Source organism: Stylophora pistillata, chromosome 2, assembly GCF_964205215.1.
Source record: "Stylophora pistillata chromosome 2, jaStyPist1.2, whole genome shotgun sequence".
NCBI lineage: Eukaryota > Metazoa > Cnidaria > Anthozoa > Scleractinia > Pocilloporidae > Stylophora > Stylophora pistillata.
The window spans coordinates 44268746-44338676 of NC_142520.1; the positions used below are offsets into that span (position 1 = coordinate 44268746).

The following is a 69931-nucleotide window of genomic DNA, read 5'->3' on the forward strand; positions in this document are numbered from 1 at the left end:
GCGAAATTCGCCCGCACTGAAATAACAATTTGGTGCCGGCTGGATGATAAATCTCTTATTGAACTTTTTGCAGTTGAGAATCGCTGACTATTTTCATTCGTTTTTTACATTTTCACTCTCCCTACGGGCTCGTCAAAATTCGGCACAGCCCGTAAAAATACTCAGCGATGCTACACAACAAAACATCTAATAAGATATATAGAGGATATTACATGGCCGCTTGGGGATACGAATTTTATCTTCCAGTGCTGAAAGTATCTCTCACGAGTGAGCGCAGCAAACGAGTGAGAGATACTAAGGTTATACAAGATCTAAGGTTATACAAGACGGCGTGGATAACAAATTTGTTTCTATGGCATTTTTTTAATTTAAAATATCTCAAAGCATTTACAAAGTCATCAAAGTATTCAAAGTATTTACTGTACTGCAAAATCACGTACTAGGAAATCACGATTAAAGCAAAAGAAGCGCGATTGATTTGCTACTGTCAAGCTTTTAACGTTTTTCTTTTTCTTTTAGTTACTTGTCTGGTAACCCATTGAATAAATTGTCGTCAGATATTTTCAGTAGAAACACCCGCTTGGTATGGCTGTAAGTAGGGTTTTTTTATTTTTCGCCAATTTAAGACAATACCAAGAGTATTAGTTTTTGTTGTTTATAACTTGCTGACGCTTTTAACTCTTGAAATAAGATGAAAAATGAACAAGTAACTAAACTTGAAATAGGAAATACTTGAAATAGGCAATGATATCTGAAGGCGTTTGTCAATTAGTTAACAAAAATTTGAGAATATTTCTGTTAGCAAATTTTGTGTTGAGATCCGTAGATAATCAATTTTAAGAACCATTTGGACATTCTCAGAAAAGAACGAATATGATAACGAATTCATTAGTAGTAGCGGATCTAGGAGAGAGGCTGGGGACCACCTTCCCCCTTCCCCTTTATTTGGGTAAAGAAAAAACATCGCAGAAGGAAGAAGAGCAGCTAGGTTTAAACACAAAATACCCCCTCCCCCCCTGTCAGCTCAAGGTCTGAATCCGTCACTGATTACCAGTCATATTTTAAAAAATAAGGAGAACTAACTAAAAGAACCAAAGTAATGCGGGAGCAATTTTCCTCTCGCAAGTTTTCTATTATTCTCCACAAATACCAAAAACAAACCATATGCATCTAAACCTGTGGGTGCCCCCTGTGCAATTAGCATGTCAAAAGACATCTTGGGATATCCTGTAAGATTCCGAGCCAACCAAAGCTTTTGATAATTCAGAGGGCGCTAAATGACATGTACAGATTAGTAAAAAACATAAATATCGATTTTCTGACTGTAATCCAGTTATAAAATTGGGTACTACTCTGTCTGGGTATAAATTAATGACTAGAATTAAAATTGTTAAGTTAAGTTTCTACGGTAACCAAAATATCAACAACAAATTCAAGACAAGTTTGGGTTTACTTAACTAACTAATAAGTGATTTGCTAATGTATTGCTGCTGTGTTATACGCTATAGAACACTTATCTAAGGGTACAATATCCATAGGTACTTGTCTGAAATGCAATTGCACAACCTGCCCCAGGGAATCTTTGACAACAACACAAAGTTGCGATTTTTGTAAGTAACTTTTTTTCGTTTTCACGATCTTCTCACTCAAGACTACCGACAAGTGAGTCTTTTTCTTCTGTATATAAATATATCTCGAGATCAAGTTTCAACGATGAAAAAAAATCCTGCTCATTTGATCTCATAATGTGCTCCAAAAGAAACAAATCAGACAGGGTTTGATGCTACTCTGGATTTAAGGATTTAAGGAATGCAACCAGGAAATTACCATTCATAGACCCAACGTTTCGACACTCCTCTCTAGTGCCTTCTTCAGTGATGACCTGATCGTTGCAATAAGAGTTCCTTTTATACGCCCGCTAAATAGCTGCCCTTTTTTTCTGAAGAGGTGCAAATAGGTTTCAGTTGGTAAGCCGCCATCATCACGATTTAAACATAATAAGAAATCGTAGACAGTCAACGGCTTGAACGGCGAGCGCGTGAATTTCGGTATTCAACGTGGCCGACGGACGAAAGAAAAATCATTCGAAAGGCTATTACCGCAGCTTAAATGCTCTAAGTTTTGCAGATTTCATGGAAAATACATCGAAAATAAGGAAAAGCCCTTACTTTCAATGATATCTCAACGAAATAAATTTTCAAGGTTGAAAGGAAGTTGTGAGGGGAACAACAGACACGGCACTGAATATTAGCTATCGTGACAGAGCTGAATAACGTATGCGCACGAGCTAGGTTTTGCCGCGGAAAACAGATTTTTAAGTAATAATAATAATAATAATAATAATAGCTTTATTTCAGTAGGGTAACAGATGACAGTAATTCACCTGATGAACTAGTGGCCCTCGATCCTAAAATTACCATAATTATTGTTAAGATGTAAGTAAAATGAATTCGATGATTATAAACAGGTCTATAAGTATGCAAGCTAAAAACTATATAAAATAAAATATGCCACATGGGTCGGGTTGAATACAATATACCAATCGGGTCACCTCGATTGAAACGAAGGCAGGCGAGATTCAATTTACGATCTCATTCGGACTAAAATATTCTTCTTCATCGTAGCTCGTTAGGAAATGTCTGTGAAACCGGGGCCTATTTGAAAGAGGCAACTGTTGTCACATATTTTTTTAGGTTTGAAAGTGGCTGATTCCACAGCCTTGTCGCATGTACGCTGAAGGTCCTTCCTCCCTAGGTTTCGCGATTGAAGCGAGGACAGGCGAGATATAATTTACTATAACGACTAGTTCGTGAGTGTAGGTCTGCATTATATTTAGATATATGGTACATATATGCATGACAGTTTCCTAGTAAACACTTGAAAACTAAAACGCTCTTAATTAGACTTGACTTCGTCATAAAGAAGAAGCCACTCTATTTTCTTAAAGAGTTTTCTTAAAGAGCTGATACAAGGTCTGTTGGACCTTGTATCAGCTTTCAAGATAACTCGGGGAGCGCGTTTTTCGAAGCTTGAAGACTCTCATTATGTTATAACTTGAACAGTTTGACCAAACAGTTGATCCATATAACAAAGGTTGTTTTATCATTACGTTATAGTATGAGATGCGCTGTTCAATGTGGAGGAATCCTCTTATCTTCTTAAGCAGTGCTATTCCTTGGGATAGTTTTTTTACGCAGTTCTTCAACGCGATTATTTAAGCGTAAGCGTCGGTCAGTGATAAGTCCTAGGAGTCTCTGACTATCCACCTGCTCTATACTTGAGTTCCCAAGATAAAGATTTAAAGACTGAACTATCGACGATCTCATTTGTAAGGCGTTTCCCGGTCACTAAGAGACATTTCGTCGTGGCGGCGTTTGGAGTAGCTTGCAGAGTTGATTTCCTATTCTGTTGCTTCGAGGCGTCGTTTTCCTTGCCGCTTTTCTTTTACAGAACAACCTTCAAAAATTTGATACACCCCCTATAACTTTTCGAAAACGAATTTTTTCCTTAAAACCTCTGGGAATAGGAAAATACCCTTAGACGAGAACAAAGTTCTTCGGTTTTAAATGTCAGCCCTTAGCATTTCCGATAATTTCGCTGAATTTTAGACCTAGAACACTCGAGTCCGCGTGAATGACCGCATACCCTCTGCCTGAGTATTTCATGATTCAGCCCTGTCAGTCAGCTATCGTTTCCCTCAGCTACCCGCTTTTTATTTCATTTTTAACCGATTATTTTGAACGTAGAGCGGCTTTTTTATCATTAGGTACCTCATGTTTGGTCATTAAAATGTATCAAAAGACAAAATGGTGGTCAAAGTAAAAAGAAAACGAACCACTAGAAGGAGCATTTTTTGCCCAAATAATGGCTTGGTTTCCTCGCATCTCGCAATTCTGGAGCTAGAATACCACTTTACAAGTTGAAAAGGCACCATTTTTTTGGGATGTTTTTGGAGCGAAATAACGTTTGCTTTGTGAGTTAAACTTGTTGATGGGGAACCGAATCAATGCAACCGTTTACTCGTACTAGACCAAAGAAACGTTGAAGGTAAGCCCTATTCTAAGACATAAAAGAAAGAGGGAATTTGGCTTTTATACGAGGTTATTGGAATGAAAATGTACCGTTTAAAACCAGTTTTTTCTTACTTTCCTTTGATTGTAATTCGGTTCGAACCACTGGTAACCCAGCTTTATTGTTTGTGTCAGGTACACATGGGGAGAACATATGTGGAGAAGTTAAGGTCTGGAAATGTGCTTGAAAATGGAAATGAAAATCAATGAAACTTACCATGTGGCGATTTGCTGTTGTCCTTAATATGTACACGAGGTTTCGGGAAAAATACTCTTCTTCACTTTTCCTTTATAGTAGAGAGAGACAAGGTAGGGGGCTTACGGCAGTGTCGAGGACCGATCGACCTTCAATCTAGCACATTTTGTTCGCGAAAATCCAATCCAGTCGCCAAACAAACACGCCGGGCTCGTAGAACAAGAATAACTCTAAACCTTGAATCCACTAAAGCAGCTCCAGCTTGAAACGCGAAGCCTGTTGGCTCCGTAAATCCTGAACGTTAACCCAGTAGAATGGCGGCCCGAAACCGTTGCCGTCACAATTTGTCCAATTCAAACTGACACTGAGCTCGGGGCACCTGGTAATGAGTAAAATAAGTCCCCGTGGAGTGAGGGGAGTCCCAAATTGCTCAAAGGTAAAACTCACCATCAGACTACACCCTCGGGAATATTGGCCAGAAACCATTCTTTCTCAGCAATCAATCACATTATGGGTCCAGTTGTTAGAAGTGTAGATAACGCTATCCAACGGATAAATCGCTGTTTATTGGATGTGACAAGTAAACGTACCGCGTTATCCAGAAGATAGAGAGTTATCCATTGCATAGCGTTATCCATCCTTCGAACAACCGGGACCTGGTGTGACTATGGTGTAACCTTATGGAATCTTGTTTACAAAGAAATGAAATTCGATCGGGGAAGAATTTGATTACGTGCTAGGTAAACGAGGAGAAAATCACACGAGTCAGCCGCCGCCACGTATGAATCAGATGCATAGTTTCTCAGTTTCTTGAGATTTACAGAGATCATCGAACTGTATTTATTTTATTCTGAACTGACAAGTATGGAAATTAACAATGCTACAGCAAGGCATTTTTTATTTCAGGGGCACGTTCTCATTTATTTGCTAAAAGAAGAGAGGACCAAATGATTCGCAAGTCAAATCGCCTTTGGTATTTTGTTGAGTCGTCTTTTCAAACTTCTTTTCCGTAATATCTTGTATTAGTTATTGCTTTCAATCGTTTTTCATTGGAAACTTCACTCTTTTATTTACTTTTGTTTTCTTTCATAATTATACTATTTTAATCTAAACAAGTAGTTTAGCCGATTTTCCTTTTATTCAGTGTCGGGTCACGTAGCGGTTGCCGTTGGGTTTTTGACCCGAGACCCGTCTCTTATCTGGAACACTGCTAAACTTCTCCCCATATGTTCTCTCTTTTTAACCACGTGTACGTGACACAAACAGTGAGCCTGGGTTACCTGTGTTCGAACTCTGATTCTATCTATTGATGATGGTGCACGTTAAGTTTCTAGCAGTAATAGCACAAAATGCAAACTATTTTTATTTCCCCATTATTTCCTTTATACTTTGCGCCATATTTAGTCCGCATTTCCGCGCTTAGGCGCATGTTTGCGGCCATTTTGGTAGAAATATAAATATAGAGGCAAGACCGATACAACGTAGTTAAGTTTTAAAACGGAGCATTATATTTCGGCTGGCCAAACTATGTAGCCTTCTTCAGGTGCAGTGGGAATCTACATAGAGTTAGGGTGATACTTTATAGATAGCTGTATGATGTAACAGCGGAATACGTAAAACTAATTTGATTGAAAATGAGATAACAATTAAAAATAGAAATAGTCAGTAAAGATAGAAATAAAGTAGGGTAAATTGTATAAATAACGAGAAGTAAGAATTGTAGAACGAAAAATCGTCTAATACATTTCTTCGCGAGCGTTAAGGCCATCGGGATTAATAGCATTGCCTCTTGAAATTAAAAAAAGCTTCCCTGGCCTTGCGGATCGAGTCTCTCTTGGAAAACACTTTTTCGATGGCGATAAGCTCCATGTCGTGAGCAGAGTGGTTGGGAGAGGAAAGGAAGTGTTCTGCGACTGTATTAGATTTAGATTTAGAGTTAGGTTTATCAATGGGACGGCGGTGTTCATTAAAACGGTCTTTTAAACGTCGTTTAGTTCCTCCTATGTACTGTAAGTTACAGCGGTTACATTGAATTAAGTAGATAAAGTTTTTAGTGTCACAGGTCAAGTGAGATTTAATAGTACGTGTTTTCCAGGTAGAAAAAAAGGGTATAGTTAGTATGTCCGTCAGAGATGTCGGGACAAGTAGCGCAGTTACTACCACAACGGAAAGAGCCGAGGGTGTGGGGGAAGTTGAGGATGGGAAGTGAAGAATTGGAGGGGAGTTTGGCTGTGACAAATGTGTCGCGAAGGTTGGGGGAACGTCTGAAGGCAACAACTGGCAGCTGCCGAAAACTGAGCTTTCTTGTAGCGGTTAGAAGACAGCAGCAGATGTCAGTGTTTTTTGATAATTTTGGAGATGTGAGGAAGCGACGAATTAAAAGTAGTTATAAAGGGAATACGGTTAGGTTTTTTTACGTCTTTAGTTTGTAAGGTAAGTGTGCGGGAGATGTCAGCGGCGCGTTGTATTTGTTTGGTGACGAATTTATGGCTGTAACCTCCTTTGAGAAGGTATGTGGTATGTGGTAAGTTGAGTGGCGCGAGTCTTAAAAGCTTTGTATGTTGAACAGATTCGTCGTAGGCGGAGTGCTGGACTGAACGGAATGGCTCTTTTAGTATGTAATGGATGGCAAGAAGAGTACAATAGATACATATGTTTGTCTGTGGGTTTGATATAGAGGTCAGTGGAGATGTTTCCGTCGGTGGTTAAAGAGACACTACAGGATTTCTGGTTATGATAACGTGGGCGAGGTTGATGTGCCAAGCTTCCAAACAAGGGCACTGGTGGTCGATTAGTGGAGATCATTTTAAAATTATCCCACCCAACTGTATGATTAGTCAGGCATGTGTGCTACGATAAAGCTGAATTTCTTTTCTGCAAAAAGGCGCCACTTTTTGGTACTCTTTCAACCGATTATCAAACTAACTTTTCGTCTGTCCGATATACTCGTGATCACAGTCATTGCACAGAATAGTATAAATAGCGTCGGTTTGTTGTTCTTTCGTGACAAGATCCTTAGCTTTGGCAAAAATATGCTCTATAGTCTGAAAAGGTTTTTGAGCAACTTGAACGTTGTGGCTTTTGAAAATTCTCTTGGGTTCCATAATACTCTAGATGTAAGGAATAACAACAAAACCAGCAACTGGTTCGTTCCCATCAGCATTGTTACTAGCTGCAATTATGGTTTCCGGCAGATACGGAGAAATGTTTTGGTATAGCCATTTACTTTATAAGGATGTCAGAGGCATATTTTCTCTCCTCAGCCTTGGAAAAAGTGAATAATTATGGTAGACAGTCAGCCCTCCAGAGTAAAGAACTAAATCATGTACAACTGATACCAGGGGCCAACTCTCACACCCATGGATTACAAAATCAGATTTCAGGCTATTTATCACCTGTTGATCAATTCCTAGTGTACAGAAGAACAGGAATTTACAGATTCAGTAATAGATAATATATCGTCCAATATTTCTGATAGCGCAGCAAAGATGTGCCTCCCTTGATGCACAACACTGAGCTCTAAAAGCCTCAGATATCAGACATCTTGCCACGACTTACTTTTTATGTGATTCATTCACTATAGAACAGTCATGACCAGGCGTCTTTATTAAAAGATTTCCATTATATTTTTTATTATTAACATAGTATCATTACTTAACCAAGCATATCTTTTTTGGGTAAAGTTGGTGTGAGCAACTCCTCACTCGATGTCACTGATGTCACTTTTGCTTAATTGTCAAAACATCAGTGATTGATAACACCAACAGTAATCCCTCTAACCAGACAGACGAACTAATAATCGGTTTTTTTATGGTAAATAACGCAGACGCCTGAATGACAATGACCTGAAAGGAATTGATGGAAGCACCTTCAAACGCATGGAAGAGTTAAAAGAACTGTGAGTAAATATCAGATACTATTGGAGAAGAAATTCCTTGACCTCAAAACAGAACTTTGCATCGCAACAGTTTATCATTTCCCTTTGCTAAATCAAAGTGTTTCAAGATCTGCATTATGACTTGTGCTGTGAAGTGCAATGAAAACGGATCAACAAAAGCAGATAATCACATTTTTAATACAAACATTCTTAATACAAAGAAAATAACTTATAATTTAAACTTTACGAAAAATGTGGAAAAAGACACAATTGCAGTAGTACTTTGCATAATGTGGTTATTTGTTCAGTTGTGAATTAAATGTTGCAGCTCAGTATAAAAAAAATGTTTTGTAAAGTAGAGGCATCCATTTCCCAACCATCCGTTTGTCATTGATTTTTCCCATGCTTTTTTTTCATTCTCTTTTAATCTCTCTTTCCCTTTAATGACAAAAGACAAGTCAGTTAGAAGCTACTTTCAATTGATAGAAGTCGCTGGATTTGATACAACTAATCATGTTTCTCTACTTCAAAATAGATGGTTGCAAGACAACAACATCACTGAATTACCTCCTGAACTATTTCAAGATCTAGAAAACCTGCAGGAACTGTAAGTTTTTTTGGAGATCCTTTCCTCAGGTATTAGCTTACTGACTGCTCAACTCTTTGTCACTATTCCAAACATTTATTAAAGACTGAAAGAAATATCAGTCATTTGTAATATTACATAGCTAATTATATTCCTATAAGCACCAAAAACATAACCTACCAATTTAACCATCTCAAATTTTGATCTTTGTTTCTCTAATGATCAGTGTAAGATCTGCAGTCATTCAACAATGAAATCATGCGTGCCATAAAGTTTCTAGTCGTTATGGGATATTTTTACCTTTTTTTACCTATTTTGATATCTTCTGAGATGAAGAGCTCGATAATTTCTCTAATTATTTATACCCTAGGAATGATTTTAAATGAAAGGGAAACCAGCCTACCTCTCCCAACACAAGAGAGTTGGGCGTGGTAGCAATTGTAAAATTGTCAGCTACGAGATTCTTCTTTTGCTAGAAATATTGACCTTACCAAAATGAATGGGCAATATGTATATACTCGACAGTAACCATGATAAGCAATAAACAAAAATGGTGCTGTTCCTCCTGGTTTTATAGATAAACGGACGTTTAATTGTTTGACAAATTGTGAGACAAACGATTTAACAGTCATTTTTCTAAAATGAGCGTATTGCCCAGATTTGACTACACTTTTTTATAATTTTTGATGACCAGCCTCTGTTTGTATTTTTGCTTATAAATTATGACTTACAGTCTTAATGAAAAGACATTTTTGTCTCATCATTCCTAACAGCTATCTGTCAAATAACAAGTTGAAGAGTCTACCACACCGACTTTTTAGCAGCCTTTCCAAGCTGATACATCTGTGAGTGAGATGGCTTTTTAACAAAGAAGATAATTGGGTAGAACCAAATGATAGTTTTTAACATATTGTTTACAAAGGCACAGCTGTAACAGTTCAAACATCATGGAGTTTTCCAGCTTGACTTTGTAAATCTGATCATGTAGATGAACAACAGAATGCTATTTTATGCAGTTGATGTGCTTTGTAAAGTAATGCTAAGGTACTTGGAGGTTTAAAAGTTTAAAAGCTTCTGTATAATAGCAGCCTCAACAACTCCTAGGTTTCTTTCTGCTGAATGAAGTACAAGCTTTTAACATATGATAATTTTGCTATTAGATAGATAGATAGATCTATAGATAGAAACTTTATTTAAGTGTCAGGAAAATAAGCTAGCCGAGAGGCAAGCCCTCTACTAATAGGGGACACCTACAATTAATAGAATAAAATAATTACTAAGTTATTATTTTATATATTTGCAAGTAATAATAGCAATAGTAATAATTATAGTAATGATGATGAAATATTAATAGTAATAAAAGTAATAACAATAATAATAGTAATGATAATGATGATGAAAATAATAATAGTTGTGACAAAAGAAATAGCTTGCATTTGGATATTATCTTTCTTCTTCCGGTGACGTTGCTATTTTTTTTCTACCTATTTTTTTGTTTTTATTTGTTTTTGTTTTTTGTTTCTTTGTTTTGTTTTATTTTATAATTATTTCACTGCTGTGAGGAGTTTCCCCTCCCCCCCGCCCAAAAAAAAATGTCGAAAGTGGATGTTTCCTTGATTGGCTTCTTTTTTAATTTTTTATAAGGGAAACATATTTCATGTCATTTTTTCTCAAAAGATGTTGACAGATGTTCTCATGTTCTAGTTGTTCTTTATTATTGTGTTCTTAGCAAGTTTAATATGCTAGGGTCTTCTTGAGCTGAATTTGAAGACATAAGACTTCTTCCTGGGAATATGTGCTAAAGGTTTGGGGGAAATAAATTGAAAAAGGGAGGCCACTACACAAGTAATAAGACACTTTTTGAAAGTTTTTCAGCACAAACTGCCAATAATTATTATTCTATGAATCAGTTGATGGTAATTCTATCATTAGCAAATTCTTTGTAACTGTGGAGATCTCTTGTAGGGATTTGTCAAACAACGAACTTGGAAATCTGCCACCGCACATCTTCAGAAACATTACAGCGATAGAGTTTCTGTGAGTAATATTCTTATTGACATTAAAGATTGTATTGAAAATTTTAGAATGTGGTAAATACAACAGCTTCCTAGATTATGACAACTCTAATTATAATATACTTTCAGAAGGCAAACATTAGTTTCCTTTAAAATATTATATATAATATTATTGTATTGGAGGATCAAACTACCCAATAAGTTCGTAATTTGTAACAGGAAATGGATCATAAACCTTTTTCCAAATTCAGCTTTAAACAATAGGGATTTTTCGTGCTTAACCTTGAAAGTATTATTCTCATGTCTGATGTTTTTCTTTGAAGAGTAAGAAATGAAAACTGAGAGCTATTTTATTGGAGAAAGCATTGTCACTGCCTTACCTGAACTACGGTAGTAACCTAAAAAAAGAAAAAAAAGTGTTAAAGATATCACTCCACAGCTACTTCTGCATAATTATGTAGTCTAAACTTTCCATGGTGCTTTCTTCAGGAAATTGGACTACAATAAAATTGAGAGGCTTCATGAAGATCAGTTCCAGGGCTTGGTAAAGTTGTTCGAATTGTAAGTACACTCAGAGTTGAAACCTTTTCCCAAGATGAGTGGATTCGCAAACCATACACAGCTCTGGCGAGGGGCTAACGCTCAAAACGTCAGCTTTTTTAAATTCTTTACGGTGGCCATTTTACATTTATCAACTCAGTTGATAACAGCAAAATTACAAGATTATTGTAATGTTAACTCTGCCATCGATTAAATGTAATGTGCCACACCCAATTGCAATCATATTATGCTACAGTATTATATTATTTATCTTTTATTCCTTTCGCCTGTTTAAGATATCTCTCGGAGAACAAACTCGAGACTTTGCCTGACAAAATTTTTAAAGGCGTCGAAAACCTCAAAGCTCTGTGAGTACAGTGAATCACAAATAGAAAAATAAAAATAGAATACTTGAAGCAATGGAAAGATTATAACAGAAGCTTTTAAAATCTGAGGTTTTAGTTCACAAATTTTAATATGAAGTAAATAAAAATAAGCTGATTAACAAAGTACTGCTGTAGTGACTTATGTTTGACTAAAAATATGGTCTTTTATGAACATACTTTTGGCAAGCAAGGTTAGATTTAAGAAAAACGCGGACACCCATGGTTGAGAGCCAGATAGTTTCACAGCAGTGCCATGTAAATTTATGAGGAAACAGACAATCGTGAGACCCTGTCTACTTACTAATTGTGAGTTATTATGTTATTCGTTTCAGAGATATCTTCGGCAATAAGATGCAAAACGTTTCCAGCACGACTTTCACCTTTGCCCACGAATTGCGATTTTTGTAAGTGTACGGCAAATGAGAGATTTTCATCTAAGCAAGTAAACTTTGTTGCATAAAATTAATTACAAAGCTGAGCTTTCTTATGAAATATTTAGTGCTCTTGGGTTTTTTTGTTTTTTTCCCCTCTTTTTTGTGCTTTCAAATATATATGTATTTCATATATATTTGTTGTTTAATAATAAATGAGTCTCATTTTTCCAATTCAAATACATTTTTTGGAGTAAGCCAAATTAATCTTTTGGGTTTAATTTCTATATAATCCAACTTAATGTTTTTCTGATTATTTTTCAAAACTACAGGTTTATGCACTACAACCTGATGGCTGAGCTCCCTAGAGGATTTTTCACCCAGCAGTTGAAGCACATTATCAGAGTGTAAGACTCCGTCCATAATAAACAATTACTTCAATCACCCCTTTAAAAAACTGTTCTAATAAGAGTGTATGTTATCAATCAATCAACAATTATTAATCGTCTGCAGATCATTAACCTTGAATGTATCTGGATCACTGAATGCCCATTGTTTTCTATCCGTGTAAGGTTGTTATTAATATTAAATATTTCTTCTCTTTTTTTTTTTCCAAATCTAGGACTTTGGACACCAACCTAATGTGCTGCCACCTCGATCTTTTCAGGCAGGATGCCGATTGCGACTATTCTTTCAATGACAACTTCGCAAGCTGTCACTCCATGTTCCGTAACCTTGCTCCAAGGAGAAGTCTTTGGGTTGTCGGTCTTATGTCGTTGTTTGGGTCTTTGTTTGTTGTTGGGTGGCAGTATTTTTTCCCTGATAACAATGTGGTCCAGTCTATCATGTTGGTGAATCTGGGTATCTCAGACGGCATCATGGGTATTTACCTTATCATTATAGCTGTAAAAGACCTGCAATGGTCGGGGGAATACTACCTGCACGACTATGAGTGGCGCACTGGTTGGTTTTGTCATTTCAATGGCGCCATGTCTATCCTTTCAAGTGAGGTGTCAGTTATGATGATTTCTTTGATTGCATGGGACAGGCTCAAGAACATTGTGTTTCCCTACACTTTTGCAAAAATTACAGCAAGGCAGGCTCGTCTAGCGTGCGCAGTTATCTGGCTGGTGGGAGGCGTTATGGCATTCCTTCCCTTGTCTGGGATGCGCTATTTTGGTGACTGGTATTATGGCAAAAACGTAGTGTGCCTGCCCCTGCAACTTTCCCCACAATTACAAGAAGGCTGGGAATACTCCACTTCCATCTTTATCGTTTTAAATTTCTCTCTTTTCATCTTCATTATGGTGGCTTATATTGCCATCTTGTTGAAATCATGGTCGTCAAGTAGACGGCTCGGTGCACATGGAACTGTTCGTGAAATACAAGCAAGAGCACAAAGTGCGCAGGCCAAAAGAGAAAGAGCACTTGCCAAAAGAGTCTTCTTCATTATTCTGACCGATTTCCTGTGTTGGATACCAATCATTGCTATCGGCATCAAGTCTCACGTCGAAAAAACATTTGATCCACCTGGCGATCTGGCAGTGTGGATTGCAGTGTTCGCTCTGCCGATCAATTCAGCTATCAACCCATTGCTGTATACACTTTCTACTCCACAGGTAACAGGTTTATTTTTTACCACTTTTAAATAGGACATGACATGTTGGAACTTTCTTTCGTGTCAGAGCAGGCTGGCAACTTAATTTTGTAATTGTGACGACTAACATAATAAACAATGACCATAAAGACCCGCCTAAATTTAAAAGAGATTATTCGAAAGTCTTACACAAACTTCTCCGTAAATTTCAAATGTGCAGGTGCAAGCTGTATTGAAACCTAAACTGAGGAAGATGTGGTCCAATGTTCAATCTATTTTCTGCAGAGGACAAAATCAAGAAGGTACAGTTTTCCAATATTAAAATAGCAAATTTGACAACAATGATGGTGCCTCCCACCTCGAAATAAAGAAATATCAAGGTTTAACAAATTTTGTAATGACAAACAAGTTTCCTTTTAATAATTTGTTCTAAACTTTTTTACACCTGAGGCGTACGAAAAGCAATCATAAATGGGGACAAAGAAAGTTTAATGGGGGACGACCCAATAAGAAATCATTATTTCAGTTCGAGTTGTGGAGGTTAGTATCTTCAAAGCCATGTATTAGGAATGTTGAAGCAAATTGAAGCTAGTCGCCGAATCCTTTTGAATAAGAGTGTGAGCGGAAATTTGTAAATAATTATCAAAATAGAGAATAATCAACCTCTGTCTTCAATTTCAAGGTAAGAAGATTAATACAAACCTAACTTGTAGCGGAATGATTTTTATGTAATAAATGTTTGGAAAAGTCTGACATTGACTTATTCTCGGTTTTTTTTTTGTTCTTTTTTTTGTTTTATAATATGGAAGAAGCAGAAAATGACCAGCAGGGACAGATTGGAAATGAAGATGCACATGCTATGAACGAAGAGGGTAAAAATATAGTTCTTCTCAATTTAAATATACATAAAATATCCCCTCTCTACCTGGGAATTTTTTTTGTGTAATGCAAAGAAAAGAAAAGATGGAAAAGTTGTTAGGAATCCTGTTTTTTTCTTTCATTTTCTTCCCCATAGGAGAACATATTGAAATGCAAGTAATAGACCAACACGACATTCCAGAAGTGAAAGCCCCTGAATTGCCTGCTCCTCAATCAGGTCCGTGCTCCCTCTGTTTACTTATTTTTAGACAGCAACTTGTAAATAGTGAAGTAAAACAATTATATGGGAAACATATCGAGGATATTATTCGACCCGAAAAACTTGCAACCTTCATACTTCTGTTGATGGCTTTGCAACCCAACTCCCTTGGCAGGTACATGTAGTCTAAACATTTAAATCTACCAGAATATTTATTCTTTCAAATTATTATATGATAAATAACTCTAACTTAAAAAAAATCCCTTTGCTATGTCGACAGCGATGGAACAAGCCTGTAGAGTGGCTGAAAGTGCATCTTCCTCAGGTATAATTACTTAATTGACATAATACTCGCATTCTTGCAGATGTAAATATGAGCTGTGTAACATAACAAGTGTATATCCATCGAGAACTCAGCTAATTGATCATGATTTCTAGAACTTTGGTGCAAATATTTTTACGCTTACACGCATCCAATTCTGCATATAAATTTGACCGAAAATATAATAGGTCTTTTTTAATATCTAGATAACTTGGTAATATATTTTGTCAATTATTAATTAATAGAATATACATATTATTGCCGTTGCTTTTGTTTAGTAATATATTTAAGAAGAAAACACGAAACAGAAACATCATGACATGCTTTACTCGACTTTTTTCCTTTAAACAGATTATGAGGATGCTTTTGACACCCGTCCAGCCACTAAAAAGACTGTGAAAGGTATAAGGCCTTTTCAATTTTTTATTTTTTTTGAAAGACAATATACTATATTATAAAACAATGAATCTAGGGATGCCTTTTACCACCCAAATTTTTTAGCTGCTACTACCAAGCTGGCGCATGGAGTACCTGACTGCGTTGTTTTTTTTTATTTTTTTTATTTTTTTATGTCAAATCAACATGATCGGTATTTTGTATTATTAACGTTATCCTCACCAATCAAATCACAGATTCTAAGTTAGTCTTATGAATGAGTTCATGTCATTAGCTAGGTATTTCCCTCCTTTCTCACTGAACCTAACGGATTATCGCAATTGAAAAACCTCCAATTGACAAGTCGGCTGTTGTTAGAGAAATGCAATTGATGGTCTTGAGGTGACAAACTAAAGGATATTGGTCAAAATTAGAAGCATTCACCTCAAAGGTGCACACAAATAAATTTCTTCCCTGAAAATGATCCACGCCTGGTTAAAGCCTTCAAAGGATCAGTATCAGTGTACATGAATTTAACTAAGATAGATGTATAAGTATATTGTGAAATTTAAGGCTCCTCAGTGCATATTGTTTAGAACTGTTCTTGCTCTCGTTACAAATTACCTTATTTGGGTAAATAGTTATGTTTATATCTACACGTAGCAAGACTCGAATAAGTTGAGTAATCAGCTTTTGAGCCTTTACGAAACAACTATCAGTTTAGTCAAATAAAGGGCGCACTTGATATTGCTGCAGTAACCGTTCATCATGGAGAAAGCCAATACCGACGAAAAAGACGAAAAGGAGGTAATTCTGTGTCTACACCGATAAAAGGTTCTATTGATGAAAATTACATAGTTCTATGAAAGTGCTAATTAACATTGAGTTAAATATCATAATGGATCTACAGAAAAAAATGTAGGTGACTGAAGGATAGGGTATGTGCTTGCAGAAACCTTTCTTATGGCGGACAGTAGTTGTAACTAAAGCAGCTGATAGAAGGTTCAAAATATATCGCGATTATTGGGCGTTTTAACGATAGAAACTTTGATTTAAGTAAGATAAAGAGGCATGAATTTCAAGGTTGTTAAAAAATTATAAGGGAAAGCGAGTACTAGCTTGATCTTTAGTCATTATCATTATTACTATTATTATTATTATTATTATTATTATTACTGCTTTTAAAAAGTTACCGGGCAGTTGCATGTAAGTCAAGTGGACAGAAGACATGTTATTTGGCACGTTTATCGATTATCCTATGATTTCCAGAACATTCTTGAGTAGTCCTTTAGGAAAGTTCTAGTGGTTTCGAAATGAGTACGTGACGTCTATTTATAGAAACTCGAGTTGTTTGCCGTAAATTCTGGAAAACTCTATGATGTAATGTTACTAAAAATAGTCGTGTTGTAAATCTGTAGAATCTTCTAGAAAGATTGTAAGGAACTATCTAAGAAGGTGCAGTAGGTTGTTGTGTTTTAGAGGAAAAAGAAGAGAAAAAGATAAAGGAAATAAAGAAGTTAGTGAAAACAATTCATTTTAAGGTTTATCATGAAACCACATGGGTATGCACTCATTGCACTAGTCCAGGACCGGAGGTAACGGAGAAAATAGTGATAACTGAGATTAAAGGCCCTTCAACAAAGATATTAAGAAGTGATAGTAGTTCACATCTGACTGTTTAAACACTACTTCGAAATTGGGGTTGAGTGCTGTCCCTGGTGCCCCACCCAGAATTCTCGATAGTTTCATAGAATGCAAATAATCAAATTTATATGGTTTTATTAATGCAATCTTTTTAAAACCTGTTTGTGTAGTGCAAGAGGGAAAAAGTAAGCTTGTACCCGGAAAGCCCACTAGCGAAGGTAAAAAGCAATGAGTTTATCTTTTGAACTCCGAATTATTTAACATATGTTGTATTTACTCCTGCTTACAATACATGTTGTTCATAAGCTTCACAGATGGCTAACTGGGCCAACTTGCTTGTTTAAAAGCGAGCAATGAGTTTACTATGTAGACGGTTTCACAGTTTATTTGACAGAAGTTGTTTCAGTCTACTCGTGACAGTAAGAGTCCATATAATATAAGACATAAATCCAAAACATTACCTTGAAGGCATTCATACTTTATTCTAATTTATAACTTTGTTTTGATACAGCTAGCAAACCTGAGGAGGAGGTGGCGAGTGAAGACATTCCAGGGCCCAGTGACAAAGGTATTGGAGAGAGAATGGTTTTTGATTGGTCACTCAAGAGGTTGAGCCACTTAATGAGTTATCGCAGCCTCGCTTTTACTTAGGTAGTCACTGGAAAAAAGTTCTATTGGAGAAATTGGTTGAAAATCAATGACTTTTTGAAAACGCTTAAGTAAAGCAAAAAGTTGAATTACTGAGTCGTAATGTACTATTCTATCAAATAAATCATTTTCTGAAGAAGCCAAAAAAAGAAGGTAATAATTGAATATCTCTGTAAGTAGAAGTGTCTAACACCGATGGACCGTTCTTACGTTCAAAATTCTAGTTCTTTTTAACGTACTCTTCTGTATGGAATTAATTATCATGATGGATCTACAGACAGAAAACAGAAGTGACCGAAGGTTAAGGTGCTTGCAAGAGCTCTTCCTTAATGATGGACAGTCATCATCGGTGTAGCTTATAGCTGTTGATACAACAGTTGAAATATATAGGGATTAAGGCGGGTTTCAATGAGCATAATACCATCATAATATCAGAAACTTCCAATATAAGGTAGTTCTAGAAAAACGAGCAGCAGCTTGACATTTAGTCATTTTTGGTTTGCTGTTTTGATCAAGTTAACGTTACAGGGGTTCATATTCCGAGGGGAATAATTTGATTAGCTCCACCTACATGCTGCGCCTGGCTAGAAGTTCACAGACATTTGATCACAAAGTTGACATTTGATCACCTTTTTTGTTCCTTCAATCGTTGTAATTTTTCTTTCCCCTTTTTCCCACCCCGGTCATAGTTACGCACTCATCCAGTATCAGCAGTAACAGAGACAATATCAATTGCGTTAATTAATGTCCCTGCGTCAAAGATTCCAAAAGTTGATGAAGTTTGCAGCTGACTGTTTCAATGCTCTCGAAAACTCACGTTATGTTCCTGTTACTCAATCCCTCCAACAAATGCAAGTAGTCAGATTTAAATGTTTGGATTAATGCAATGAATTTTCAACCTAATGGCACAGGTCAAGAAGGAGGAAGTAAGGCTGAACCTGAAAAGTCGACTGAGGAAGGTGAAAATAATGTATTGATTTTTAGGAACTGTACATTTGTCCGATTTGTGTTGCATTTATTTTCGCCTACAATGAAAGATTTTCATGATCTCAACGACTAACTCGGCCAGTTTGTAAGTTTTCTGGTTTGATAGCGGTCAGCAAGCCGGGTTATTTATTAAGACCCTGGTAACTAGTTGACGACATATGTGGTAGCCTACGCAGTGACAGTGACAGCAGCTGTCAATAAAATCCTATATAACTTTATTAACAGCTTTGCTTTCACACAGCTGGTAAAGGTGAGGAGCAGGTGGAGAGAGGAGATTCCAGGGCCTAGTGACAAAAGTAAAGGAGAAAGTAGTTTTTTTTGTAAATCACTCAAGGCACTGTATCAGTTATCGAAGAGTTTGTTTTTTTACCATGGTAATCACTGGGCATAATACCTGAGAATTGGTTCAAGATTAACGACTTTTTAAAGGCTTGAGTAAAACAAAATCAACGACTGAGTACGTACTAACGTCATTTCTATCGAATAAACTAGACGCTCGAGGAGCGTTCACTCGGGCTTTTTTTATAGCCATGGCATTCACACCACACACGAGTACAAGTATAACATAGCTTGTAAATTCGTTTATAACATAGGTAGCAGAGCCGCGCAATCAAATTCATTATACGAACGCGTGCTCTAAATCCCGATAGTGCACGCTGAAAGCGTGAGCAAATCGCTTCGCCAGAATTTTTTTTTTCGCTCGTGCAGCCATTGTTAGCGCGGGGAAAAATAATATATTTCGCGACAATAATGGATGCAAACAAAGACTCGGCCCACCAGTCCCAAAACGAAGACAATTTTCCCACCCTTTGAATTTTGTACTTAAACTGCAATAAAATTACACTCGAGCTTTGAACAGAAATTTTGAGATAAAACCAATTCCTATTTTGCCTAATATTTCGCTTACCGCGAACAATCATTTCTGATATTGTTGTCCATTTTTCGCGTCGGATTTAATGCACAATTCCACCGGCTATGTTATAAAACAATTGGTTCATGCTTTTAGCTGTGCACTATCGAGTTATGCAGCACGTGGGAAGTTTAGAGAGCACTCAAGAAGCTAAATTTCCCTCTTGCTCCATAACTCGACAGTGCACGTTAAAGCATGAACCAATTGTTAAGCAATCAGATTAAATTGCGCGAGCGTGTTTCAGTTTCCCATTGTACACGCTGGTGACGTCTGCAAACAAATGCCCCGCGAGTGACTTCAGCATTTTTCATTAAAAAACGGTGAAAACTTCCCCAAAAAAGTTAAACTAGACATGGCAACAAGCGAACAAGCCGATGAAAATCTGCCCTGGGATTGAAATTTTTTTAACTCCCGAGAAAGAACCCAGAGAAAGGGTAAACAAAACAATCAACGGTTTCATCTCGTTTCGCAACTCTAACTTCATTTCCACGCATGAATTCACGTGTCAGTTTTTGACCAATCTAAAACGTGTCATTGAAACATAGCGTAATACTTTTCCGAAAGTAGTAGAGGGAATTTCTGCCCATTATGCCTCAACTACAGCGTTGAATATGTTATAAAACAATTGGTTTATGTGTCGGCTGTGCGTTCATCGAGACGTGAAGCACTTGGGAAGTTTGGAGAGCATTCAAGAAGCTAGAGTTGCTCTAGGCTGCGATTCGTGCAACTCTTAGGCATCTTTCATGCTCTCTAAACTTCTCCCATGCTTCAAGTCTTGATAAACGCACGCTAACGCATGAACCAATTGTTAATAGTGATTATTTACGAAATACCAAATCGTACCTTACAAGCATTGAACCCAATAAAAACCAGTGATAGAAACAGGATATTTAACGGAAGGCCTAAGGTTACATATATAACCTTACTATTTAAGTTGCTTCTGACAGTATCGTTTGTTAGCGCCACCTTCGAAGTTGTGTTCACGAACAGTCTTGATTTTTTCAGCAAGTGAGGCGTTCGTCTCAGCATCAAAGTTTGTTGTTGAATCGGCCATCACAGTATTGCCAGTATTTTCGTAGTTTGAACGCACATATGGTTCATTTCTTATCTCGTGAAAACTAGTGTGAACTTTCCACATTTGGCTAGCTTTCAAGCAATGAAGTTCGTGGACCGGCCCATTCCGAAAACACTGGATATCATTTAGCGTGGGTCTTCCACGACCGGCGTGTGCGTTTGCATGTGGGATGAGCTTATAAGACAGGAATATTTGCAAATCGGTCTTCACAAAACACAGCATTCTGTAAATTACGTTGTTTACGAAGAGCGGGCTCACGATAACACAAATAGTTCGCACTCTCAAACTGCTCACTCTCTTTTGGCTTGCATTTTCAGACTCGGGCTTCCGCAGGAAAGCCCGAGTAATAATTTTCTTAAGAAGTTAAAGAAGAAAAGAAGGTAGTATTCGAACACATGTGACAGTAAAAGTTTACACACTGATGGAAGGCTCTGAAGCTTTTAATCAAATTTAGATGACTGGATTAATGCAATCTATTGTAAATCTATTTGTGCAGGTCAAGAACAGGAAAGTAAGTCTAAGCCCAAGGAGCCAACTAAAGGTATAAAGAATGAATTGCTTTTCAGGAACTTTACACTGTCCAACATATGTTGCATTTACTCCCGCGTACAGGGCAAGCTGTTTGTTAACTTAACAACTAGCTGGGTGAAATTTCTGGCTTAATAGCAGACAGTGGGCCAGATGTATATCAAGGCTCCTGTATCTATATGATGGCATTTGTGTTAGCCTCCGCAGTGACATTGACTGTAATTCTCAATGAGATCTCATTCGTAACCTTAAAGGCATCAATACTTTATTCTAATGAACAACTTCGTTTTCACGCAGCTGGTGAATCGGAGATGCAGATGGAGAGTGAAGAGATTCCAGTGTCTAGTGACCAAGGTAAGAGAAAGAGAGAGTGGTTCTTGATTAGTCGTTAGGAGGTTAAGACGCTATTTTAGCATTCTCAAATATTCAGGCCGGGTTATGTGCTGTCCCTTGTGATCGACCAACAATTCTCGCTCACTTTGCAATATTACAAGTATTCAAATGGACATAATTCAATAAGTACAATTTCTTTTTCAATCGTACTTCTGCAGGTCAAGATGGAGAAAGTAAGCCTGAACGCAAAAAGCCAACTGAGGAAGGTAAAGACAATGAGTTGCTTTTTAGAAACGACACGTCTGGTTACGTTGTTTAACATGTGTTATGAACTTGACAGGTAACTGAGTCATTTTGCTGGCTTATTAGCAGGCCATGGGCCGGGTTTACCCTGCAGACCACTTTATTCATTTACATTTATTTGTCAGCTTACGGAGGAACAATGTCTGTAACTATGCAAATACTGCATTGTAATTAATAACTTTGCTTTTACACAGCTGCTGAATCTGAGGAGCAAATAGCAAGTGAAGAGATCCCAGTGCCCAGTGATAAAGGTAAAGGTAATTGTGGGTTTTATTAGTTATTCAAGATAATAAGGCATTTTGTGAGTTCTTGAAGCATCTTTTATAACTTGGTAATCACTGGATATTAAATTCTAGTGGAAAAATTGGTTAAGGTCTAATAATATTTTAAGAGACAAATAGCTTAATAGAGACAATATTGAACGATTAAGTACTAAAGTAGTTGTTTTAATACATCATATCTGAATTTGAAGAAGGAAATGCGTTTGAGCCTGACATGGACATCGCAGAGGAAGGTAACTTTCCTTCTAACTTAGTCAACAGATATGACGTATAATCACTCCACCACTTTGCTTCTAGAAGGTTTGAAGTATTCGGTCTAAACGTCATCATCCACACAAGAAGTGACCAGATCAGTTGAGAGATAAAAGAGTATTTTTATACTTCGTTGTGATGAAGGGTCAAAACCTATCTTAAAATACTGACCAGTATAATGTGGAGCTGTCTCACTTTTTGTAACATATTTTTAGCGAGATAGGTATTTACTCAAATACAGAAAACATAGCTACCTTGCTGTACATCCCTTGAATAGAAATAGCAACTATAATTAATGTTGTGTACCTCAAGTTTCAAAACATTCGTCTACACAGACCAGCAAGAATTGTGTTTGCAGTAGTCAATTCATAATCTCTTGTAACAACAGATTCATATCATTGTAATGAATTTCTATTTGTCTCTTTTGGTATTCCATCCAGGAGAAAAAGAGGTGTTTGATACCAGGCTTTAGTTCTCTGCTCTCGAACCAAGGTAAATGAAACGTTTGCTTTAATCGCTGACCGAAAAAGTGCCTAAAAACAAATCCCTTAAAAATTAAAGAAGTTGGGTTTTGTTTGTTACATATATCTTATAAAACATATGGTATTTTATATTTGAGATGTAGGGTGAAATCTACGATGCGATACAGTGTATATGCATGTGTAGTTCATGATCACTTGAACCTTCAGTACTTTGAGCCCCATCTATGTGATATAATCTGAATCAAAACTGAATTTTTTTATGCCAGTCACACAACGTGTTCCGATCCATCAAGCTCTGATCCATTACCCAAAAAATAGACGAGGTCAGAACTCTTCTTCGGCAGTGTAACCGGGTTTATTGAAAATAAACGTTTAAGGTGAAACGAGAAAGCGTCTTCACCGGAGCACCCACAAAATTACTGTTTTCTATTTTTTGACAGCATGCCTCCTGCTATCCCACTATGCTTAACCAAACAATGACGCAACGAGTTACGCGTGACAGAACACAACGTAACTCTAAATTTTTAATCCCGTGCTGACTCAAACCAATTTCAAAGTCGAGATTTCACTGCAACTGCAATGATTGGAGCTATGTTCGGACATAAGAAGTCTTCATTCAAAGTCACCTGCAAAGCTATTGCATGCATCCTACTCATTGTTGATGTGTGATTTGAAAAAGTGTGACAAAAAACTGCTGGGTGGCTTATGGGCTAAAACCGAGGAGTGTTCTCGTTCCCTATGGTTATAAGTTCATACCTGCCTGCGGTCCTTAAGTTACTAACCAGCTTACTGATTGACAGTCTGGTCAACTGACCAGCTGGGTAGCTGGCCAGTACGCTGCGAGATTAAATTGACTAGCTAAACTGTAGCTGAATGACAGATGGGCTGACTATCTGCCTGACTGTCTGGCAGACTGTCCATCTGACCAATGGGTATGGTTACAGACTAACTGATTTGTATTATCGCTGCCTTAATCAAGGTGCCGATTACACCTGACTAACGACTGACTATCGGGTCGGTAAATCAAGTAGCCAACGGATCGATGAATGAATTTGTATTAAGCGTGCTTTTTCCCTTTGCCTCAGACATTTAACATTACCAGTACTATGGACACCGCGAGGGCTACAGAAAAATTAGAAGATTCAAGGAAAAGGAAAAAATAACTCTTGAGTAGGAATCTATATGTATTGTCTGTGGTAATACCTTAGTCAGAAAAATCTGATTTTAATTTCGTTTTCTTTAATCAGTTTGATGTTTACATTAGTTAATAAGCTTCTTGTGTGAACTCTTCATCACTCGGTTACATAGGTAGGATACCTGAGTAGAAATGTAGCGGCAGGCCATATTCGTTTCGTTTTGTTATGGATGTAACATGTAACATGTATGTCTACCTGATATTCTAAGTCTGTTACTTTTAGCATGTTTCTGTAGACCATAGTTCTTAGAAGACATTCAAACGGGATGGATAAAGGGGAAACACAACGATATCACGGGTGCAGCCAGGCGAAAGTCCTGTACGGTTGGGCCTACAATTTTACTATCGCCTGTTTGACTCTTAAAATAGAACTCTCGCAAATTTTAAAACAAAAATTGAACGTTCTCGTGGTGGAGGCCCACGACAAGTCGAAAAGCTGGTTACGCTCCTGATATAATAGGACATTTTAGTCTGTATGCTGAACTACCTATTTACGTTATTCCTTATTATCAATAATAACATAGCTTAGTAAATGTTTTGGTTAGAAATGCTCCACCGTTTTAAAGCTAATGTTTAGCTCATTACCATGGTAATTTTTAGCTTGTTCGGAGCTTGCTCTTAGTATAAAAGGAATTCGATATCCTGAATAAATTCCTTCCCCGCTGCTATCTCAGTTTTTTTCCAAAACTAATAATAGGACAAAACTAATAATAGGACATACATCATAGATGACCGAAGCAAATGTTTAATTAACGCTTAAATTAAGGTTCGAAAGTTCAGTTTCAATGGTATCTCTAGTTTAGAAAACAGACACGCAAACATTGAACAAACACTTAAAATTTAATTGGGGGAAATCCGTTAAATCAGTTATCAGAAATTTTAGCGCCAGTATAACAATGATCTAAAAACTCATTTTAAGAATTTTTTTTGACTCGTAAAAATAATAATAATAATAATAATAATAATAATAATAATAATAAAAATAATAATAACAGTAATAGTTTAATATTTGTAGTGCCCAAATCCATTTACATATGATCAAATGTGCAAATGCGACTCGTTTGAGAGAATCACCCGACCTATAATTGCTTTTCATTCGAACGGAAAAGGAAAAAGCATCTATGACAGAACAACTTAGACACATGTACGGGTCAAGACTATCTCAGAATATTACTTCTCTCTTTTCCGAATTTTTCTGCTTGATACCAAATTTAGATCAATACGTCTAATATTGAAAAGAACAAAAAGGGCTAATGATGCGATCACAATAGTAGAGCATCAACACGCTTTAGTAAGAATTATCAGAGATTTATCAGTAAAACAAAGATTTAGATAGCTCATATCTAGAATTTTGTTTCACTCGTTTAAGAGTAATTCACTCTCAGATTGCGTTTTAATCGTTGAGAACGATGAATCATCTAACATTTGACAAGAAAGACTTAGACAGGTGTACCGGTCAAAACATCATTCACTAGATATTTGGTAGCAGCCTGGTAATCTAAATAGTTAATTACTTACAGATCACGTGTCAAACTGTTTCACTTCACAAGTATCTTTAGTTGAAAATTACAAACTAAGTTAAAAATGCAGGAAAAATGGAAAAACTTACTGGTAAAGACGTTATTATGAAAGATTTGGTAGATATAAAATGATCTAAGTAGCTCATTTCTTGAATTTTTGTAACTCTCATGAGAACATTAGTAGTTGAAGGTAGAGTGACGTCATTTCCGCAATGTTTCGACGTTTCTCATAGGCGCAGATCATATGTAAAAAAAAAAAAATTAGAAAGATGTTTGGGTAACGAGTAACAACAGCAATTTGAATAGTTCATTCCCACAACTGGCATGAGAGAGTTTTACGCCATTTAAATTAAATTAAACTAAATAAATAAAACCGATGAAAGTATACAAGAAAAGGGGAGAAAAAAAGGAAAATATAACAGGTAAGACGTCGGTTGTTACAGATTTTTTTATAGAATATAAATGATCTAAATAGCTTATTTCTAGAATTTTTATAACTCGTTTGCGAACATTGAAATCATTGGGAGTTGCAGTGGCGTCTGTTACTTTTTTAACATAATTCGTCATTATTATTGATATTAACCACAACACAAAAAAAAAAAAAAGAAAAAAGGTCTTTGGATACCACGTAAATAGGTGTTTGGTAGCGTTTTGAAGTCTAATTTTGTAGTTCATTTTTACATTTTTTAACTCATATTGAGAATACTAGTTCATTGTACTGTGGTTTTCAAACTGTTTGAAAGCTTTGTTCAAACGTGTTCATCAAACATGACTCGTTTACTGTAAGAATATCTTTGAAGCAAAAGTGGCATTTAGAGGGAAATGACACTGAGTTAAGTTTTACTGTAAAACGAAGCCTTCAATAAAACATCTCAAAGACCTTACACATGAGTCCGTTCATGGTTTACCCTTTCGGAAGTTTCGCTTCAATTTCGTCCACAGTATGGATTATGGGTAACAATGGCCTGTCTGAAGAGAACTGATACAAAAATGATTTCTCTTTCTCTTTTCCTAAGCAAGCCTTGATCGCACTGGGTGAGGGGGTAGGTAAATTACCTGGGTGAGGGGGTAAGTAAATGGCCTTGAATTACTCATAATGTCGAACATTCGTTTTAATAAATTATTCAGTTTGAATGTTTCTTAATTCGAAGAAAGACGTCACCTCTCTTCTCCGAGCCCAACAACCGCTATGCCTCTAAAGAGGACAAAAGAAAAGCCATGAAAAGGTTATTTCACAAATTTAATTCCTTCGCAACACAGCTACGTCAATATATTTTGTTATAATGACACATTCCAATAAATTTAAAGGCGCAAATGTTTATTTGTTTGAAAATGGATACTTTCATTTATGAACATTCATTTAACAACATATTCGCATATAAATTCTCTTCAAATTCTCAGTTATTTTCTATATAAATTGGTTGGGTGAGCTAAGCTTTGAACTCCACCTCAAGACAGAGGTTTTATCACTTTAGTTTGTACTTTTGACATGACTTTAGAATAGCATGGTACGAGTTTGGTTCTTTAGCGCGTATTGTCGACTACGACCCCTTTGCGCTTTTAGGAGCATCTCTGATTTTAATTTGATATTTATCTGTAATAAAAATCATAATAATAGATAAAAAAAGGATCGAAGTGCGTGAATAAAGAGGGTCAGTTTCTAAAGAAACTGTGCTGCTACGTCGGTGGGGATATTACAACATAATTTGGTTTTATCAGCTGAGTTGATATCATAAATTGACCACCATGGAGGGTGTTTGAAGCTGACGTTTCGAGCGTTAGTCCCTCGTTAGAGCGAATGGTGGAATTGTGAGTTGTGTATTTTCTATACAGAAAAATGGAACTAAGCTATTGGGGCAGTTTTGCTGTCTTTGAGAAATTTACTCAGGCTCATTAACACCCAACTGCACTCGAAATCGAGTCATTACCTATACTTATTGGTTACTTGGATAAAATACCCTAGTTTTCTCTAGCCGATGTTCGAAAACCAGAGCTCGCGCTCTCTCTTCTCAGGAAGGAACGAAAAAGAATAGCCCACGTGTAGCCGTAGCCGTACTCTTCCCGCCCTGTGGAGAAACGAAATGGAGGGTACGGTTACACGTAGGTTTGGGGAAGGGTGGAAATCATTCTTCGCCAACATGGTAATATGACAAACAAGAATGACAAGATAACAATAAGAGAGAATAACTCACTTATGGCTTCATTTGTTTACTGGATTACAACCAGAAATCTTTACCTGGGTTCCCTATGCTAGTCGGATACCAGTCCTGATTCCACTTTGAATTTGACCTTATAAGTAAAAAAGAAAAAAAAAACACTCATCTTCATATTCACTGCTAAATGAAAACGTTTCCGAACCATATACGTAAGAAATGACAAGGCTGGGTACAAAAAATAAGGCAGTTGGTAATGAAACATTACCTGGTGCAGATTGGAGAGAACTGCATGAAGAATCCACCTGCTGATGTTAGGGCATAAAAGGCAAAGCCGGTAGTGATTCTGACTTACCATGTGCATGACTCCCTGAAGTCCAACTACCTCTACAAGACCGTCACAGTGACAAGCTGAGGTATAACCCTGCAAACAGAGTCAGCAATTCTCAATTAAGAGTCGAAGAGGAATCCGGGATCGCATCTGTTTTGATTAACTTTGCTTTGTGATTGGTCCAGATATCTCAAGTCACCATCTGAACTAATCAGGAAAAAAACCAAAACCACCGTGTTTTGGTCATTTGCAACATTCGTACTCACAAATGATGGCGTTCTCGTTGGCTACATGTACTTGCAATTTTGTCTTTTCTGGTTGGCCCTTGTGATTACTTCTGTGTAGGTGTTCTTAAACGATATATCGGTCGGTATGTCGGGCGAGAGTCGGTCCATACTCGACCGATACTCATTTGAGACTCGGTCGAGACTCGATCGAGACTCGGTCGAGACTCGGTCGAGACTCGATTGATATATCGGCCGAGATGTAAGTCGGCCGATATAGCGATTTACTCGACTGCGTGTTTTTAAAGACCTCACTTGCCTGGGACAAAAAGGACAGAGATCAATGCTAAATTCAAGTCGTATTACATACATCTTCTTTGTCTGGTCCCCATGCATCCGTACCTGCTCCCCAACTAGTCGGACAAAAAAAACTATAAAAAATTAAAGGGAAAACTAAATACAAATGAAAACAAAATCCCTCACGTGTATAGAAGCGATACTCGCACCTGAACTGCTACCAATGAAAAATCAGAAAAGAAAACTTTAAAGTTCAACGTTAACTAGATTCGAACCCATGCCTTCCAGCCAGATACAGTCTGGGTGCTACATCCGACCGGGTTGCAAAGTCACATGACGGGCGCGAGACAATTAGGCCATTTTCGATTTATTAAAATTCTAACATGGCTCTGAGGCTTGGAGGTATAGAACTAAAGAAATTGATTATTCATCCCTCAACCTCGATGTTGTTCCTTTGTTTTGTTCCCCCAATCCTGGCAGCCAAGTTTGAATTTTGATATATCGAAAATGGCCACTTTTTGTACGTTCTTCGTTCCCGTAAAGGAATCAGATTTTAATGAAATGAAATACATCATGTTTACCTAAATTAGTATTATTTTGACTTCAGGATGAAAACTGAACATCTTAAAATTACGCTTTGAAACCGATTTTAATCTGTTTTCTCAATCCACTCAATTGGAAATTTCACCTCTGCAACACTGATTCGAATTCTTTTGACTGACTTCAACTTCCACCTTTCACTAACCTGCCTATGTTAAGAATAACAATTCCTTCTAGTGTTGGTAAGTCAATTTTTTTGCCATCAATCTGTAGCGAAACAGAAAATTGCAAATGAAAATGCTGAGAAACGAGAGAAAGATAGATCACTGGAACCGTAAGGAGTACAACAGGCAAAAAAGTACCAAGGGATAATCCAAAAACCATCTCATTCGGGCGTTAAATTTTTAAGACAAACGTCTTCAACTACTTGGCGTTCAATCACTCAGTGTTGAATACAACTGAGAAACGATGATGATTTTAGGACAACACTCAGAATTAAATGAGTTAAGTTTTTAAACAAGAGAAACACCTTCCCAGTGTAGGAGCTTTTAACGCTTTCGCAAAGTGAGGCTACTGTAACTATTGCTATTCCACCTGATTGTGATGCTAATTCATCGTAGATTAACATCCTCCCCCTTCCCATTTCGCGGGATTTTGTCGGGTTTATTCGGCCGTTCGCTGTGGGTAAAGAGACGCTTTCTAAGAATACCGAATTCATCCCATGAAGGCAACCATGTAAGCTATTCCAATATCTTCGTTCTACAGATTAATCACCTCTATTTCGACCTCGTGTGTAAATTTCCGCGAGTAGCCTTTGACCATCTTCTTTATCCCTGCTCTAAAGTAAACTCCTTTGTTTTGAAGCCTGAAAAAAGAAAAATCACAGAATCGACGAACTCTTACTTACAATAAATCATAAAACGCAAGGTCGAAGTTTTCTAACCTATCCACTTTCAAAAGCGCTTACGATGGAAGTTAAAATCTATTGGACGTTTGTCTGCTCCGTGTCCGTTAATAACCTTTGGAGGGTGGGAAGGGGGAGGTAGTCTGTAAGACATCTAAAGTGATAAATAGAGTCGGGCAGGCACATTCCCACAGACGAATTCGAAATACAGACGACAAAGAGAACAACTCAGAAGACTATGAAACATTTGTTATCAATTGCAAGTGCCATCCAATAGCCTTAGCAATCAACACTGTCCCTTAAATCGAGCGGATGTAAAACTACTGTAACAAGTAGATTTACTTTTTTTGCCTCCTCACCTGCTATGGAATTTATCAGGTGCTTCCTCTCTCTGAAGATGAAAATCTAAACAAAGCTCAGCTCCAATTCCGATGCCAAAGTAGTTATTCATCGTAAAAATACTAGGATCGTCCTCTCTTCCTCCCATCGAACCAAGTGCGCTATCGTTTGACAGTGTGTCAGGAACGTTAGTGTCCACGGAGTCAAACATGACACACCATCTATCAAGAAACACTTCGTGAGCCTGGTCAATGACCATGAGTAGCGATACAGGACTCTCGTCGCCAGATTAACCACTTCCCCAATGGAGGATACGAGAGAGATCATTACCTGTACGTTTACAATCTAATTTAGTTTCCCAAACATTATCTATCCACTAAGAAGAACACTAGAGAGATCACTACATGCGAGCTGAAAATCTCATCCAACTTCCATCTCAATCTGTATCCACTAACGAAATCCCCACAAAGAAATTATAAATCGCGAGAGGGGAGTGGGCGTCAGTCCTTCCCAACAGAGTACAAAGGGGGAAATCTTAAGAATATTAAAATCCCTTATGGGCGATGAGTAATGGCTTGTCCCGAAGTCGAGAATCTCAGGCAATTTCCAACCTACTCTCCATCTACTATGCTCCGAGGAAGGGCTAACGATTGAAACGACAGCTTTTCAAATGCGTCATAGCGGTTTGTCTATCACTGTAAACCTCTAGTTGTCAACCACGTGCTGGAAACGCTCATTTAATTGTCACATGAAGCATTAAGCTTCGAATAATTATCGATGATCGTTCGTTGATCTTCTTTTAAATACAAAGGCTGTTGAGGCCTAAACGATTAAACTGGAAAGTTTGCGCGACTTTTTGAAGTGTCCATCACTTAGAAGCACGTGAGGCAAAGTCGAGGCTAGTTTTAGATTTCCATCCGATTGACCAAGTTTGTCGCAAGAGTCTTGAGATCGATCACACAGCCCAGTACAACAAAACCTAGACAAGGCTTTATGTTCGACTCTGGAAAGAAATTTTCTCTAACTGGCAGTTTACAGGAGTCACTTGTAACAATCCACTTACCAGTGCCAAGAGGAAGTACTGCTGATGCAGGTAACTTACACTTCAAATCTTGAGCAACATCATCAAAACACGACAACACCCAGCCAACTGTCCCATCACCACCACAGATCAAGACACGAAAATCAGGAAGAGATCTGAAAGCGTAAAATCTAAAACCAACACAATAATCAATTTCTAGACCACGGGACAAAGATGAGAGAAGAAAACAAGGCTCGTAGCATTGGGTATAAAATAGCTCTAACTGATCAAGATGCTACTAAAACGACGAAATTAGATTTGTATCACACTGACTTAATTTTTGTTATGTAAATACACAAATCAGTTTTCGAACTGCTACGTACTTAGTAATGAATAAACTTCAACTTTAATGGCAAAAAACAGTTTTCTAGATACGAAGGGCAGGAGTTAAACATACCCTAATAATGGGCCCCCTTCTGTGAGGCTGTACACTTGATGAGGGTTGAGCAAATCTCTGGAAGGCTGCTGACATGTCGGCACCCTGACCACCTCCACTTCTGGAGTTAACCAGTACTAGAAGGGGTTGGCTTCCAGGGGGGAACAGCCCAGGCTACAAGAAGAAAGAAACAAAAACGGCAGGATAAGCATAACTCCTTTTTTGACTCAGGTCAATCCTTTTTTTTTTAGCTTTTTTTAAAGTACTTCCAGAAATACTCTAGAGAAAAACCTTTGCTCTTGAATTTGCAGCTACTTACATGAATAGTGGGTAGGACTCTCACAAACAGCTCTTTGTTGTCCATAGTGGAGTTTTTAAATTTAATTACAACATCTGCTGCTGTATCAGCGGCAGGAAATAACCCAAACACCACACCTGAAAAGAGTTACAATTTCAACATTGGGTGACGTAATTAACGGTAAAAAACTACAAAAAGAAAAAGAAAAAAATAGACTTCCTCAGTCGTTTTTCTCATATGACCAGCTTTGCGAGCGAGTTTTTTTTATGCCATTCCTGATTTCTGATTGACAAAAGCGGCGGTTCTACTTTCGCAGGATTGTCTATCGAATTTCACAAACTAAAACTCAATGACTTATCTTTGATTTATCAAAGATAAGTCATTGATATCTATCAAATGCATTATCTTCCATCCACGGCGTAAACAGATTGATCTCTCCAAAGTTAACATTTATATGAATAACACTCCTGTAACCCCGGTGCAGAAATGTCATTGTATAATTAAATGCGGCCGGTTTACATGCCACGTAATTCTTAGGCAGTCTCGTATGTCGCCAAGGAGCAGTAATGGAATTTCAAAGGCAATCAGAACACAGGATTCGCCTTATCTTACCCACCGGCACTGCCAACGATATTTAGTAAATAAACCTCTTCGGGCGGCTGGTATGTTGGCTGATAATGTCCACGGCTGAGAGGCTTTGAGGGCAAATATAAAATTTTGAGGACAATCTCTCAGCCAAGGACATTATCAGCCGACATACCAGCAAGCCAGAACAGGGTTTATTTAATTTATAACCCTCCCATTAACCCTGATCCAAAGACCTGCTGTTGTCGCTTCATCTGTCATATCACACTATAGTTAGGAGTTGAAATCTGAACAAACAGTTTCACTACTGATTTCAGCACCTGAGGAAAATGTACACCACAAGAAACAGCTGTGCATTAATGACAAAGAGCTAAGAATACAGTTGCCAAATTTCATCTATTTGCCATATAGATTTTTCTCAGTTTCTACTGAACACTACTGTGATAGGAAGGGTAAGTGTCTGAGTGTTCAGAACTATAGCTGTCTTCTCACGTTCTTCATTGCCATTTCTATGACTGTCATAATGATAACAAATTTTGGTAATGATGTTGGGAGAAGGACTAAGGAAAGCTATGTCTAGCACTTCACTAATTAATTCATCTTAACGTATAATGCATGATCCTCACAGTAGAGAGCGCTATTTATGCAATAGCGAAAATCAGACCTGAAAAAAAAAAGTCCTGTACGGGATTCGAACCACTGACCTCTGCGATACTAGTGCAGCGCTCTACCAATTGAGCTAACAAGCCAACAGGGAGCAGGCCGTTGAGTTGATTCGTAATAAACCCGTGAAAGTGATAAATATACAATAAAATCAAACAACAAACATATGAAATACATATATATGAACTGCGGTTATGAAACGTATATGTGCACGATCCTTCGCAGTAAAGCACTATTTAAGCAATAGTGAAAATCAAACCTGAAAAAAATTCAGGCCTGTACGGGATTCGAACCACTGACCTCTGCGATACTAGTGCAGCGCTCTACCAATTGAGCTAACAGGCCAACTGGGAGCAGGCCATCAAATTAATTCGACGTAAGCCCGTAGATGATAAATCAAACAACAAACATATGAAAAACATATATATGAATTGCGGCTATGAAACGTATATGTGCACGATCCTTCGCAGTAAAGCACTATTTGAGCAATAGTGAAAATCAGACCTGAAAAAAATTCAGGCCTGTACGGGATTCGAACCACTGACCTCTGCGATACTAGTGCAGCGCTCTACCAATTGAGCTAACAGGCCAACTGGGGCAGGCCACCAAATTAATTCGACATAAACCCATAGATGATAAATCAAACAACAAACATATGAAATACATATATATGAACTGCGGTTATGAAACGTAGATGTGCACGATCCTTCGCAGTAAAGCACTATTTAAGCAATAGTGAAAATCAGACCTGAAAAAAATTCAGGCCTGTACGGGATTCGAGCCACTGAACTCTGCGATGCTAGTGCAGCGCGAGGATCGTGTACCATATGCACAATTACATTGTAATGGTGAATAACTGTCAACCAATCAAATCTCTGAATTGTCTTGGCTTATATAATTATGTCAGTGGTAAACTCACCTGCATCAAAAGATAAACTGCTTGTGTCTGTATTATGGCGGTGGTCATATCTGAGACTATACCATCATCATTGTCTACCAATTATTACCAGTCTGCATACCAATGGATAATAATAAGGTATCAGTCTGACAGATAAAAGGAGAGAGAAGGAGTATTACAAGCCTCATGGTTCATCATTAAGTAAAGCTTGTCCCAGCTTCAATATAAAACAAACAGAAGATTTCAAGTGACTAGCAGTACAAAAGTCTTCATGCAGTTGTAATTACAGCACTCAACACTAACTGTACATGTGGCCATGCAAATAGCCACAGACTAGTGGAAATTTAGTTTTGGCTAGTGGTTTTCAGTTTCTAATAGCTGGCCTGAGTTTTGCCTGTAAACAAACTGAAATTTGTTGTAAAATCTCAGTTGTCACCAGTCACTTGCATACTGATCAGCAGTTTAAAGCTTTTTGATAGTAGGTATCCATGCTGGAGGAATTTCAATTTCTGTATCTCTAGACTGATGTTTTAGCTTTGCATAAAGGTTGAACAGGTCAAATTAATATTTATTTTATAGTCCTTCACCGCAAGCGTGAGTGTTCTACTATAAAATTCAACAAGTTTTCAAGTAGAAAGCTAATGAGATGAAAAGAAAATTAGGGTATGTTCTTTGATTCAATACCAAATGTTCAAGGCTACAGACTGTAAAAACATAACAATGTATAGCACACACAAAGCAGTAGACTGATATTTTCATCTTGAAAGTACAGTGTATAATGGCTATCTGATTAAATTAATCAGAAATGTCAAACTATGTAAAAAAATAGGGCCAGTGCGTTCTAGAAACAGGAATTTTTTATATTTCCGTCAGACCGAAACGTTCACGGAAATACAAGGTTACGTTTCGGAAACACGTTTTCCTCTTGTTTCCGTTGAAGAAATAAGGAAGAATGTTAATATGTTGTAATCGTGCGTTTTTCTCTAACCCATACCGGACTTTTAACGTTCGTTTGCGAAATGTGTGCTTCACTGTGCAAAATCAGACATATACAAGGGCTATATTTTCTTTACAGCCAAAATCAATTTTCATTTTCCTTTTCTTCAGTCGATCGACGGGTGACGCACAATTGATTTTTGTTATTTAAAAAGTACATCATATCCGCTTGTCGTCCTCGTTATTTGAGCAAAATATACCTACAACTCTTTTCTTAGCAAATGAACATCAAAAAAATTTTGTAGCTAGTATATAGAAAATGTCAAATGTGCTGAAAAAAATGTCTCGACTTAGTCGCTGCGTACACGGGCCGTTAGTTGGGTGAGGGCGTGATTATTCATCCTCAGTCCGGTTGACACGTGCACTCGTACAACGTTGCTTCTCAGTTAGTGCGGCAAAATACGCCTCATCCAGCTTCACTTTGATGTTCCTCAGCTTGCTCCTCTCCCATGAAAGTTTTCTGACTTTTCGTGGTGTTGGGCCACCCCTTGGTTCTACTGCCTCTTCTTCGCAGCTTTCCTCTGACGACATATAATGTAATGCGTCTGGGGAAGACAGAATTTCTCGTGCCCTGTTCTTGTCTCCATCAGACAGCACTGTCGAGTTGTCCAGAGTAGACAGTCGTCGAGAAAGTTTCTAAAGGGAATAAAAGATCGAGACAAGTGAGAACCTTGTCGGAGCACTTTTGAGAAGTCAAATAATTGCTAAAATTGCCATAACTACCATTTCAGTGACACTAAGAGCTCGATTATGAGCTTGCTAAGATTGAAATAGACAAAAGACACAAAAATCAGCTACGTAGCTCAAGCTTTAGAGGAAAACCATGTTGACATTGTAGCAGTTAAACATCAGCGGAGGCAACTGATTTAATACACGCGCAGAGTTGTTACCAAGAAAAAATAATAACGGTATTAATTATATTTTCTCTTGTTGTAATGGATTTAAGTGACTTGTCCTAAAACATTAGAGACAAAGTAGTAAACGTTAACAATCTGGCCTTATATACCCTCTTTAAACGATTGCTTCGCTTGATTCGCCGTCGGTGCTTCTCAAAGCTGTTGTTTGCTTTCTTTGTTTTATCATCTCTTATGGATCTCCAATGCTGATGAACCGCAGCTAATTCAAAACAAATAGACTATGTCGGTTGACGAAGCATGCTGTCGACACTAATTGGTAGAAATTACTCCGAGAAAAAGTGGTTGCCGACCAATATCATTATTCAGCGATGGCACCTTACAGCATTGGCAGCTTTCGACTCGCTTTAGAAATTGACTTGTGTTCAAATATAGCTTCAACCGTTTCAATCCGTCGAAATCCGTTTTTGGAAGCAAAATTTTTTTTATATAGCTACCCATCACACAAGCAATCTCTCCGGGACATACCGTACGTATAGTTGAGGGCGAATCAAGATTTGAATCCATGAATTTTACTTGTTAGTCAGCATACTTAGATTCGCTACAGGTAGGGTTATGACGCTAATTTGACCTAAGCCTACAAGCAGTCTCTCTTTTGTTCTGAGGAAAGCCAATGAGGACAAATAAGAAAATAAGTAAAAGTATTGGGAGAGCTAAGCTGGCGCCCCAAAGATGTGTAACGCACATTTTCGATATTTTCACCTTCATTGTCCCGGATTTGAGAGCAAAGAGACTGCTCGCAATCTATTTTGACCTACTTGTCTGAGAGGCTCGATTGCCTGTACATAGTACCTTCAAAAAGGGCTCTTATAGAAAAATAGCGCTATAAATTCTATATGGACAGCTGGTATCTTATTGGAGGAGGTTTCACTGCTCTTGTTAAGAAATTATGAGGCTTACCTTTGATGGTTGACTTCCTCCACTTCTTCTTGCCGTAAACTTCCCGCACTTCAGTTAAAAGTTTCTTGGCCAAGGCTTGATTTGATGAATCGTCCAAGCTACACATACAACAGGGAAAAAAGGAGGAGATTAAGAATAGAGAAACGATAGCAAGAAAGATAAATTTTTGAAATGATTGTCCAAAACATGCACAGGCCGCGATGAAACAGTCATTCACATGTGCATTGAGCTAGACGAGTTGAATTAATCATCAACCATGTGAGAGAAAAAAGAAAAATATAAAGACAGCTTTTGAGCAGCAGTTAACAAATTGTCCCAAAGCAGACAGACTAGGGTTGAGAAACATTTCTTCAAAACCCTGAAAAATTTTAACTATAAAGTATTGCGATTAAGTTGAAAAGATTAAAAAATTTAAAACCATCTTGGTTAAAGGTTTAAGAAAAATGCTACGACGTTTCGACGTTCCCTTAGCGTCATTATCGAGTCAATAATGATTATTATTTCTGTGTAAGTTTCAATAAAAGTTGACTTGACTTGACTTGAATGAGTGAAATGAGAACGAATATAAATATAAAAGAATTCGATGGAGACACGGGTAACAAGATGAAAATATGCGTCGTTTACAAATTTGAATGTAATCTGTGCAAAGCAGATTATGTCGGGTGGTGCACCCGACATTGAAACCAGCACATTAACGAACGCAAATACTCTGCTATCGGAAGAAGGCATCTTGAGCAACATGGTCTATTAAAGACTGACTTGGCTGATAAGCAATTTTCTGTTCTTTGTACACTTTCCTGACGGCGTTCTTTTTTAAAGGTTGATTAAGAAGGACTGTGTTAAAACAAACTGAATTACATCTCCTATTTCTATGGAGTTTGTGGAAGATATATAAATCGAGGCTACTAAGATTCTTATTATTGTGTAAACGTCCTTTCTGTACAGAATGCACTCGTCCAGCTACATAGAAAATAAGAAAACCCCCATAAAATCTGGCGCTGCTGACCCACAAAACGTTCCTAAGAATGGAAAGTTTACCAACAGAGATTGATTTTTCGTCGTTATATGCGGTAAAACCTTATGCATTGATAGAACGTAAAGAGCTGTTACGTCATTGCCGCCATGTTGGTGGACGTAAACAATAGATATCTCATTAGGTTCTTTTGTTCGTCCACCAGCATTTTTCCTTTCACCATTGTTACCTGTCTCTAGAGATGGGTTGCAAACCACACGTACGCTGAAGTTCAACTCTGCAGTTCCTTTCAACAAAAATTCTTTCGAAATAAAAAATCGCCCCTCTTCAAATTACCTCGACATTTTCTTTAATACTAGTTTGTAGTCACTCTGGAAGGCAAGACTAGAGGTTGATCTGACTACAACAATCTCGAATCTCAAATGTCACACATAATAGTTTGTTCATGGAGAGGCAAATTCAAATCAGAGTTTCTGTTATAGGTCTAAAATCAAGAGAATAACTATACTTACCGTGACAGTTTCGTCTTTCGTTTAGCCTTTGGACCTTCCATCTCCTTCTTCAACGGCTTATTTTCGTCGCGAATATTCGAGACCTCTGCCAGTAGTTTTCGCACGATTTCTGAGACGATATCTGTATTTCTCGTTGAAGATCTGGGGGTTTAATTTCGGAATCTAATACTCTGATCTTTTCATTTTCTCTGTTTGATGTATCCATGACAGACAGCTAATAATAATAATAACACCTTTATTTAGACACGATAATGTTTAAAGCTGAACAGCTTGTGGGGTCGTATGCAAATCTAAATAAACTCTTAATTAAATAAATTCAAATTATGATGGTTTTTGAGGAGAGGGGAAAACCGGAGTACATGGAGAAAAACCTCTCGGAGCAGAGTAGAGAACCAACAAACTCAATCCACATATGACGCCGGGTCCGGGAATCGAACCCGGGACACATAGGTGGAAGGCGAGCGCTCTCACCACTACGCCAACCCTGCTCCGTTGCATTCGGAGAACAATCCGAGCAAAATTACGGACTGTGATGTGGATCGTGTGTCGACAACTTTCCTTGTCCACAAATTTCCCGGTCTCTGGTAAAAGATGCTGACTCATTTGTTGCCAATGGTAACGGTTGGTTAACCGCATGCGCGTGGTGACATGACACTTACATTTTAGTTGATGAGCTTCGATTTGATAGTCTGCCAAGTTCACGAAGAGAAAGGAATCATTAAGAATGAAAAGGAAAAGTTTGCGTACAGATCGCAAGAAGAAGCGTGAAAGACGTAGGCAGCGAGCGGTGTGGTCAATGCCAGCAATTATTATCCACTACGCAGTATCATCATCACCGTAGACTTTATTATGACTCAACTCTCGAACAGTGGAAAACAGCAGAAGATACCAAAAGATCGTGTGTCCCTGACATGCCTGGATCAAGTTCTAGTGAAGCGAATACGAAGGTACGTTAACATATAAGGTTTGCATCGCTTGCATACCGAGAGAACGACAAATTATGCACTTTGTTGTAATGTAAGACTCATAAATGATTTCGATTTTAGGCTCAAACATTTTCATCTTTTACACAAAAATATATGGGAAATTTAGAATGCAGACAGTTTTTTGCGCCTTTTATAGCAAATTTCTTGAAAGTGTCATACAGCTGTAATTTTAAAATTTTCTTTGAGGTATAACATGTAACAGGTAATTCAGAAGTTTACAGCGTTGCTGCAGTAAATTATAGATATGTCAAAGTAGAAATTAAGTATCAGCTTGTGGACAATAGGGTTTCAGAAATCTGCTATATCATCTTTAGGCATTAATATTTATATCTCTAAATAGACTGAAGATGTCCCTGAGCGTACATAGTAACCCTTATTTGTAATAAACACGTATCAATTTGTTTTTTTCATAAAAAAATAATTACAAAATTGATGTGAATGTCCTGGCATCAACAGGTTTCATAAAATTAAATTATTGAATTCCAGCTTGCCCTTCAGGGCAACTAGTTCTCAATTTTTTCCTTGCCAGAGCACTCTCTCCTTGTTCCAAAGTTTTCAAACTATTACTGTTTGAAAGCCATGTAGACTATATGTAATTTGTTTAAGGTTACTTGTCCAAAGGGTTGGTGAAGCTTGCTGAATATTTTATTACTAATGACCAAAATGAAATGTGCCTAAAATTTAAAGCTGTGATTCAAAATTATTGTTTTGAAAGTATACTGGACTTAAATGACAGCTTGTTCATATGGCAAGTTAGCAAAGAAAATTTTAACTGCTGGCCTGACCGAAAAAATCTACTTGCTTTGTCAAGTCCTGTATTTTTCAGCATTCTCTCGAAAGTGAAGATTGTCTTCACCAGTATTCGACACTAATTTTCCTGCTTACTTGCCCTCTAGGCAACAGTGTCTCCAGTTTTACTAGCTGAGTGTATTATTTGGTTGCCCAAAAAAAAATCACCAGCTAGCTTTGCGTGATGTTTCATTGAATTTTCAATACTTGTACTTGTTTTTCATTCTCATTCTATGTTCACATAACTGAAATTTCACAAAAAGGGTTCAGGTGATTTTACTGCAGCTGTTGGATTTTATTCTTGTCCCAGCAGCTCAAGTGTTATCCTTAACCACTTGCCCAAACGGGTAACCTGTGCAGCTTACACACTTGCCCAAGGTATAATTTAACTTGCCCCAGGCAAGTGGGCAAGCATTAGTGTTGAACACTGCTTCACCTTCTTCATTTAGTTTCCTATGTCAAACCAGCTTAAAATTATTTCATACTCACAGGATAAAAAAGAAAAAAGAAAAAACAGTCGTTTTCAACTGCTTTTTCTGTACAATTTATTTTTGTTTTCTGCACATTTCATTGGTGTTCTTTTGGGTTAGAAACTTACCTTTTTCTTACCTTTTTCTTTTCTCAACCTCACAGATGACTGCAGTCGATCTGACTCTCACAATGATGGTCAACAGGTACGGTTTACTTGATTACGTGCACAGTGTACATGTGTCATTTCTGTATCATTCTTAACCATGGAGTGAGCCAGTATATCATGGGAAGCTCAATCCCTTTTTGATTTTCATGTATGGTACACAATTCCAGCATATTGAACCCTTGTCAAACAAAGAGGGCCTGTAGTGAGGAAATTTAGCCCACTGGGCAGGTAGAAAAATAATAATTTCATGTGTCTGCCTGCTTGGGGAGTTTTCCTGCAAAGTTGAGAATTTCGTAAAGAGTGCAGTTGTGTTTACACAGCACTGAGTATGTTCCCAACAAGAACATCAAATGAGAACCCCCCCAAGAGTTCTGTAATAAGTTAAATCTGCTGTACATTTAAAATTAATGTCCTTTTAAGTGCCATACAGTGCACTATTTCTGTTATGATGTATTCATATTGTGTATGTGTTTGTGAAAGGTTCCTAGGGAATCTTCTTGAGTTTATATTACTTTTATCTTCACAAAGTGGAAACCTCACATCATTTGTTAAAGGGGAAAGATGAGTCTGACAGCCTCTCTGATGAGCCAAGTAGCTGCCTTGAAGATGGTGGAACAGATTACTTGGACTCAGAACAAATTGATGATACTAAGGAATTTCTTCATTCTGAGGAGGTACAACTACCACAGCCTTTACCACCAAGAACATGTTAGCAGCATACAGGGGTCATTTTGACATGGCTTGTTTATTTTGTATTATTGTGGCAATACAAGAATTATGTGAGTGACAATGCCATCGAGCAGGTTCTGAAATTTTTACAACAATTATTTTTTTGCATTGGTCACCTGATCAAGGATCATACAGACTTGTGTTTAGTTCTTGCAGCAAATCTGCCAACCACCCTCTATTTGGCGCGAAAGATGTTGAAAGTTGATCGGCACAACTTTATACAGTATGCTGTGTGTCCAAAATGCACAAAGCTTTATCTCATGAATGACATTGTAGTGAATGATGGTCGCCAAACGTTTGCAAGGACTTGTGAACACGTTGCTTTTCCACGATCAAGACAACCGAGAATTTGTGTTTCCCAACTTGCACAGAAAGTTGTGGTGAGGAATGGTGGTGTCAATTTTTATGCTCTAAAGACATATTGCTATAAGAGCATCATTGATTCTCTGGAGTCATTAATTAAACACCCAGGAATGGAGGAGGATTGTGAAAAATGGCATACAAGAAAAATCAGGGAATACTTGTATGCCGATGTTTATGATGGGAAAATCTGGAAACAGTTTGGCAACTGGAAAGGTAATAAGCCTTTCCTCAACCTGCCTTGATCATTTGGCCTGAGGATAAATGCAGATTGGTTTCAGCCATTCAAGCATCGACATTATTTTTCAGTTGGAGTCATTTACATGGTATTAATGAATTTGCCAAGAGGTTCCCGCTTTAAGAAAGAAAATGTCATTCTTGTTGGCGTCATCCCTGCCCTAGACCATGAGCCAAAATCCCTAAATCACTTTCTTGAGCCAACTGTTAATGAATTGAATGCCCTCTGGAAAGGAGTCAAAGTAAACACTTATCAAAGTCCATCTACTCAGCTGTGGAAATTCAGGCAGCAGTGTTGTGTTTTGCATCTGACATTCCAGCTGCACGGAAACTTTGCGGATTCCTTGGACACAGTGCAAAGAGAGGCTGCTCTCATTGCTACAAGATCTTTCCAGGTGGTTTTGGAGAACAGAGGAACTACAGTGGTTTTGACGACCGAAATCAGTGGCCAAAAAGATCTTCTGAACAGCACAGAAGAGATGCAAACAGAGTTAAGAACTGTAAATCTAAGTATGCTTCTGATAAAGCAGTATTTATGGATTTTGGCTGTTTAGCTTAGAAAGATACAATGGCATTTTAGGATCTTACCACACAAACAACAAGACTGTAGAAATACAAATCACGCGGAAGTTTGTGACTTCTGGAACTCTGGCGAATATGCAATATAGTTTACCAACACAGTACAGTGATCTCTTCCTGCCCAACTGCAAAGCACAGCTTGAATCCAAAGAGAGACATGAAGAAACCAGTCTATTTCCACAACAAATGCTAGCATCTTCTGGTCCTTTATTTGGCAAGGGATCTGTATGGGCAGATTTGACATCAATCTGTTTTGAGAGCATATACAAGCTGGCAAGTCTTGGCCAATCAGAATTGAGTACATTGCTTAAAGTTTACCTCACCTTATATCCGAAAGAGACAGAAGCCTCACTGAAAGTGTCTGTGCTTTACAAGAAGTATAAGTTTTTAACAATCGGTGGTGAGAGGTATGGTTCAACAGCGGGTTCCAGGCTTGGCCCTTATGCTCGAATAATTGTATCATGGTGTGACAACAATGGAATTATTAACCCTGGAATGATGAGGCCTGGAATAATTCACTATTTCATTATTCACAGTTTGGAGATCAAGGGACAGCAGAACATTCATGCATTTGCCGTTGTGGACTGGTTGAAGTCATCTGAGCAAGACTTTGGTTATGGTAATCCCCTGTCTGTTTTGTTTGCCAAAGAATTTGAGAATGCTGGACCAGCGGTTTTCTTGCCTGTCCAGAGGATCCACTCAAAGTTTTTATATGCCGATCGACTTTATTGTGGACAAAAGTACATTGTAATGTCTCCATTTGCTGGAGAATCTTGCTATAATGTTTCATTAAGAATGCTGGGAATACTTAGGAAAGTTAATATGGTCACACTTTGAGGCTGCTATCTGTCAGTGCAAAAATTTCTAATTTCTTATTTGAAGTTGTTGGCTTTTCAACTTTTGTACTTTCAAGTACAATGTACATGTTCAGTGGCATTTTACTTGTTTGATGTTGTTATGTTACACGGTGTCTTGTACCTGTTCTCAAATATTATTGTTATGACTTTAATTTTAAGAGGGAAACTGTCGTGGATATTACTTCTGAATGCTAAAGAGAAATATAAAGCATAACATCAATATCAGTGATTTTACACATGCTCGTATTTATTTTGTCTCACAACTGGGCCACTGTGTCCATTTCTATTGCTCATAGCCATAGAGTTCAGTTTCAGTGCTTTCAATAGTGGTCTGCTTAGTTTTTTTATTTCCAAAAATGGCGAGACAAAATGCGGAGGCAAAACATCCAGAGGCTATATGTAATATGAACATTAAATCACTATTAATTGCTTGATTGAATAAGAATATTTAATATCTACTTTACAAATGTGGTGTCTAAAACTTGGGTAAGACTGATGTGTTGAGCCATCTATTTATTTTGTGTTTGTAGAGGTAACATCATTTCCATCTAACAGCAACAATTTCAGGTTTGGCCAAAGGGAGTGGGACTCTGTATTTTGATTAAAGTATATATTGGTATCTCGGGATAAAAGTGGGAGATATTGATACCAAAATAAAAATAATTTAAATGCATTCTGAATACAAAAAAAATCCTCCAATTACCTTTGTAAACAAGAAAACAAAATGTGACGACAGAGCTCACCATTATCCAAATTCCCTGGGCCTGAATGTTTTTTGTTTAAAATAAATTCAACAAGCATGCATGTCATTGAAGATGCACACTTCTTTCCTTACATTATCAGCAGTATTTGTAATTGTGATGATCATTTCAATTGCATAAACTAAAAACAACAGTCAAACAGCTTCAATAGTTACTGTCGAAATAAACAAGTGACTTTCTGTATTTATTGTGACCTAATTCCAAACGAATTCCAATAGCCATAGTTGTCGATTTCACTTGCAAACACTCTGCAGCTTTTTCATTGAAGGTCATCACTCCTTTTTTGTCTTCGCTAACAATTAGCTTTGCTTGTTCCTTTCATTCACCAAGCTGCTTGATAAATCCATCACTCTTACAGCCTTCAAATCGGTCAAATAAAAGGTAGAACCTTCTCAGACTCAAAAAGGTAATTATCACAGAGTGTGGTTTAATTTCTCCTCTACTTCCAAACCTTACCTTGTTCGTCCAAGAATCTCTTTACGCACAAGTTTAAAAACCTCTCGTGTCATAGGGAGATCGAAGACGACCATCCACGGGTGCAATTGCTCATTCGATGAGAAAGCCAGTGATCAATTGCACATTTCGCTGGAATCATCCAACGCTGTACCATTGGATATAGTTAAGTTTACCAATTTCATACTTCGGTCTCTCGAATCCCTCCAAAGTTTTCCTTCCTAACTGGCTCAGCAGCATGGTTTAGTCCATTAAACGTGATATCTAGATCCCTGAATTTATTCCTATCCACAGTTCTCTGTTGCAATGCCGATTTGTTATTCTCAAGTGCTTTTTTTACTCAGGATATTAGTTCTTCATCACATGTCATTAGATACAGCGCGTCACCCAAGCCGAAAATAGACTGGACACTGTAAAGTACTTGGAAGGGGAAGTCTGATTTCGATAAACAAAAGCGCCTGTCGTCTAGTGCGGCTTCGTAAGGTGAACATCAGTGCTAAACGAACGCTATTTTGAATTTAGATATCGCTTTATGTTTTGCTTAAAAAAGCCGCTCCTGTTTACAAAGAAATGGCACGCGATTGTTTCACGAGAACTCGTCGTAAAATGTAGTTTGCCTTGAGAAAAACATGGAATCCAGCGCTCTAAGAATATTTAAAGGAAGTCAGGAACACACTTGCTCACTTTCCTTACAATATTAACAACAACAGCAACAACTAATAGACAAACAAATCAAACAAATCAATAAGATCTGTCCTTTTAAGTACTCCGTATCAATTATTTCTACGCACCAACTTTCTACGCATTTTTGGGTGCATCTTGAAAAAGTCAGTGAAGTATTGAAATCTGAATGTATTTAAAAAAAATTCGTTTTAAGGAGGCAATCGTTTCAAACTGACAAAATTTTTTTTGTACCCTACACAAGTAATGCTTTTGAATCAATGTTAATTACACCTTGTGTAGTTCTTATCAACATACCGAATTGTACTTCACTTGACTTTGTGAAAAGCAAACTGACTTCTGCCAGATGAGATTGTTAATTTCTGTTTGATTTGAAATATTTCTTTCCCTGCTCAATATTGCGAAGCACATTTGAGCATATCCAAAATTAAAAAGTAGTAAAAAAATATTTCACATTATTATTATTACTGTTGTTATTACTATTATCAGTATTATTACTATTATTATTACTATTATTATTGTTATTATTACAACCCTCTGGCCTCATTTTAGAACAAAAACTCTATTGAATATAACTTTCACATTGTAGAGAGGCTAGGAAGGCTTTTAGAACTAAACCAAAGTACTTTCATTCCAATTTGACCTTGTTATGAAACAGGTCTATTGCATTGCAATATCATTATGTAATCAACAGTGTTTAAGTGTATATCAAGAGTATTAATTGGTTATGCACTTTACTTGGCAAATAATTCATGGGTGTATGATGGCAAAAAAGGGAGAGAAATAACTGAGAAATGGTGCTTGTCAAGACTGTGAGGAACTTAACATCTCAGGTAGCTGTGCTTCTTGTAGGTATCACAGACCCTTAATATTAATGTCAACTGGGCAATCAGCTTCTTATTTACTTGTTGTTACATTAAGTTATGTTAGAACAAGAAACATAACCTTGACAGAGCTCAACAACATCGCAACCTGTGGTGTCGCGAAAGTGACTAGATTTTACACAGTGGCAATTAACTTTTTGTGCTCAGTCACCAGCTGGCCACTAAGATTTTTTACATTTGTATTTTCAATTTCCTTAGATCCCTAGTGAGTTTCTCATTTGCAGTTGCAAAACTTTCTAGAAAATTTTTGGGGACTGGAAAATTGATGCTCGAAACCAAATCTAAAAAAATTTAGCAGCCACCTGGCCTCAAGATTTATTTTGAAAGTCAAGCCCTGTCTAGTCTGAGTCACTAATTTGGGCCATACACAAGGTATGCTAATCCAAATTAACAGAATAAGAGCTTCTTCAAGAGCGACACATACGACACACGTAGTTAGCTTTGTCTTCAACATAGTCACACAATGTATGTACCCACACTGCACAATTATTGCACTCCACCCAGTCAACTAAGCCTCCGTCACTGCCAGGGCCATCTTCCTAAAAGCAGAAAGCGCATACCTGTGGATCAACTTTATTTAATTTCCCTAAAATAGATTGAGAAATTACAGGTTATTTCTTTTGGAGTTTTCATTTTTTTTTTTGTGGAAAAGAAACGCTGTTGTTTCTCTGCAATCTTATTTGAAGGGTAGATTTTAGTTTTTAGATATTGATGATCTTTGCCAACCACAGCAAGCCCTCTTACCACTGATACTGCGGAAGGAACGTGATGGAGACCTGCGTGAATGGCTTTCAACCGATTTATTGTCTCAAAATCCTTTTTTCTCTCGCTATTGATGAAAACAAAAAAACCTCTGAAATAGTACTATAATGTACTCCTTCAATGGTCTATATTGGCTCTAGTCTCAATTCAAATTTTGCAGATTATCGAAGTTTTGAACGTTATGAGCCCTGATCCCTGCTTTAATTTACCGGCACATTGCTCTATCATTTCAGCTATCAAGCCAACTGGGATCTGGAAATTTAAGTGAGTTCTCAAATATAGTCCCGTAGATGATGTTTCAGTAAGTGAAAGTTCATCAATCCCGCAATAGTAATTTCCGATCACGACAGGATTATCTGCAAATATTTTTTCAGCCTTTGTGACCCTTTTTTGGAATTAAAGTGAAGTTGGTTTGTCTCCTTTCAAGAGCTAATATGTAGCTCCAAATGGAAAAAAAAAATTACTCACCGTAAGTAGGTAGAGGATCGTCGAAGGATTTATCCCACATCATGTCTTGAAATGAATCAATAGTTGTTGCGGATATCTCACGCTTAGTTTTTGGCTGATGAAAGCCTTTCGCAAACCACTCCATCTCCGCCTTGAAGGCGTGGGGCATTTGTCTTCAGCGAATTGCATTAGAAGGATTCATTTCCGTTAGATCAACAGTGAAAAAGTCAGGATCATTCAAGGGTATCGAACCGCTTTGTTTTGTTCAGGAATTTCAATTTCCCGCAATTTGGCTTTAACAAACAGGCGCACTTATACGGTGACTAGGTACCAACTCCCTCTGAGTTATTTCTTAGTGTCCAGTCTATTCTCGGCTCGGGTGACGGGCTGTCTCTAATGGCATGTTTCTTCATCAGTGGGCTCAGAAAAATCCGCCATCTTAGATTTAGGTAAAGTTTGCCCTAGGTTACGCGCGGCCAATGACTCAAAATAACCCAACCAGCGCAAATGACCCAACAAGTTCCAGTTATCCAGTTCTCTTAAGACACCCATGCCCAACCGCCTCAAATGACTCACTTGGCCAAGTTGTCCAAGCTATCTCAAATTATTCTACCTGGTCATGCGTATCAGAAGCCGAAGTTACTAATTCATGTACAAACTTTCTCACGATAGTTGTTCCGAAAAACCCTTACTTATTCAATTTCATCAATATCTAAGTGGATTTTCTTGCCGTCTAAATTTCGTCAAAATAGTAAAAATCATGCCCAAAATCATGATCGGTTTGTTTTCCGTCATTGCAAAGATTCAACAAGGATACTAAGAATCCGTTTGCAGAAACATAACGGAAACAAAAGGCAGCGGAAACGTCCTGGATTAAATATGACGAAAACATTGCTTGGCATTTCCGTTCCGGAAACATGTCAGAAACTTGATAGAATCGCCAAGCTTGGTACAACATGTTTCCGCAAGACGTAAATATAGCGGAAATATGAAGCCCTGTGTTTCCTTCACATTTACGAAATGCGGAAACGTGGGATTTCGTCCTGTGATCACTTTTTGGGAGGCGGTGCTTTATTAATAGGGTATAAACATTTCAACAACAAATAGATACCAGTTAAACGAACTAACAAGCGCGGCAAGATGCGTTGCCTTACGATATTCATAGCTCTTTGTGTCTTTGGAGCATGTCAAGTTCTGGTGCAAGGTGTATGAGCTCAAGAACTAACTCTCAGTTCGTCAAGCTTTTCGTATGTTGCATTTTGAATTGATGACAGCTGAAATTTGCTTTAATAATATACCTGTGTTAGATGTGGATCCTATTGTTTCCAACTCATTCCCTCAGTATATTCGTTTTATATTGTATTATTTTCTAAGTATAACCTACCGATGTTAAAGATAGACAAGAGATTAGTTTAGCTGCTGTAAAATAAGAACGACAAAAAAAAAATGAGTGTTTTAGTAGGTATCTACGATATCCCTACATAGCCAGTGTATTATTCATGTTGTCATTAGTCTCGAGCGGTCCACAAAGCTCGATGAAAGCCGGAAAAGAATTCGCACGAAAGTTTAAAAAGGAGTTTCACTTAGTAAACAAGAGATAAGTAATTGCATGGATTTGCAAAACTTCCCCTCAGGAAATAGAATGGATCAATATCAATAACTAGGCGCAGTTAAATCAAGTTCTCGAAACCACCCTTCCTAAAGGGAAAGGGACTCTATCATGATGAGGGCTTTAAATCATAGCCTCGTTAAGATAAGAAATGTTTCAAGACAGGAAAATTCTACATACTTTGAATTTTTACCGACAAGTAACATGCAAGGGATTATAGACAGTATTTTATAATCTCTTTTAACATGCCATCATGTCGTTGCGAGAGCTTTGGTTTCAGACAAGAATTAATAAAACTCACAGTTCTTCAAAAGTTGCTTAAAATCGTCAATTTGACCATAATTATCATGAAATTTCCATAGAAAAAGAGGTTGCAACGGAAACTAAAGCAAATTTGAGACCCTTGCTTGCTTCACAAATTGTTATTTACGAATGAAAGAGTTGTTTGCAAAGTGCTTAAAACGTTCTCTCGTTTTTTCGGCGAAAGTAGCAAAAAGTAAAAAGTCATAAGTCACGCATTAAAAGCGAAACATTTTTGGCACACAACGAACCAAATTATTAGTTCAAGCTGAACACGTTAATTTTAAAGTTTGGTTAATAAAGTTTACAAAAGCTGGGTATTTGTTTTGTCATACACTGCGTATCAGCGTGCGTAGCAGAGGGAAAACTGAAGATTTTCCGGCTAGGTTTGTAACAAGCAAGTACAAATTCTGTTTGAGCAACGTCTAACAGTGATTTATCTGCTCCTAACATGTGTAGGTTCTTTAATGAGAAAACTGAGAGATAGCCCTTGTTTTTCAAAACCATGCCTGAATGGAGGCGAATGCCGGGTACTTGGGGTTAGCTCAAGTTACCGCTGTCTGTGCCCTGAAGGTTTCCGCGGAAGGCATTGCCAAGAAGGTAAACATTATCAAACTATGCATGTCTCTCACTAAAGGGACACCAGATGAGTGGAGTTTGCCCTTCGCATCAGACAGTTTTAAATTTTCCGATTTTTATCGCCATTTCTCTCTTTGTGATCTGAGTTTAAATTAAGACTGAAGAGTCATTTCGAACTGATGGTATTAAATTAAAATTGGTTCAAGAAGAATTACTTTGTAACACCTGTTTCGACAGAATATTCCTTTGTTTTTAAGCAAATATACATAGTCCTCGAATGAGCGCTGCATCGAGGTATTAAAATGCGCCCTTAATCCAGGCAGCTGTTTTTTTTTTTTTTTATCGTTCATGTTAGTCACATCACTTTATAAGGACGGCGCTCAATTAATAGGGTATAAACATTGTAACAACTAATCGATGTTAGTTAAACGAAGTAACATGCACGGCAAGATGCGTTATCATACGATGGTTATAGCTCTTTGTGTCTTTCGAGCATGTCAAGTTCTGGTGCAAGGTATTTTGGCTTTAGAAGTAACTCTCAGTTCGTAGAGATTTTCTTATGTGGCATTTTGAATTGATGACAGCTGAAATTTGCTTTAATAATATACCTGTGTTAGATGTGGATCCTATTGTTTCCAACTCATTCCCTCAGTATATTCGTTTTATATTGTATTATTTTCTAAGTATAACCTACCGATGTTAAAGATAGACAAGAGATTAGTTTAGCTGCTGTAAAATAAGAACGACAAAAAAAATGAGTGTTTTAGTAGGTATCTACGATATCCCTACATAGCCAGTGTATTATTCATGTTGTCATTAGTCTCGAGCGGTCCACAAAGCTCGATGAAAGCCGGAAAAGAATTCGCGCGAAATTTTAAAAAGGAGTTTCACTTAGTAAACAAGAGATAAGTAATTGCATGGATTTGCAAAACTTCCCCTCAGGAAATAGAATGGATCAATATCAAAAACTAAGCGCGGTTAAATCAAGTTCGCAGTTCAATCAAGTTCTCGAAACCACCCTCCCTAAAGGGAAAGGGACTCTATCATGATGAGGGCTTTAAATCATAGCCTCGTTAAGCTAAGAAATGTTTCAAGACAGGAAAATTCTACATACTTTGAATTTTTACCGACAAGTAACATGCAAGGGATTATAGACAGTATTTTATAATCTCTTTTAACATGCCATCATGTCGTTGCGAGAGCTTTGGTTTCAGATAAGTATTAATAAAACTCACAGTTCTTCAAAAGTTGCTTAAAATCGTCAATTTTGACCATAATTATCATGAAATTTCCATATAAAAAAAAAGTTACAACGGAACCTAAAGCCAATTTGAGACCCTTGCTTGCTTCACAAATTTTTATTTACGAATTAAAGAGCTGTTTGCAAAGTGCTTAAAACGTTCTCTCGTTGTTTTTTCGGCGAAAGTAGCAAAAAGTAAAAAGTCATATGTCACGCATGAAAAGCGAAACATTTTTGGCACACAACGAACCAAATCATTAGTTCAAACTGAACACGTCAATTTTAAAGTTTGGTTAATAAAGTTTATTATAACATAACCAAAGCAAAGCAAAGCGCTCTGATTGGTCAATTTAGCGTCCCCCATTTGCCCATGGGTGTACGCTGCTGACGTGAGCAAATGCGAAGACTATTTTTCCGCGCGCGCTGGTTTTTCTGGTCGTGTAAGATTTGTTAAATAAAAGGGAACTCTTTAGCTACAATGTATCAATGTTATGTTATAAAGCAAATGGTTAACACCACAGCGTACACTATTGAGTTTTGGATGCACTCATTGGGAGGTTTGCCAAGCACTCAAGAAGCTAGAGTCGCTTAGGCTTCTTTCGTCCTTAGCAACCTCCCGCGTGCATCCATAACTCAATAGTGTACGCTGTGGTGTTAACCATTTGTTAACAAAAGCTGGGTATTTGTTTTGTCATACACTGCGTATCAGCGTGCGTAGCAGAAGGAAAACTGAAGATTTTCTTGCTAGGTTTATAACAAACAAGTACAAATTCTGTTTGAGCAACATCTAACAGTGATTTATCTGGTCTTAACATGCGTAGGTTCTTTAATCAGAAAAAGAGATAGCCCTTGTTTTTCAAAACCATGCCTGAGTGGAGGCGAATGCCGAGTCCTTGGGGTGGGCTCAAGTTACCGCTGTCTGTGCCCTGAAGGTTTCCGCGGAGAGCATTGCCAAGAAGGTAAACATTATCAAATTATACATTTCTCTAACTAAAGGGACACCACATGAGTGGAGTTTGCCCTTCGCATCGGACAGTTTTATATTTTCAATTTTTATCACCATTTCTTCCTTTGTGATCCGAGTTCAGAGTAAGAAAAGAGTCATTTGGAACTGATGGAGTTAAATTAAAATCGATTCAAGAAAAATTACTTTTTATCACCTGTTTCGAAGAATATTCTTTTGTTTCTAAACAAAACTACATATTCCTCGAATAAGTGCTGCATCAAGGTATTAAAATGCGCCCCTATTCCAGGCAGCTGTTTTTTTTTATCTTTCATGTAGTTACATCACTTTTTGGGGGCGGCGCTTAACTAATAGGGTATAAACGTTTTAAACACGAAGGCGCGCTAGAAATGGACAGGTCCCTTAGGTGCCTGGTAGATGAAAAAAGGGAGGTAATGAGATGTTTACTTTTACCAGCATGGTTAGGTGTTCCCAGGGAAGACTTCCTTATATAGCGCGGCTTCGTGTTTAAGCTGGGCATTTGTTTTGTCCTACAGTGCGTAACAGCGTGCGTAACTGCGGAAACTGACTGAAGATTTTCCAGCCAGATTTGTAACAAGCAAGTACAAATTATGTTTGAGCAACATCTAACAGTGATTTATCTGGTCTTAACATGTGTAGGTTCTTTAATCAGAAAAAGAGATAGCCCTTGTTTTTCAAAACCACGCCTGAATGGAGGCGAATGCCGAGTCCTTGGGGAGGGCTCAAGTTACCGCTGTCTGTGCCCTGAAGGTTTCCGCGGAAAGCATTGCCAAGAAGGTAAACATTATCAAACTATGCATGTCTCTCACTAAAGGGAGACCAGACGAGTGGAGTTTGCCCTTCGCATCGGACAGTTTTATATTTTCAAATTTTTATCACCACTTCTCCCCTTCCTGGATCCGAGTTCAGAGTAAGAAAAGAGTCATTTCGAACTGGTGGAACTAAATTAAAATTGACTCAAGAAAAATTACTTTTTATCACCTGTTTCGAAGAATATTCTTTTGTTTCTAAACAAAAAATCATATTCCTCGAATGAGCGCTGCATCAAGGTATTAAAATGCGCCCTTATTCTAGGCAGCTGTTTTTTTTCATCGTTCATGTTAGTCACATCACTTAATTAATAGGGTATAAACATTATAGCAACTAATAGATACCAGTTAAACGAACTAACATGATAGATAAATAGATAGACAGATAGTTTATATGTAAGAACCTTGCAGCCACTGAGCTGAATTGTGTATTTACAATAAAGTATAAAATAGAGCTTATAATAGTAATATGATAGCATTAAAGCCCTAAATAAATAATAATGTCCTATAAATATGATGAAAGCTTGAACTGTTAAAGTATATACAACGGCATCGATCTCATTTGCAAACCTCACCGAGCACTAAAATTCGTTGTTAATACATAATCTTACTAAAAAACTATTTTTGAAACGCTCGCTCCTACATATGGGAATCGCAAACCGCCTTTTGCACCGGAGATTATAACTCGACGGCCCTGACGATTGAAGCATTTTATGTAAGCGATGGGCCGGGTCACTAGCAATCGAGAGGAAGGTCTTTGACTTACGATCTTCATAGCTCTTTGTGTCTTTGGAGCATGTCAAGTTCTGGTGCAAGGTATATGGGCTTAAGAAATAACTCTCAGTTCGTAGAGATTTTCTTATGTTGCACTTGAATTGACGTCAGCTGAAATTTGCTTAATACTATACCTATCTTAGATGTGGATCCTATTGTTTCGAACTCATTCTCTCAGTATATTCGTTTTATATTGCATTATTTTCTAAGTATAACCTACCGATGTTAAAGGTAGACAAGAGATTAGTTTAGCTGCTGTGAAAAAAGAACGAGAAAAAAAACGAGTCTTTTAGTGGGTATCTACGATATCACGTGCACAGTCAATGTAGTATATATGTTGTCATTAGTCTCGAGCGGTCAATAAGACTCAACGAAAGAAAAGAATTCACGCAAAAGGTTAAAAAAGCAGTTTCACTTAGTAAACAAGAGATAACTAATGGCATGGATTTGCAAAACCTCCCCTCAGGAAATATAATAAAGTAATATCAATAACCAGGCGCAGTTAAATCAAGTTCTCGAAACCACCTCTCCCAAAGGGACGGGGGCTTTATCCTCATAAAGGCTTTAAATCATACCCTTGTTAAGCTAAGATGTTTCAAGAGAGGAAAATTCTACATACTTTGAATCAATACCGACAAGTATCATGTAAGAGGTTATAGACCGCAATTTATAGTCTCTTTTAACGTGCCATCCTGTCGTTGCAAGAGCTTGGATTTCAGACAGGTAGTAATAAACTCGTACTTCTTTACAGTTGCTTAATATCGCCAGTTTGACCATAGTTATCATTAAATTTTAATAGAATAAAAGCTGCCACGGAATCTAAAGCCATTTTGAGACCCTTGCTTGCTTCAGAAATTTCTGTTTCCGAATGAAAGAGTTGTTTGCAAAGTGCTTAAAATGTTCTCTCGTTGTTTTTTCGGCGAAAGTAGTAAAGTGTAAATAGTCATAAGTCACGCATTAAAAACGAACAATTTTTTGCACTCAACGAACCAAATTATTAGTTCGAACTGAACATATCAATTTTAAAGTTTCGCTAAAAAAGGTCTGCAAAAGCTGGGTATTTGTTTTGTCATCTGAGTACGTAACAGCGTGCGTAACGGCGGCGGAAACTGACTGAAGAATTTCCAGCTAGATTTGTAACAAGCAAGTACATATTAAATTATGTTTGAGCAACATGTTACAGTGATTAATCTGGTCTTAACATGTGTAGGTTCTTTAATCAGAAAAAGAGATAGCCCTTGTTTTTCAAAACCATGCCTGAATGGAGGCGAATGCCGAGTCCTTGGGGAGGGCTCAAGCTACCGCTGTCTGTGCCCCGAAGGTTTCCAAGGAGAGCATTGCGAAAAAGGTAAACACTGTCAAATCATACGTGTCTCTTTTACTAAAGAGACACAACGAGTAGTGACAAGTCAAGAATAAAGGGTTTTATGGTGTGAAATTGAACTATTTTCCTACTGTTTTCCAGTAACGATGGGCATTGTTTGTTAGTAGTCTCGTTTGAGTATCAAACTTAAGGGATGGACATTTTGTGTAACGATTCAGTTAAGGTAACATTTAGTGACAGATGTAGAACAAGACTTGGTTTCTTGGGTCGTGTGATTTCTTCTTAACTTTGATTTATTAATGCAGGAACGGGAATGGTAAGTTGCAAAGATAGTGACAGGGTCCAATGTCCGATTTGGGCTGACCAAGGCGATTGCGAAAGTAATCCGTTCTGGATGAAAGTAAAATGTCAGAAAAGCTGTAACACTTGTGGTAATTACCTTTTGCTTTCGGGCACGACTAACAGGGGCGACATAAGTTAGCATAATTTCGATGACTTCTGAAACATTTGTGGCTATAGCATCGTGGGGTCAAGTCGAAAGAACACATTATAACCTACGACAACGTAGAAAAAACATATATAATATGTTGTAAATTTCCCTTCTTTTCGAATATAGAATACTGTGACAGTAGAAAACCAACTCTCAGCTACGTTTTCCGGATTACTTTTGACAGGACAAAAACTGATACACAAGGGCAAAATGATGCCTCTTATTTCATTTTATACACTACCGAGCAGATAAGTTGAAGAAAAAAAAAAAAAAAAAAAAAGAAAGAATAGAGGAAAAGTAAAAGGAAAGCAAACAGACAACGCAAGCAAACAAACAACTGCACAAGTAAATTTACATGGAAGTACTAAGGGCTTTGGAAACGAACTTGGGACAGAGTTAAGGGAAGTTTCCTTTAATCTTGTAACTTCCTTGTTTAGCGTCGTTAGCGTTGTTTTTTATTCATTGTCTGTGATATGTGTAAACCCCCCTTTTTTTTCTCGGCAGAGTGTGCAGACTCGGACATAACCTGTCACGCATGGGCTAAACAAGGGGAATGCTCTAAAAATCCGCAATACCTGAAGCTAAACTGTAAACTGAGCTGTGAACAGTGCCACAAGCCGCTGATAGAGGTAAGGCCGGCCAGGATGATACTTTGTTTGATTCAGCCAGTAGTTTTAATGATGAATTTTGTTCATTGAATAGAGGTTTGCTTTAGTAATAACTTACAAAAAAGTATTTAAAAAAGATTTATTTCTCGATGTTTTGAAGCACTGTCCTCATGAACCCAGTACCAAAAACAGATAACGTTCAACGAAAAGCCGGACCAGGTTAGGGTTTAAAAGAGTTTGACTAATGGTCGTGGGTCGTGGGTACAAGTCGTGGGTCGTGGGTGTGGGTGTGGGTGTGGGTAAAAGTCGTGGGTGTGGTTAATACTTAATAATAAAAATAACCATTTAAAATATTAAATATAATAATACATAAATTTTATACAACCCTGTCATTCATTGATTTAACTGTTCTTTCTTCTAGTTATTTTATTTTGTTTATTCAATTTACCCAACTTTACGTCTTTTTTTATCTGTTATCTCACTGTCAATGAAATTAGTTTCAGTTTCGCGACGCATTCCGAGATCTCGTTTGATAACAAAGGGAAGAGAGATAATTACATACTGTGTACACGTTTTTCGAGCTGTGGGGTCTGCAGTCTGCGGTCTACGTTCTGCGTTTTCGAGGTCTGTGTTAACGAGACACCTGAGTTGCTTTGTACGATTGCACCAAAAATGATTTCATATAGTAGAAGTACTATATTTGATGATAAAAATTAACGGTAAAAAACTACGACGTTTCGAAGTCTGCATGACCTCATTATCAAGTAAAATGTTAAAACTGATGTAAAATTGTAGCTCAGAGATTATATACAAATAAAATGTGATAACTTCATTAGAATAATGAGCGTTCATTGTTATTGGTGTCAGATCGTGCAGTATATGTTTAAATAAATACTTTTGCACGTATTGAGTCAGACTGCGTGTTTAACTTTGGTTTTTGTTCGCGAATGAATAACATTTCGTGGATTAGGCAGTCCATTTTCCCGCCGCAACAGCTTTCCTTTCAACATTGAACGAATGCCATCCTGCCATACAGTTCACAATGGAAATTGCTGAAAACAACAAGCTTCCATTCCTCGGTATGATGATTGAGAAAAACGGTTGCCACCTGACAACAAGCGTATATCATAAACCAACTGATACAGGACTGCTCTTACATTACCAGAGCCATGTCGATCAGCGTTACAAAAGATCTCTGCTGAATACAATGCTGAACCGAGCTTACCGCCTGTCATCAACGAAAGAATCTTTTACGAAGGAATGCCAGCATCTCAAGCGGATGTTTACTAAGCTTAAGTACCCAGTGAAACTCATCAACTCAGCTATCGCCTGGTACACGAGTTCTACGATCCAAAGCCGTCACGAAACCCCAACTGAACTTAACGCGGCTACACAAAAACCTGTCAGAATAACTTTACCATTTAAAGACCAAAAATCGGCCGACACAGTAAGACATCAGCTGAAAGATCTTGGCCGGAAAATCGGAACTGACCTACAACCAGTTTTCACGAGTCGTAAGATCGAGGGAAAGCTCAAGATACAAGAAGAGAAGCCCGCTTTAATTAACCACCAATGCGTTGTTTACACTTTTAAATGTGATTCGTGCGATGCGGATTATATCGGTTATACCACACGCCATCTTCATCAACGCATAGAAGAACATAAAGCTTCTGTCATTGGCAAGCATCTGAGGGAGGCCCACGGTGTAGCGTCCGCTGGCCTGGGGAAAATGTTTTCCGTTCTCAAGAAATGCCGCGGGAAAATGGACTGCCTAATCCACGAAATGTTATTCATTCGCGAACAAAAACCAAAGTTAAACACGCAGTCTGACTCAATACGTGCAAAAGTATTTATTTAAACATATACTGCACGATCTGACACCAATAACAATGAACGCTCATTATTCTAATGAAGTTATCACATTTTATTTGTATATAATCTCTGAGCTACAATTTTACATCAGTTTTAACATTTTACTTGATAATGAGGTCATGCAGACTTCGAAACGTCGTAGTTTTTTACCGTTAATTTTTATCATCAAATGTATTTCTAAACATTCTCTGATTAGAAGTACTATAACGTTAAAATTGCGACAGCGCTCGTGAATTCTATATTTGCGGCTAAAGTCAGGGGCCAAGGAACAGAAACTCCGAGATCTCGTCTGACAACATCAATGAAAAAAGAATGATAGATAAATCTAGTAATTACACACTGTATACACAAAGGAAAACTGATTGTGCACAAGTCCACTGACTCAAAAGGCACACACATAACCTCTGCCAGACTGGTAACTCGACAGTGGAGGATCGTAAACGTGATATTAGCTGTAGACACACTACAGGGTTTTATCCAAGGGAAACTTGACTTGCTGACAGTTTCCCTAGGGAAACTCAAATTTGCAAGTGTGACCGATTTTTCCCTTAGTAAATTACCTCGGGAAAGTGTTATCGTCTGGGGCTTGAAAACCGCAAGAGAACTATAGAATGTCCTATGGATTTCCCTTGACAACTACCCTAAAAAGCAGAAAAAGGGAAAAATCAAATCCCAGAGTAGCCGACCAATGGACGTTCGTCGGCGATCGCGCTGGTGACGGATCTGGAAATATCGTGTTGTGAAACTAAGTTAATGTAATTACAAGATTTATCTCTCTTCCCGTCGCGAAACTGAAACTAATTTCATTGAGAGTGAGATAACAGATAAAAAAAGACGTAAAGTAGGGTAAATTGAGTAAACAAAATAAAATAACTAGAGGAAAGAACAGTTAAATTAATGAATGATAGGGTCGTATAAAATTTATGTATTATTATATTTAATATTTTAAATGGTTATTTTTATTATTAAGTATTAACCACACCCACGACTTTTACCCACACCCACACCCACACCCACACCCACACCCACGACCCACGACTTGTACCCACAACCCACGACCCACGACCCACGACCCACGACCCACGACCATTAGTCAAACTCGGGTTTAAAATTTCCACACTAAATAGGTAACCAAACACTTAACTCGTTCAGTTGTGATAATCTCCCTTGTGAGATATCCAAATGGGTGGCTCTGTTTTGCTCCAAAATGTTTGGGAATCCTCGCCAATATTTTCCTTGTATTTGTGCCGTTTAAGTTCGTTTTGAGCTATGCGATGCTGTATGAAACGCGGTGAAAGGCATAACAATAAAAGCTGATCTGAGCAAGCGTTCGTTAAATATTCCAGAGAGAAGCATTATGGCAACACTTTTCACAAAGTAAGCTTCACTAACTAATCCCTAATAACCTTAGAGCTTGTCGAATATCAGTTAACAAAATATGACTTTTGTATTGTCATTTGCGGATTCTACTAGTTCCAGTTCAGTCATACTTATGTATTACAATTATAATTGTGTCAATATCAAACTCAGTATATCACTGTCAGATTCTTCGCATATGTTACACGCGGACCCACGTGAAATGACACGTGTTTTAGCGATTCATTATGTAATGTTTTGTTTGTACACTGGAACTTTGATCTAATCGATTGACATTTGAAAGTAATTGCTGTACATTAACTTGATCAGTGTTTTTAGCGAGACAAGACATTCGTCGACATCGACATCTAGGTTAGGTTGTACTGTAAATAGGCACAAATCAGATTAAATCAAATTTAATTACAGTATACGACTCGAAGTTTATTATAATCACTTCCATGTTGTCTCTCTATTAATAGGCTTGATGTGACAGAGGAAAAAGAAAAGACTTCAGCGGCAAACGTTTTCACAATAGAGGCAAAAATATACATATTTGTATACTCATCAATAAAGTTGATAGTTCTCGCGCATCAGAGTGTGTACATGTGTGTCCTCTTTTTTGTTTGTTTGTTTTTTTGTTTGTGTGTCCTCTTTTTTGTTTGTTTGTTTGTTTGTTTTTTTTAATTTATAAACAATTCTTATTCCATTGTGTTAATGGAAGTGCGACGGGGTTACATACGGCCCTAGAAACCTGTAAGTTTTTTCAACAGTTAAATTTAAAACCAAACCCGGCTTAAACATATTCATTAAGTGAGCAGAGTTCATTTTTTTAATACGACTTTTCTTATGTTCTTCTTGAACGAATTTAGAGTTTCTATCGCTCTAACGACCTTTCCATCTCTCCCGGTGCAGGCACACCCATCGGAAAAAGAAATTGCCCGTGTTTCTCAAAAAAATGCATGAAAGGTATGTTTGTCGAGCTAACACCTGATGAGGGCTTTGGATATTAAAATTACCGTCTGTTTCATGCGGGCTTCTACGCGTAGCATCTGAGGAATCATTGCTCTTTGGAATACATAAATTTTACTCTATTGCAACTTATGCATTATGAAGGCACGGTACCAATTAAGCTATCAAAAGTATGCCTGGAACTCTGCCTGAAACTCTGATACTGAGCCTTCCAGAGAAGTCACGAATGAATAAATGGAACAATTCCATTAGGAAATAAATGACGCTTATATCACTTAGCCTATCTCAAGTTCTGTCTCGAAATTAAGAGCTTTGATAAAGTCTACTCAGAATAAGCGTTGATTAAAAAGTAAAAAGAAAGAAGAAAAGGCAAATAATGATTAAGGCGATGCGAGCTTTTAAGAAGGTTGATATTTTTACGGCCTTGAAGTGTACACGGAAAATATACTGTTTTCCAAGAGGACCTGTAAACTCACCGGAAATGCCCTTATTGCAACTCACCGGAAATGCCCTTATTGCAACTCACCGGAAATGCCCTTATTGCAACTCACCGGAAATGCCCTTATTGCAACTCACCGGAAATGCCCTTATTGCAACTCACCGGAAATGCCCTTATTGCATTTCAAGTCACTGTTCTTGTTATGCAAATTTTACTTTCAGCATCTAACGTGTCCATACAAGATCTGTCAAGCTTGATTTACAAAGGACCATTATCGAACAAAATAATATAACGTGAAGATGAATAAAAATATGTTTTTCTAATTTTCTATTCATTTATTTAAGAATGTGCTGTCAAACATTTTCACTCACTATCGCAAAGATAAACACCAAGGCTGCTTACAGTTTACAAGGAAAGCAAACAAAAGCACACAGCTTTATTCCATGATTCCTTTTTTAAACGCAAAGCTTTATACTTCTCATTAATTAGGCTAATTAATTGTGAATTTACGATACTCATTGAAAAAAAATCAACTGCCTTCTTTCGCGGCATGATAGAACAGAAGGGAGGTATGAGAAGAAAATCTGAGGAGGCGATTCTTTTGCTTCATATTTTCCTCAAAGAAAATCCTCTTCTTTCAACTCATTTTACCCGCAATGTAAATGGAGAGCCTTTAAGATTTTAACAGCTGTCAGCGAAACAATAGATCGTACAAAGACGTAGCACAGACGTACCGATGAGTCACTTCCCACGAGAGCACATTCTGAGTCAGTATTACGTAGTCGCATGAGATTATTGAAGAACTATGGCGTCCTCAGCGTTGTGCTTATTCCTCATTTTCGGCCTTTACTTTTCTCAGTGCTTTTCAAAGCCTGTCAATAACAGAGATACTGTTCCGCCTCTAGACACGAGTAAGTTGGAAATTTTCTATTCATGTTCGAGGAAAACCGTGACAGAAAGATTTAGGAAAGATTCTTGTTTTTTATGGCAAGCTAAAGCCAGGTTGATATATATATGTGCTCTCGTGCCTTGAAGTGTACACGGAAAATGTACTGTTTTCCAAGAGGACTTGCAAAATTATTTAACAAATTCTTCTTTCAGCTACGTATAATATCGTTCTTTATACATGCCATAGCTTTTCACGTTTATCTTCAATGAAGCAATAGGGTTTTGAAGTTGGGCGACTGTTATTGCTCAGCCTGGTTAAAATTATCAAAATGTTTTGTTTTGTCCTTGCATGTCGCTGGCCATAACAATTGCTCGTGAAACTATTCCCTTTGCGTAGGCCCTATCAACACATTCCACAGGCTGTTGTCATCAGATCATTGATAACATTTAATTTCCGCTCTTCATGTTACGTGTAAAGTTGAAAACAACAAGATTTTATCACTATTAATTACGAAATACCCTAGATATGACCATCAATATTTGTAGGGCCCTTCTTAATTTTGTTGCGCTAGATGTTCGATACCTTACTTGACAAAAGATCAGTGATTGAATAAGTACTTCCTTGGGCTATTCTTAACTGTTTCAATACGAGATATCTGTAGTTTGAGGATTAGATCAAGGTAAACATGGGCGCAGTTCTGAAAAATCTCTCGATGAGACATAAATCATAATTAAGTATTCTTTTCGAATTTCATTGTACCTAACAAATTCCTTTTCAGACGAACGGGAGAGAGAACACGCTATAAGCACTGATATTGATGAAATTGCTAACAGAGGTGGGTTGCACGCACGCGCAGGAACTGATTCTTTGCCAAATTATCCAGCACCTTCAAAAATGGACCATGCTGCGGCTAGAAGAAAATACAGAACAGTTTTTTTCGGGGCTTAAACTAGATTTGAGTAATCAAAACATTATAATTTGAAGCAAAAGAGATAACAAAACAACTTATCAAAGTCTACCATTAAGAAAAAAACTCTGTGCTGAATCGGTTTTTCGGGTAGCTCACACACACGGTTCAGATCTACAAGTAATCAATGAAAGCGATCGTCATTCACATAGTTTTTCGTAATTTTTCATAGGTTTTTCCTTTTTCTTCGTCCCCGTTTTACAAGTATCAATAATATTTGGCAACTCTGATGAGCCCTTAAGGTCGCACCAAACAAACGCCAATCATAGCCAACATTTCCTGGGAAACTTTTGAAAATTGAACACACGCTCGACGCCCATATTTCATATTAATTTATGATGAATTTATATAGAAAGAACAGCACCTTATGTAACGTTGAAATTGTCGGGTGAGTGAAAAAACTCATCCGAAAAATACGCGTGCTTTTACGCTCGTGGCGAAAGACTGTTGTCCCAGACGGTGATTCTGACTTACATGCACACTGCAGGAAACCCGAACATCACAACTATAATCTAAAAGGCTCAGCAGAAACTATCGATCGCGATCTGCCTGGGAAAACTGCTACATCTTGCTTTGTTTTGATTTCAGAATATGAAACTGTACATGGTCGCATCTTAGCTGTCAACATGGCGCATCTCAGGAAGAAGAGAGAAACAGGGAGCATAGGAGCTCAGTCAGGAGGAACCGTGTTTCATAGAATCGAGGAAACCAACAATGGTACTTGCCAGGCCAAGAAGTTTATCTTTCATATCTCTTCAAAGTTTAAAAGTCACACTTCCGCAGAAAGCTCACGGAATTTTTTTTTTATTTGCATTAACGAGAAACTAGACAAGAATTTTTTTAAGTAACTCACACATTTGCTTTGGAACACAAGGATGTTGGGGATCGCTTGACCTTTTTGTTATGGATAAGATCCCATTACCTTTTCCATTTCGTTTTATAATGTAATTACCCCATGCACCATAGCTTACTTACTCTTTTATATCGCTTGTTTCAATCTATGTTTCTTTTAATTTCTGTTTGTGTGTTTGTTTTTCCACATATCACCTAGTAAGCCCGCAAATTGAATTCCAAACCAATATCATACATATACTTATTCGAAACAACTCTGTCAATTTTAATGAGTAACAAAACACCTTTTTAAACCCCACCAGGAAACATTTCCCAATTCTACCAAGGTGATATTCGGCTGGATCCCGAGTTGAAAGAATACATTCTAAATGGAGACAGGTCAAGAAATGCATTAAGAGGTCGTAAAAGGCTGTGGACCAGTCGCATCATACCTTATCGGATCGCTTCGCACATGAGTATGTTTGCATTCAGGAAATGTAGCTAGGGGACCAGTTATTATTTATTAGGGAGGGAGGGGGGAAGTCTGAGGTTTTTGGGGAATAATCTTACGGTTTCTTTCTCCTTTTTTTTTTAATAAGGCGAGGGGAGTTATAAAAGCCAGCTCTCATCATTGATCTTTCACAAGTGTTTGACACTTTTTCATTGCGTGAAAAAAAAAACAAAAACAAAAGAAGAAAAAAAAAACAGTTTCCTTTCCCTTTCAAAGGAAATAGTCATCATCTAAACATATACTCGACGAATTGAACGGAACAACCATAATTTTTCGTGCGAACGTTGAGACTGACAAGTAGAACTTATTAAGGGGCCTAGGAAAACCTATTTGATTGGCGTGCAACCCTCCGTTTCGATCACGGAAGTTTACATGACATTTCTGACGCAAATGCAGGCTGACTGAGTTTGCTGACAAGATTGATGACGTTTCCAATCTGCTGCTAATTGGATGTGCATCAACGATCAATGAGCTAATTGAAACAGTGTACTGATGCACGCATTTCCAATTTCTGAGGTCGTGATACCAGTTCCCACGAGATCGAATATTTACCCATTCCAGCTGGAAAAACCCTTAAAGATAAATTAATGCAAATGACAATGTACTTTTTAGCTTTGTTTTTGCTTTGTTTTGTTTTTTAATGGATACAACAACCAAATAAACGAACAAAAAGCAAAACAAAACAAAAACTGAAGCGAAACGTACTCCAAGAAGGTTACCGGGTGTATTAATGGCGGCATCCGTGATATCTTTGTTTTAGAGGAAATGTTTTTGAAATCTAATCAGTAACCAGATATTAGCCTTTGAGAATTGCACAGCTTATCTATTATTGTTTTCGTTTTTTTTAGGTCATATAACTTCAAACATCCGTCAGGCCATTAACGAGTTTCACAGAACGACATGTTTACGATTTGTAAATTACATCAGTGGTTATCATAAAAACTACATTGAATTTAGCAATCCAGATGGGTAGGTAACACATAACGCTCATTTTGAACGGCTTATACCAATTAGTTGACCACAATCATCGCATCATTGATTTCCAAAAATAGACTAACTCGATGAAAATCTTTTCCCAGGTTATCTTAAGATAATGATAATAATAATGATAACAATAATAATAATTTTATCAATTTCTATAGCGCATTTACCATGTAATGATCTAATGCGCTTTACAACACTGTGGGGGGATTTTTTCCAGACTGCTAGTGGCAGTTTACAATCAACAGAGGGGAAATTTTACAGGTGCCCCCTCCCACCAATTCCCAGTAAACAGGCCAGACCACCTCACAGTAATCTTGTGATGTGGGTTCTTTAACGTTCCCTGCCTAACCAAATTAACTGATTGAAAGATGCAAGAGACGGGATTGATTGATTGAACGATGAAAGGAACATAGCTGGGAGGATCCTGAAGTATTCCTGACCCCTCCCCCTTCCCTCTTTTTGTTTTGTCTTGTTTTTTTTTTTTTAATCATGCAAACCATATAATTTAGGTCGTGAAAAACCGCGTAGGTCCTAAAAATCTGTATACGACTCTCCCAATATGGAAAATCCTAACAAAGCCACTGCTCACTGAAAATGAAAAACAAATGAAACGTTTAACCCGAGAGTTCTTTTCATCAAGCGTAAAATCATCGGGTCTTTCTGTTTGACTCTATTGTTTTTAATAAGGCTGGTGGCCACGAGTCTCAAACTTTTAGTAAGTGATGACTGTATGGTTGATCAGAGGTTTGAGGATGCAAAGAAAAAAGTTTCAGTGTTATCGTCTTTCTCTTTTATTTAGATGCTCATCCAAGGTGGGAAAGAGATACGCTTCCCCGGGTAAACAAGTCATCTCCCTCGCAAGGGGATGTGAGTTCGTGGGAACCATAATTCACGAGATAATGCATGCCATAGGTGAGATGTTTCCAGCGGCTTACACATCATGGCTATTATGTGACGAATTTTATAAACCCATAATATTTTTAGCCCTTACTCCCCCTGCCAACTGTTACCTTTTCCAAGCAATATAAAGAAAGGTGAGGTGGGGTACCCTAGCAGCAGCTTTTGTGGTAAGGTTTCGGCTAGTTTAAGCTGAACTGAAGGTGGAGACGAAGTTTTTCATATAGGATAACAATAGATCAGCTTTACGAAACATCTGCTCTTAAAATTACTCAACAAAAGCATATTTCCTAAGTTATCAAGTGCACGCATTTATTGGGTGCATGTGTAAATCAAAATGAAACAGAATGTTATTCCACCAGAACCTTGCTTAGGGCCAAATACCATGCACATCCCAATAACTATGAGAGAGTTTTGCCAACATATCCCGTTTTGCAATAGGTTTCTTCCATGAGCAATCGCGGTCGGACAGAGATAAATATGTGAAAATAAACTGGGAGAACATCCTAACAGGTAAGAACCTTTTGCATTTCGCCACTGCAAATAAATGCTCAAATTTTTTTTTCTCATTTTCCTTTTCATAACTTTGCAAAGAAGAAATCAGCTGATTAAACGTACTAAAATTTGTTGCTGGATGGCGGCAAAGGAAACATCACGTAATATGGGTCTTCCTTCGAGTATATACCTACCGCGTTCCACCATCTTCCTTCCCCTGAGTCCCCACAGGGCAGCAGCATTCAGGATACCTTTCAAATAGTATTTAGTATTGATTGCCAAAGGAAACTCCCAGCGGTTTAGTTGGTAAAGCATCCTCTTCTACATTAGTATTCTCATGCTGTCTCAGCGTTTCCTTTGTTCCACGTTATTTTATTAGAGAAAACTCTTCGCCAATATCATTGTTTTGTTCACGAAAGAACGTCCGTTATGTTGAGCCCGCGCGTGCTTAGATACACTGCATGAATCATTGCAGTTTACGTATAATGATGATTATATCAGTTTTTCGCAATCAGCGTCCTTGTGACAGCTCCCGTGGATTTTGAGCTGTAGTCTCGTCTTTGTGGAGGCGCGGTGGCCTCATGGTTGGTGCGCTCGACTCCGAATCGAGTGGTCCGGGTTCGAGCCACGGCCGGGGACATTGTGTTGTGTTCTTAGGCAAGACACTTTACTCTCACAGTGCCTCTCTTCACCCAGGTGTATAAAATGGGTACCGGCAAAATTAATGCTGAGGGGTAACCCTGCGATGGACTAGCATCCCATCCAGGGGGGAGTAGAAATACTCCTAGTCGCTTCATGCTACAGAAACCGGAGTTAAGCACCAGCCTAATGGGCCACTAGGCTCGTAAACAGACTTCACCTTACCTTTACCAGTCTCGTCTTTTCGTGACTCTCTTGAGCTACCGGGTAAGTGTCAGCCATCAGGCATCTAACTGCTTGTGTTTATTTCGTTTAGTCTCATATTACGTTTGCTCATGCCTTTGTAAATATTTCTAGGTTTCGAAGTAATTATCGACGAAGGAAATCAAATTGTTGTAATTAAAGCGTCGACTGATACTTCGATAAAGGTGAATCGTATAGCGAGGAAAACAATCATGATTAATTTTTTTTTTTTCATTTCAAGGATACTCGGACCAGTTTGATAAATACAGCTGGAGAACGATCGATCATCTGGGTGTGTCGTACGACTATCAGTCGATCATGCACTATGATCGTCTTGCGTTTACCAAAAACGGAGAGCCAACTATTGTGGCTACTGGGAATGAAAATATGGAATTTGGCACACCATCCAAAAAGCTCAGCTCAAGAGATATTTTCGAAATAAATGCTCTCTATGACTGCAGAGCAAGTGAGTACGCATTATTTGATATTGTATTTTTGAAAGAATCAGTGAAGGGAACGGTCATTATCTATCGCCTGCTTGGAGAGGAAGGGGGGTGGGGTTGACAAATTGGCTTTTTGTTACGACAAAATTTATCTGATTCCTCTCACCATAGGCTTTGTAGTATTCTTTTCATCCCCAACTTTGTAGTATTCTAGTCATCCCCAATCATTGGTGGTCATTTTTCGATAGTCTTCCTCCTGACCTCACTACTTCCCCCCCCCCCTGAATACCATTAAGCTCGGTCATATTCATACAATCCCCATAATTGACAGTTTTTCTATATTTCCCCTTTATGTTCTATTGGCGCGCAACAAGCTGCCCCCCTCCCTTCCCCCCCCACCCATCCCCCCCCACCCATGCGATAATAATGACTCATCTGTTATTTGCCCACCTCAGAGGCTAACGTCGGTTTTAGAGCTAAGTATGCATTAGTCAGTAGGGGCTCCAATTGTAGGCTTCAAATGCTGTTGAAGATTGTGCCCTTTTTTTTAGTGAGATAAGCTTTGAATTTTCCTTTGTCAGCAACATCGTATGGCTGGGCCTCTTGGTCTGGATGGACTCCATGTGATGAAAAATGTTATCGTACCCGCGAGAGATACTGTTACCATTCAGGCAACATCAAGTCTTGTGGTGGAAATGTGAATGCGTACGGAATTGACATCCAAAGAGAAAAATGCCCGTCGTCTACATGTCCAGGTTAGCAAAATGGCGGGTAGACTACTTCAATGTTTTTGGGATTGGATATTGGTTTATCCAGACAGAGAAACGACGACAAATTCTCATACAATACTTTTTAGGACGACATTCAGGTTCTAAGATACCGATCATTTTTTTCATGAATTCTTGTTCTGGTTGTCTTCCGTATTCTTCCCCCGATCCGTTGGAGTCAAGGCTTTTTTAATCATAAGAGCCCCCCTCAGGGGCCAGTACAAGTAAGTGAACGCAAAAGGTACGATGGACGATTAGTTTTTCTTTGACCTCTTCCATGACATTTTGAAGTTTCTAGCAAAATGAAATGAAAACATGAGCTTGTCTTCTTGTTAAGTTTTGAACGACTAATAGCTTTACATTAAAACAATCATTTTATTTGCCCTCGACAGAAGCCCATGTTTGATGGGCTCCTGCCCTCGATTAATATGAGTGAACTGTCTATCACGGAATAGACAGCGAGTAGTACAGCCAATTACATTTTAGTATTTGCTATGGGATGTTCGTAGCTTTCTACTAGAACAGAACAAAAATGGGGCCTACCATTTATGAAAGAGGTTAAACGACATTTTGGTCGGGTGGCATAGGTTTAGTGCGATGATTTACCTGTGTCATAGCAATAATCGCCGATTTATAACTAAATTTTGTATTTTGAAGTGCGTTTTTAATAGCCACACAAATCAGTGTTTCTCTAAAACTATACAGATTCACTTGAATTATATGTTTGGAGTTAAGTGTGCACTCAGGCTCTCTTTAGGGCTGAATTACACGCGGTGCATAGCAGTCCTTCGCATAACTCCCTCTGCCTCGCCACTCCGCCACCTCAACGCCAATTAGTCATCTACATTGCTCTATATGAAAGTTCAGATACGATGTCTGATGGTACAAAATCTTTACAGCCCCTGTTGATGGACATTGGGGTCGCTGGTCAGATTGGGGAAGTTGCAGCAAAACCTGCAACGATGGTGTTAGAAGACGATTTCGAAGGTGTGACAATCCCTCTCCCGCTCATGGGGGAAAAAATTGCCAAGGTGATGGGAATGGGCACGAAATGTGTATTTTGAAGAGATGTCATCTGGGTAAGTGAGAAATGATATACACTGCTTAGCTTTCAATAGTTTAACATTGAAAAAAAAAATGGAAATGGAAAATTATTTACTAGATTATGATGTTTGCGACCCATTTTACATGCTG

The 69931-nt window shown here is 37.8% G+C and overlaps 6 protein-coding genes, 1 long non-coding RNA gene and 2 pseudogenes across 13 annotated transcripts in view; 7 read left to right on the forward strand and 2 right to left on the reverse strand.

Moving 5' to 3' along the window:
- The first annotated feature begins 1381 nt into the window (after positions 1-1381).
- On the forward strand, positions 1382-11656 carry LOC111347373 (uncharacterized). Of its 3 annotated transcripts, XM_088750119.1 has the most exons (4): positions 1382-1610; positions 8093-8164; positions 8679-8750; positions 11581-11656. In XM_088750119.1, the coding sequence occupies exons 1-4, from the start codon at positions 1552-1554 to the stop codon at positions 11654-11656; spliced, it is 279 nt and encodes a 92-aa protein (XP_088606245.1). In that variant the 5' UTR covers positions 1382-1551. The 3 variants fall into 3 exon arrangements, 1 of the variants encoding a protein (XP_088606245.1); XR_015996953.1 differs by lacking the exons at positions 1382-1610; positions 8093-8164; positions 11581-11656 and adding exons at positions 9503-9574; positions 10695-10942 and having other exon boundaries at positions 8659-8750; XR_015996954.1 differs by lacking the exons at positions 1382-1610; positions 8093-8164; positions 8679-8750 and adding an exon at positions 11033-11305 and having other exon boundaries at positions 11581-11652.
- Positions 11657-11820: 164 nt separating this feature from the next.
- On the forward strand, positions 11821-15154 carry LOC148739734 (G protein-coupled receptor GRL101-like). Its single transcript, XM_088749557.1, has 7 exons — positions 11821-12074; positions 12374-12448; positions 12664-13660; positions 13859-13940; positions 14448-14510; positions 14654-14891; positions 15082-15154. The coding sequence occupies exons 1-7, from the start codon at positions 12022-12024 to the stop codon at positions 15152-15154; spliced, it is 1581 nt and encodes a 526-aa protein (XP_088605683.1). The 5' UTR covers positions 11821-12021.
- Positions 15155-15385: 231 nt separating this feature from the next.
- Positions 15386-19233, forward strand: LOC148739735 (uncharacterized). 2 transcript variants are annotated; one of them, XM_088750110.1, is made up of 6 exons: positions 15413-15440; positions 16170-16220; positions 17228-17275; positions 17569-17625; positions 18617-18664; positions 18934-19233. In XM_088750110.1, exons 2-6 carry the CDS (start codon positions 16182-16184, stop codon positions 19081-19083), a joined length of 342 nt encoding a protein of 113 aa, XP_088606236.1. In that variant the 5' UTR covers positions 15413-15440; positions 16170-16181; the 3' UTR covers positions 19084-19233. The 2 variants fall into 2 exon arrangements, with proteins under 2 accessions (XP_088606237.1, XP_088606236.1); XM_088750111.1 differs by having other exon boundaries at positions 15386-16220.
- Positions 19234-21171: 1938 nt separating this feature from the next.
- Positions 21172-26455, forward strand: LOC148739736 (uncharacterized). Of its 2 annotated transcripts, XR_015996968.1 has the most exons (5): positions 21172-21218; positions 21503-21559; positions 22036-22092; positions 22815-22866; positions 23942-26455. It is a non-coding gene; the product is annotated as an uncharacterized LOC148739736 (long non-coding RNA). The 2 variants fall into 2 exon arrangements; XR_015996969.1 differs by lacking the exons at positions 21172-21218; positions 21503-21559 and adding an exon at positions 21765-21804.
- Positions 26456-27821: 1366 nt separating this feature from the next.
- LOC148739737 (diacylglycerol kinase theta-like) lies at positions 27822-31899 on the reverse strand (annotated as a pseudogene).
- A 3585-nt stretch (positions 31900-35484) lies between these two features.
- LOC111343271 (uncharacterized) lies at positions 35485-38393 on the reverse strand (annotated as a pseudogene). The gene is made up of 3 exons (XR_015996828.1): positions 37071-38393; positions 36263-36372; positions 35485-35892 (listed from the first exon to the last, which is right to left on the reverse strand). The product of XR_015996828.1 is annotated as an uncharacterized LOC111343271 (transcript).
- Positions 38394-41528: 3135 nt separating this feature from the next.
- On the forward strand, positions 41529-44148 carry LOC148739738 (uncharacterized). The gene has a single exon (XM_088750063.1). The coding sequence runs from the start codon at positions 42951-42953 to the stop codon at positions 43707-43709; it is 759 nt and encodes a 252-aa protein (XP_088606189.1). The 5' UTR covers positions 41529-42950; the 3' UTR covers positions 43710-44148.
- An 8925-nt stretch (positions 44149-53073) lies between these two features.
- On the forward strand, positions 53074-60253 carry LOC148739739 (lactadherin-like). Of its 2 annotated transcripts, XR_015996948.1 has the most exons (4): positions 53074-53207; positions 55224-55361; positions 56332-56456; positions 60143-60253. XR_015996948.1 is itself a non-coding variant. In XM_088750114.1 (3 exons), the coding sequence occupies exons 1-3, from the start codon at positions 55175-55177 to the stop codon at positions 60146-60148; spliced, it is 318 nt and encodes a 105-aa protein (XP_088606240.1). In that variant the 5' UTR covers positions 55148-55174; the 3' UTR covers positions 60149-60253. The 2 variants fall into 2 exon arrangements, 1 of the variants encoding a protein (XP_088606240.1); XM_088750114.1 differs by lacking the exon at positions 53074-53207 and having other exon boundaries at positions 55148-55361.
- A 1526-nt stretch (positions 60254-61779) lies between these two features.
- The window catches only part of LOC148739740 (uncharacterized), a 13789-nt gene continuing 5637 nt past the window's right edge, over positions 61780-69931 (forward strand). The window contains exons 1-10 of the mRNA XM_088750123.1: positions 61780-61982; positions 62739-62795; positions 63516-63644; positions 64082-64234; positions 65118-65238; positions 66053-66165; positions 66592-66663; positions 67769-67993; positions 68552-68725; positions 69637-69816. Of these exons, the coding sequence (XP_088606249.1) occupies positions 61877-61982; positions 62739-62795; positions 63516-63644; positions 64082-64234; positions 65118-65238; positions 66053-66165; positions 66592-66663; positions 67769-67993; positions 68552-68725; positions 69637-69816 (1330 nt within the window). The 5' untranslated portion in view covers positions 61780-61876. The remainder of the gene's footprint in view (positions 61983-62738; positions 62796-63515; positions 63645-64081; positions 64235-65117; positions 65239-66052; positions 66166-66591; positions 66664-67768; positions 67994-68551; positions 68726-69636; positions 69817-69931) is intronic.

Coding starts and splice junctions, on each gene's coding strand:
- LOC111347373 (XM_088750119.1), top strand. CDS start 1,552: ATGCAATTGCACAACCTGCCCCAGGGAATCTTTGACAACAACACAAAG. Junction 1,611..8,092: donor AACACAAAGTTGCGATTTTT/GTAAGTAACTTT, acceptor TAAATAACGCAG/ACGCCTGAATGACAATGACC. Junction 8,751..11,580: donor CTAGAAAACCTGCAGGAACT/GTAAGTTTTTTT, acceptor CGCCTGTTTAAG/ATATCTCTCGGAGAACAAAC.
- LOC148739738 (XM_088750063.1), top strand. CDS start 42,951: ATGCAATATAGTTTACCAACACAGTACAGTGATCTCTTCCTGCCCAAC.
- LOC148739739 (XM_088750114.1), top strand. CDS start 55,175: ATGTTTGAGCAACATGTTACAGTGATTAATCTGGTCTTAACATGTGTA. Junction 55,362..56,331: donor AGGAGAGCATTGCGAAAAAG/GTAAACACTGTC, acceptor TTTTCTCGGCAG/AGTGTGCAGACTCGGACATA.
- LOC148739734 (XM_088749557.1), top strand. CDS start 12,022: ATGCAAAACGTTTCCAGCACGACTTTCACCTTTGCCCACGAATTGCGA. Junction 12,449..12,663: donor TTGAAGCACATTATCAGAGT/GTAAGACTCCGT, acceptor TTCCAAATCTAG/GACTTTGGACACCAACCTAA. Junction 14,511..14,653: donor ACATGCTATGAACGAAGAGG/GTAAAAATATAG, acceptor TCTTCCCCATAG/GAGAACATATTGAAATGCAA.
- LOC148739735 (XM_088750111.1), top strand. CDS start 16,182: ATGGAGAAAGCCAATACCGACGAAAAAGACGAAAAGGAG. Junction 16,221..17,227: donor ACGAAAAAGACGAAAAGGAG/GTAATTCTGTGT, acceptor CTGTTTGTGTAG/TGCAAGAGGGAAAAAGTAAG. Junction 17,626..18,616: donor TCCAGGGCCCAGTGACAAAG/GTATTGGAGAGA, acceptor CTAATGGCACAG/GTCAAGAAGGAGGAAGTAAG.